Source organism: Haliotis rufescens, unplaced genomic scaffold (genome assembly GCF_023055435.1).
Source record: "Haliotis rufescens isolate VD_foot unplaced genomic scaffold, xgHalRufe1.0.p SCAF_12, whole genome shotgun sequence".
Classification (NCBI taxonomy): domain Eukaryota; kingdom Metazoa; phylum Mollusca; class Gastropoda; order Lepetellida; family Haliotidae; genus Haliotis; species Haliotis rufescens.
Genome location: NW_025963802.1, coordinates 34,461,552 through 34,533,640, shown reverse-complemented (window position 1 = coordinate 34,533,640; position 72,089 = coordinate 34,461,552). Strand labels below are relative to the sequence as shown.

At 41.8% G+C, this 72,089-nt stretch overlaps 2 protein-coding genes and 1 long non-coding RNA gene across 3 annotated transcripts; all 3 read left to right on the top strand.

The window, feature by feature from the left end:
- Nucleotides 1-6,462: 6,462 nt before the first annotated feature.
- On the top strand, nt 6,463-9,143 carry LOC124112442. The gene is made up of 3 exons (XR_007220149.1): nt 6,463-6,530; nt 8,176-8,456; nt 9,129-9,143. It is a non-coding gene; the product is annotated as an uncharacterized LOC124112442 (long non-coding RNA).
- Nucleotides 9,144-17,159: 8,016 nt separating this feature from the next.
- LOC124112443 (hephaestin-like protein) lies at nt 17,160-43,113 on the top strand. Its single transcript, XM_046472552.2, has 13 exons — nt 17,160-17,555; nt 19,053-19,312; nt 23,039-23,248; nt 31,010-31,331; nt 33,063-33,169; nt 34,130-34,298; nt 35,045-35,325; nt 36,031-36,224; nt 36,636-36,783; nt 38,041-38,253; nt 39,092-39,311; nt 41,013-41,641; nt 42,697-43,113. Exons 1-13 carry the CDS (start codon nt 17,419-17,421, stop codon nt 43,008-43,010), a joined length of 3,204 nt encoding a protein of 1,067 aa, XP_046328508.2. The 5' UTR covers nt 17,160-17,418; the 3' UTR covers nt 43,011-43,113.
- Nucleotides 43,114-45,261: 2,148 nt separating this feature from the next.
- On the top strand, nt 45,262-61,894 carry LOC124112444 (ferroxidase HEPHL1-like). Its single transcript, XM_046472553.2, has 14 exons — nt 45,262-45,537; nt 47,399-47,658; nt 47,948-48,160; nt 48,689-48,992; nt 50,319-50,425; nt 51,790-51,952; nt 52,457-52,737; nt 53,451-53,656; nt 55,254-55,401; nt 55,556-55,768; nt 57,457-57,673; nt 59,078-59,521; nt 60,329-60,510; nt 61,451-61,894. The coding sequence occupies exons 1-14, from the start codon at nt 45,404-45,406 to the stop codon at nt 61,774-61,776; spliced, it is 3,198 nt and encodes a 1,065-aa protein (XP_046328509.2). The 5' UTR covers nt 45,262-45,403; the 3' UTR covers nt 61,777-61,894.
- Nucleotides 61,895-72,089: the final 10,195 nt, after the last annotated feature.

Below are 72,089 nucleotides of genomic sequence, written 5' to 3'. Positions count from 1 at the left end.
GGGTGCTCAATGGGATTTCAATCAGGACTGAGGGCAGGCCACTGCATGGTTCTGATGCCATTCTGCTGGAGGAAGTCTCTTGTTGCTCTAGCAGTGTGGGCACTGGCGTTATCATGCTGAAACTCGTGGTTTCGTCGACGTGCCAAAGGAGGTTTGGCGTATGGTCTCAAGACTTGATCAATGTACCGAGCTGCTGTGAGACTATTGCCTCTCCCTCGACCGATGTTCTGGAAGACTACAGGGCCGACCATCTGTGCAAGACCAATTCCACCCCACACCATGATGCCCGGACCACCCCACGTTTCTCTCTCAACAACACAAGCATCCGAATAACGTTCCCCACGGCGTCGCCAAATTCTCTGGCCTCTGCCATCTGCTGTTGAGATACAGTAACGGCTCTCGTCTGAGAAGAGGACTCTTCTCCACTGCTGGTGGCGCCAATGCTTGTGCTGTGTTGCCCATTGAAGACGGTCCCGGCGATGACGTGGTGTCAGAATGGGTCCTCGGTGTGGCCTGTGACAAACAAAGTGTAGAGGTGTCTGCTCGTCAATCGTCGACGCACGGTGTCCGCATTATTGTGTCGCTGGTGTGTCCCCATGGTCTGTCGAGCAGTTTCCGCAACATTAACCAAGCGATCTTGAAGATGCTGTCGCACAATCTGACAATCCTGACGTCGGGTGGTGACCCTTGGTCTTCCACTACGTGGTCGGTCATCTGTAGTGTTGGTGGTCTGGTACCGTTGCTGGAGCCTGTATATGGTCCTTAAGTGGACTTGAAATGCATTGGCTACTTGCCGGGCGGTTTGTCCAGGCTGTAATCGTCCAAGGGCTTGGTGTCGCTGATTTCTTGTAAATATTGGTATGTGGTAGCAATTCAATGTCGAATGAATGTTATCCGATCTGGGTGGATTTTTATAGGGCAAGAAATGGGGGAACGCATATGCATTTCAATTTGCACAGGACTCACGTGCATCGGGTTTCCATGGCCGTTGCCGTGATGCGTTTGGGCGATGGGTTTTATTGTCATCTGCTTTGTTTTTTATCATCAAATTTCATTTTTCAAGGTAATGTTGAATTTTAGAAACTTTGACAAAAATTACCTAGAATTTTAAATGACAACTTTTCATGCAGTGTTACTCGGGTTGACGTTTCTTTGCGGTTCAGTATATATATATATATATATATATATATATATATATATATATATAATGTGTGTGTGTGTGTGTGTGTGTGTGTGTGTGTGTGTGTGTGTACACATATGTGTATGTATAAAACATTCACTCAGTCTGTCACGACCCATTTAGTTTTATAGTATTATCTTAAGCTTGGCACATCATATTAATCACGAATAGCAAGTATTATAGGTACAACATGTACAGCCAAGCCTCAGATGTTCGCTTTTACGACAAATGCAAAGGACTAGTGGAAAGTTTATTTCACTGGTCCTCAGAGTATGTGGCTTGTCCTGTTTGAACGACACAAAACGTTTGCCCGGTTTCAATTTTCTGTTTTATTCAGTTCTAACATGTAGCAAATAGAAGCATTGAGAACTGGTTCAGAATTACAGCCCTCCAATGCAACAAGCCTGTGTCATCTTCCCGAGGCAAGGGAGTTAACTGACTATACAAGTCCAATTTCCAACCTTGCCGAACCAGTCTAAAATTATGGAGTTATATTTTGGCTGGACAAACGAGTCTATGCATAGTAAAAAAAAAAACGCGTAACGAAATCGTCATCCAGCTCGGTAACTGCCGTGCAGGATTTGGCCGATGGCAGGATTTGCAAACATGTGTTCCGCCAACTCTGTGTCATATATTTTCCAAATCTTTCACGTTAATAATCATGGTACTCACGTGATTTGATGCACTTCGCGAAGTAAGGCCCTTTGTATCTCAATATAGATTTTGATGGATCAGATCGTCTTGAAGAGGCGCCGTCATTATTTTTAAAGCAAATACAAGTAAAATGAGAGGTGGAATCTGATTGGTCAATATATTGGTTACATATAAGCGTAAGTCTAGTATAGCCTGAATAGTTTGTATAGCATTTATTAAGCATTTCCTATGTAGATGAATGTACCAAGTGTTGAACTTCCAGGTGCACTCTGTGCCGATGGAACTCACGACCAAGCCGGTGCGACAGATATTGTTCCCTCCGGACAAGGCCACACATACACCTGGATCGTAAGCCCCGAGTCCAGTCCGGCCGAGGGAGACCCGGACTTTTTGACATGGCTGTACCATTCTCACGTGGCATCGGTTGAAGACATCTCATCGGGGCTGGTTGGATTTCTCCTGACCTGTCGAAATGGTAACAGCTCTTCAATTACAATGTTGTCATATTCTTACATAGACGATTTCATTAAACATGTGTAATCAGTTTTATTATGCCTCAAAGTGAGATTGACCAATCAGAGAGCAGAAATTCTAACCCCACATGAGCCCGTATACCGTCAGTAAAAATCCAAGATGGTTGTTACTGACATAATATGAGACCGTATACCGTCAGTAACAGCAATCTTGGATTTTCAAACACCCACCTCACATATTTCACAAGAAAATACCGATACATCGTTATTTGACACTGTTTTGTGTTCATTAATTGTGATGTGCAAGGACATTAGTATGTGTTTTAGATCACTTTCGTTACTTTCTTGATAAAGATTATGGTAAAAATTGCCAACATGGTTTGGTCTCTAAGGTTTGAAGAGTAGTCTCCCTTTGACCCTTAACCTCAACGAACGGTTGTAAGTGTCAAGTTGATATGGATACCAGAGAGTGTAAAGTTTTCGGCATAATAAATTCGTTACGTTGTCTTTAGTTGGCGTGTATGGTGTCATATTAGGTAAGCAAAAAACACATATTGGGCGAGGCGTGATAGCTGTACCATGAATATGACACTGTATACGGCAACTAAAGACACCATAACTAATAATATGTTTACGGCATGCCTACAAAGCACATATTTAGTGAAAGATACGGAGCGCTAAAATAGTACCATACACGCCCACATTGTCGACGACGATGGAGCGTCCTGTTATCGAGGTAGCACTACCAGAACAATCTATATTTCAGCCGATCTCAGCAAAAGTGGCCCTCTCCTTTAGAATAGATATTCTTCGAATGTTTCAAAAATTTAAAACATGGCAAGACTAGAGGTTCGAAAGATACAGAATATAAGATGCTGAAAGAAGATTATTATGATATAAAATGCATGGCATGTGAACAAATGTAATTTCTGATACAATTACTAAGATGCCTGGCAAAAGAAAGAATACACCCATGTTTGATCGTAGCCAAAAATGAAACAAACAAGAATTGGTTATTCGACGTGAAGTATTTGATTCGGGTATCAAAGTTGAGTTTATTTGCCTTAAGTTTGCAGTGTTTATGTAACTTTTAAAAAATTTGGGTAAGAATTTTCCAATGCATACTTTCTTTTTCCTGGTAGTTTATTACCACAGTATCTAAAATAACATCATGTTGTTTCATACTGTTATCGGAGACAACACTGATGAAGGAATACACTGTGTTGGCATTTCAATCAGTATCCCTTTTACCGACATTTTACTGATATGCTAGTTCTCAACAGTCTTTCAGTCTGAAATGATATTGCAATGTTCTAGCAAGTCGCGGGCGACCCAGTCTTCTTAGGCGGCAATGTTCGCGTCGCAGAAACATTGATTTCGGGTTCGAATCAGGGTGCGCCCTGATGATGTTTCTAGTTTTGACGGTTTGTGGGTTTCACCAAAGTGGTCAACGCCGAAGACCTGCATCACTACGGGCTTTCAACCCGTGACATACTGGTAGCTTAAATACTCCTTTTAAAGCTGCATTAAACACAACTGCAACTCATTCACTACAGGCACTCTGGAGAGATGGGAAAAGACGCGCCTTTACGCCGTTTTCGTCAGCTTCTTTGATGAGAATCTCAGCTGGTACCTCGACGGCAATATCAAGTCTTACATCACCGGGATCGTTGATAAAGACGACTAAGACTTTCAGGAGAGCAACAAGATGCACGCCATCAATGGTTACGTATACGGCCACCTACCGGGACTCTCTGCCTGTGAAGGGGAGACAATTCACTGGCATATGGCATCATTGGGGTCTGAGACAGATGTCCACGCTCTCGCCGTCAGCGGACATTCTTTTAAATATTTTAACCACAGGTAAGCACCCTTTTATACAATAATAACCAAGAGACTGATTAGTTATTATAGGGGGAAACGGTGGGATTGGTCTTTGCACACCACAAGCCCCCGTTGTAAGTGACGTATTTCATAATCCTCCTCCCAAGACTAGATGACCAGTCCCTAAATAATTTTCAAATTAATAACTTTTTAAATTATTTGAAAAACTAAATCTGTATAATTTTTTCATGACATATATGGTACAACTGTCTCGTCTCCCAATATGGGACAACTGTTTCATCTCACTATATGATACAAGTGTTTTGTCTCTATGTGTGGTACAAATGTCTCGTCTCGCCATGTGGTACACCTGTTCGTCACTCTTCATGGAACATCTGTCTCGTCTCGCCTTATGGTACAAATGTCTCGTCTCGCCATATGGTACACCTGTTCGTCTCCTTTCATGGAACATCTGTCTCGTCTCGCCATATGGTACAAATGTCTCGTCTCGCCATATGGTACACCTGTTCGTCTCCCTTCATGGAACATCTGTCTCGTCTCGCGATATGGTACATCTGTCTCGTCTCGCCATATGGTCCATCTGCCTCGTCTCGCCATATGGTCCATCTGTCTCGTCTCGCCATATGGTACACCTGTTCGTCTCCCTTCATGGAACATCTGTCTCGTCTCGCGATATGGTACATCTGTCTCGTCTCCCTTCATGATACAACTGTCTCGTCTCGCCATATGGTCCATCTGTCTCGTCTCGCCATATGGTACAATTGTTTTGTCTCCCTATATGGTACAAGTTTTTCTGACTAAAATCAGCAAGAAAATAAATCAATGACAAAACGGGCCTTCGATGTTGTCATGTCATACATGTACTTCATCACAAAACCTGACTGTACTATTCATGTGAATACCTTGTGATAGCAGCAGTAGCAGTAGGTAGTAGTAGCTCTAGTAGTAGCAGTAGGAGCAGGAGGAATAACAGTAATAGCAGCAGCACTACTGGTAGTAGCAGCAACATTACTGTAGTAGCAGTAGCAGTAGTAGTAGTAGTAGCAACAGAAGCAGGGAGAATAACAGCATAGCACTAGTAGTAGCTGTAGTAGTAACAGTAGCAACAGCAGATGTAGTAACGATAATATCAACACTACTAGTAGTTGCAGAAGTAGTAGCAGTAACAGCAGCAGCAACAGAAGTAGCAGCAACATCAACAATAGTAGTAGCAGTGGTAGAAGCAGATTGTTTACTTTTATAAAAGAGTACAGTGGATGTTCTTTTAACGTATCCTTCTCTACAGATTGAAACACGTGATCACCATTTAATCATCGTCTATCAGGCAAGACTCGATTCGTCTGACGGGTGCGCAGTTTGTGACGGCCGAGATGACCGCGTTGACCAGCGGAAAGTGGTTAACGAGGTGCCAAGTCAACGATTATATCAGCGGTACGTATACCAATAAGAGATACCAGTTCGGCAGTCAACCAAGGATGTCGCGTGCAATTACAGATGTGGCGGATGCAACAAATTCAACATCCATAGATTAAGGCAAAAATATAAATTGAGCACACAGGAAAATGTATCAGTCGTGTCAGGGAACCATGGGGGAAACTGGTTACATCTCAATGGCCACTGGTATATCTGTGGTTGCTATTAACAATTGTATAACAAAATTAACTAGGTTTACAAATCAACACAAATTACTGTCAAGCAATTACAATGACAGAACACAATGGAATGGTGGTACAATATTCAATGGCAATATACTATAGGATGGCAGTGTTCAGTATGAAGTATAAAAATACAGTGGTGATAGCAAAAGTAAGTGATAAAAATATGATGATGTGCGATCCTGACATGAAAGCTGGTACCGATGTAAAGAAATGCGCGAGATGTACGTAACACGATCTTGCCCAATTATATACTGCCTAACTAGCTTCTGGAAATTTTTACAAAGTGTCCTCACCAGTCCACGGTATACCGGAGGTTAACACACCACACTAGCATCTCAATATAGTAACTTCCTGACAACTGTTTACATTAAATGGTACCACATTCCCGACGACTAATCACTGGCCAGAGACAATGCAATGAGCGTCTACCGAATCTCAACAGAAACAACATAAAACGGTTATAATTACAATCCTTGTTCAACAATAAAATCCACAATATAACAATGTAGTAACTTATATGAGTGTTTAGTTTTTGATGGATAACGCCATTTCAGATGGGATGGAAGCCTTCCTGACAGTCAATCACTGTAACTCCGTCCCACGTGTTGACATCCGTGTTGACAACATACGACGTTACTACATAACTGCCGAGGAGATGTGGGACTACGCCCCGTCCGGCAGGAATAGATATGACGGCGGCGACCTGACAGAGGAGGGGAGGTTACTCTATGTTTTGTATTGATAGATGTGACGTAAAATCACTCGCTTCATTTTACCTCCATCACCACCACCACCATCGTGGACCCCCTACCTATCCCCTCCCCACTAAGATATATTGTGACGAATATAAATCTCTCCCACGTGCCCTCCCCCAGCACTCGCCACCATAAAGCATTCCCGTTACCCATTCCGAAGGCACATCGGAACCTTTTCCCTTAGCCCCTTCACAAAACCTGCTCTCAAACCACACCCCTCATCGCCGTCTCTTTCCATAACCCACGTCACCACGCACATTCCTTACGTTAACCCAATACCTTCCTCCAATTTAAAACTCAGAACTATTAAATAAAGGAAATCAAATGTTCTGCCAGGTAAATTAAGTTGACAGATGTGCAGTTTGACTAATTGACAAAATATACATTTCAGGGTATTTGCAATTCAAATGAATAAACAACAAAAATACTAATAAAAATAATTAAAAAGCCCTTACTCACCTCCTTTACATGGATGACCTTGAACTTATTGCAAAAGGAGAATGCACACTAGAAAAACAGATTCTCATTGTCGAATCCTTTTCTAATGACATTGGCATGACCATTGGACTATAAAAATGCAACATTTGTCATCAGAAGAGATTGTATCGGTCAGTATACTTGGGGGAGTTATTGACCATCTCGGGGAAAGTCAGGCCTACACGTTCTTAGGGATGCAGGTTAGGGACAAACTCCTGAATGTCAAGAAAAAACTTCGGGCCGAGTACAAATGTAGACTTAATTTAAGAAAATCTGGGGCTCAGAGGTGAACAAAGACAAAGCCACAAATAGTTATGCTGCACCCGTCGTATTCTCTTGGTGTTGTTGATTGGATCCCACCACCGTCGCACTTCCCTCAATCGCTTATATTTACCAATTATAATGGGAGTGCGTGGTTTGATTAACGTGGAGGCTTTTCATGACAGAATTGTAGTGTGCACTTTTGCACACATTGATTTGTCTCATCATCTTGTGAATCAAGGCTCATAATGTATCCATCAGCTAAAGCTTGCACATGAGGCGACATCACTCCAATTCGATGTTCTTTGGTTGTTGTTTAATGACGAACTCAGCAATTGTCCAGCTATATGACAGCGGTCTGTAAATAATCGAGTCTGGACGAGACAATCCAGTGTTTTACATCATAACCATATGTCTACGCAGTTGGGATACGATGACATGCATCAACCAAGTCAGAAAGACTGACCACCCGACCCCGTTAGTCACGGCATCTCCATCTTAGGTACAAAACCTTGATGTGTGAAAATTTATCCAACTAAACACAATCAAGATATGTCATATCGCGATTCATTGAGATATGGGACTCACCTGCCAAAATAATCTTTATGAGTGAGTGAGTGAGTATGGTTTTACGCCGCTTTTAGCAATATTCCAGCAATATCACGGCGGGGGACACCAGAAATGGGCTTCACACTTTGTACCCATGTCGGGAATCGAACCCGGGTCTTCGGCGTGACGAGCGAACGCTTTAACCACTAGGCTACCCGACCGCCCTAATCTTTATGAAGATTGGTGTTAAGTCTGGATGGAAGTTTTGAATTACCTCCTGAATAACATACAGTCGTTTTCCATGTTATCTTTTCCTTTGGCAGTGATTCAGAAGTGTTCTTCAAGAAGGACTCCTCGAATATTAGCGGCGTTTACAAGAAAGCGCTGTTCAAGGAGTACACCGACTGCATGTTTAACCAGCAGAAGACACGGGACGTCAACGAGGCGCACCTGGGTTTCTTGGGCCCTGTGATCCGGGCCGAGGTCGGCGACCTGGTCAAGGTCGTTCTCTACAACAAAGCCTCTCGCGCTTACTCTATCCATCCCCACGGCGTGCAATACAGCAAACTGAGTGAAGGCTCCCTCTACAACGACGGCATCTACGGTAACATCAGTCGTAGTCTTCATCATACTGGCAGTTACTGGGTTCGTTTCTTTTGCACATTGTCCCGGTTCGAATCATTTACCCGTATTGATATCCACAGCTAAATCTGCTTGTTAACGGCCATTTTTGGCTGACATGTTCTCCCCGAAATAGAGTTATTAAAAGGTTTGATAAAATAATTCAATAACAGAACCTTTGAGATTATGCTAGAGCGATACATGCGATAAAGGTGTGGATAGGGTGGAGGTGGTGTGTGTGTTGGATTTGCCCTGAGAATGGGATTATGTTATAACATATTTACTCAAGGGTCTGTAAGGGAGAAATGCCCCTGTGACTTCCACACATTTATCAGTTGCAGACCGTAGTTACTTAACAGAAATATTTCCGACTGAGGTACAAAACAACATTCTCTCATTTACCCGTGACAGAATTACTTCCTTTCGTTTACTTCTTAAATTGTTTTATATGACTTTAGTTTGCTTGCAAATACAATTCAAGATGGAAATGAAGTATGTGACAGTTTCGTTATGAAATTACTAGACCAAACTTTCAATTGAAGACGCAACTCACGGCACGTACTGCAGTTCGAAGGATAAAAGAAATTTAAGATAAAAAGTGTATTAATCATTTGACCCTATACGCCCCTATTCAACAACTTTGAATCTCCGACAGGGAAGTACGATGACTTTGTGGTACCCAAGAGAATCCGCACCTATTACCGGACAATACCGGAAGAGATAGGACCCACGCCGGCAGACCCTACAAGTTTGACCCGAATGTACACTTCCGGCGTTGACGTAACTAAAGACACCTACAGTGGCTTGGTCAGCCCAATGCTGATATGTAGAAAAGGGTAGAGAAGTGGGAATCAGGTAGGCAAGGTTTTGTTTACAAGAATTTATGTCAAGATTTTGGTATCGATGACATGAAAAATTGTCTCTTATCGGCTCATTTTCGACTCATGTCATACTGAACAACAGAAAATGGCTTTAGCTCGGCTCTGGAAAGTATTCCAGTTTTATCACGGCGTATCATGCCTAATGTGGGAGAAAAGCCGAAAGCATCATCATCGGAGCGAAATTGGGATTCGAACCCATCAAGTATGGATAAATGATATAGCTAAGGAAAGGATCCTTGTGTGCATCCTGCCCTCCGTGGCACTGAAAACAGGAAGACGCATACAAAACTATCCTTTATGAAGCGAGGCGAGGAAAGTAATGAATGTAACTCGATTTCAAAGCATCATATTCTATTCCAGATTAATGTGACTAAGGACTTTTTTTCTGATGTTTTCTGTGAGCGACGAGAACAAGTCCTGGTATTTGGAAGAGAACATGAACATGAACGGCTCAATCCTTCCTTGAAAAATGGGGCCGAATTCATAGAATCCAACCTGATGCACTGTAAGAGGAGATGTATGTGCTTAATAGTGTCATTTGGTGACCCGAAGTGTGCTCACTCTCGGATTGGGAGAATATGCAGAGGACGTAAAAATATGTCTTTTTGTTTTCATCACGAACGAATCTAATATGAGGCAAATTTAAATTGTTTAATAAAGAGCTTCAAAAGAAAGCTGTTGTCTTCAATAGTGTCAAGAGTGAATGATAACATGGAAGCATTGCGTATTTAATCATACTCTTTTTATGTTTTAACATATATTTGCAATTCTTTCACAATATTAGATAAATAACAAATGTATTTTTTCTCAAGGAATAAATGGGCGCTTATACGGTAATCTGGACGGCCTTGACATGTGTGCTGGTGGCATGGTACGATGGTAAGTGTTTGGCATGGGGACAGAGGTTGACCTCCACACTTTGACCTTCAACGGTGACAATTTCATGAATGGCGACAACCAGAAGTCGGCGTCTGATGTACTTGCAGGATCCATGAAGACACTCAACATGATTCCAAGACACCCAGGTGTGTACTTCCGGGATCCATGAAGACACTCAACATGATTCCAAGACACCCAGGTATGTACTTCTGGGATCCATGAAGACTCTTGACATGATTCCAAGACACCCAGGTGTGTACTTCCCGGGTCCATGAAGATTCACATCATGATTCCAAGACACCCAGGTATGTACTTCCGGGATCCATGAAGACTCTCAACATGATTTCAAGACACCCAGGTATGAACTTCCGGTTACCATGAAGACTCTCAACATGATTCCAAGACACCCAGGTATGTACTTCCGGGACCAAAGAAGACTATCAACATGATTCCAAGACACCCAGGTATGTACTTCCGGTAGCCATGAAGACTCTCAACATGATTCCAAGACACCCAGGGATGTACTTCCGTGATCCATAGAGACTCTCAACATGATTCCAATACACCCAGAAATGTACTTCCGGTTACCATGAAGACTCTCAACATGATCTCCAGACACCCAGGTATGTACTTCCGGGATCCATGAAGACTCTCATCATGACCTCCAGACACCCAGGTATGTACTTCCGGTAGCCATAAAAGCTGTCAACATGATCTCCAGACACCAAGGTATGTACTTCCGGTAACCAAGAAGACTCTCAACATTACCCTTCAGACACCCAGGTAAGTACTTCCGGGGTCTATGACAACTCTCAGTATGATGCCCAACATGACAACCTCTGCAAAATATTTAGTGGCGGACCATTTGACATTTGGGTTTGGGGGATGGTACAGGTAATGAAAATAGCAGTATGAAGCATGTTTATATAATAACACCATGTGCAGCATAACCCAGTGTGAAGTTTTCTTTAAACTGACAGACAACTGGTCAACTCGACATGTTTGTACTCACAACTGCTGGAAGAATGTACCTTTTAATTACAGAGCTTGTGGGTGATGTGGTACAAGTTCAGAGACCCACGTACATGTACATACACTCACTTACATCATCACAAAATATAAACAGGTGACGCCAGGCCCATGAGACTCCAGAGAGGTGCCAATATCATTCAGCCTGGTTCTTCTGAATGGCAAGCTCCCGTTGTCATGGTTAAAAACGTGATAGTTCTTACTGCTTTGCCGTAGATTATAGACGCATCAATGCAGTTCCCAAGCCTATATTTTTCTCTCTACCGGGTTTTAAAGATGCCATATATTGGCGACATCCCTGGCAAAATGTATGGTGTCCTTGATTGTGCTGGTGTCTTTTGTCAAATACCACTCCACCCAGATACAAATAAAAGTCAGCTTTCATTACCCCCGATGGTGTTTTTTGGATGAAATCGCCTCCATGTGGCATTTCAGTTTATGATTTCAGAGGCACTAAAATATATGTATTGACATCATAACATTTTCTAAAACGTTTTCATAGCATTTGAATCAATTCAAGGCACTATTCAAAAAGATCAAAGAAGCAGGACTCTAAGACCAAGCAAATGTAAATTTGCGTCAAACAAGTCACCTACTTAGGGCATATCTTCAGCAAAAATGGCATCCATAGTGATCCTTCAAAAATAGATTCAGTCACCCAGATCCAATCCTCATCATTTGTTTAGGTTTGGCCTTGGTCCAACAGTTGCCAATAGACATTCAAAAAACTAAAGCAAGCCCTTACAACAGTCCCCGCCCTTGCATATCCTGATCAAAACGAACCCTTCATCCACACAACTGATGCTTCTCAAACTTCAATAGGGTAAATTTAGGCCAACTTGATTCTCATAATATAACTTGTATTGATGTTGTTAATTCATGTCTTTGGACAATACAAGTGTCTTGACATAAGTTCTGCTCTGGTTTTAGGAACGATGTTGTTTGGTGGCGTTTCTTTTGCTCGTCAGTTTAGGTTATGGCAATAAACTATTTTTATTTATAAAAACGTTTATATTGAATTTTTTTTCAAGTAAGGGTAAATTATACTTAATGGTCATTTCACCTCACAGTCAACAACTCTTATGGCCTCTTGAAATGGAAGATTGGAAATGATTCCAGGCATACTGTCTATCATGGTCATGTCATGCTCACGAAATACTCTGTACTGCTGAGGATGGCCATATTGTGGTCGAGACCTTTTATGTAGATTGAGGCTCAGTTTTTTATTTACACATAATCATGAGGTCCCCCCCCCCCCCCCCCGCCACACACCATAAAAAAGAAGCAAAAAAAAACCCCGCCGATCCCTCCCCCCACCCCCTTTAAAAAATTGTCCTGTCCCCTATAATTTTTCGGTCAGAGATTTAAAACAGAATGTTTTCTGTGAAATGAGGAAGTGAACACTCATTTTTTTTCACAATACTTTGCCTTTTATGACATTTATTACAGCGAACAATTATAGATCTATTTTTGTAATGGCAAAACCTGACCAAAATTATTATCTTGAAAAAAATAATAAGCTATATATTTTAGCATCCCAGAAAGAAAATGGAATAATGATCTTAAAGCTATTTAAAATGCTTTGCGGAAAATACGGCTGCAATGGCGAACTGATCGGTAAACTATGGTGCTGTGTACTCAGGTTGGTGGGGTCTGGTTTGTCGGACGAACGACCACTACACCGCAGGCATGAAGGCTATTTACAATGTCATGCGCTGTGGAGCTGCTACTGATCCAGATACGTCACTTCCGCTGGGTGGACAAGTTCATACAAGTAATGGAGGTACCATGGAATTACATTCCCGCAAGAAAAGACACGATTCTTAACGAACCGTTTACAGCTGAAGGAAGGTAAACCAGATATCCGCTCAATAAGTAAAAAAACCCACATAGCTATACATGCGCGCATGGGCACAAGCGATATATTTTAAGGTCTCTCTCTGTCAAGGATGTTTCCAAACCTTAACATAGACATTAAATACACTTTCTAAATATGTCATGTGTGGTTAAGCTAGCAATTCAAGGAGTCATCTGCCTAAAACGTTCGAATATTCAGTCGATTAGTATAATTGTGAGCAATTAAGATTAAAGCCTATACTATACATTTGATGTGATGCTAGAACAGCCAGTCACGTACGAGAAAGGAGCAAAACATTGAAATTATTTGAAATAATATGGCCATTTTGACCCAAATAAATAAACTGGTGGTAAATGACATTCTATTCTAGTCAAAACACTGTTATTTGACATTTGAACGCATTTACTGCAGCCATGGTGCAACGTTCGTAAGCGAGAGCGACACAACAATAGGTGGCACATACATCAAGGCCCAGTATCAGGAGTACAGGGATGCCACTTTCAGCATCCCTTTGATACGCGCAGTTGATGAGGAATACCTTGGTCTTCTTGGTCCAATCATACGCCTGGAGGTAGGAGACGTACTGGAGATAGTGCTCAAAAACGGCGCCACTAAACAAAACTACACCATCAGAGCGCACGGACTTCACTACAACAGCGACGATGGCAACTTCAGCGCCTCGGATCAGCCAAGTGTTCCACCGATGGGCGTGAGAACGTTTCCTTGGAATGTCACGGAATCAGACGGACCTGGGCCGAGTGATCCCGAATGTGTGGCACGTATATACTACTCTGATGTGAATCCTGTGATGGATGTTAACTCCGGTCTTGTTGGGCCTCTCGTTGTGTGCAGGAAAGGAGCTTTAAAACTAGAAAGTGGCAAACGAATCCGGAGGAATGTTGACGCTGACTTTGCCCTTTATTTCTCCGTGATTGATGAAAATCAGAGTTGGTATTTGGATCAGAACATTTTGCTTTTTGCGGGGAACGCCTCGGCGGTGAACAAAGATGACGAGGGGTTTATAGAAAGTAACCTTATACATGGTGAGCATGGACTGAATATTTAATCAACTTGTAACCGGAGAGTAATTTAGGCGGATGTTGGCTAAACTATGATACCATGGGTTTTGATGATTATCAAACACTGTCAGTATTACCAGATATATTACGGCGTGTCATCTTGATGTGGGAGAAAGCCTTTAGTGTGCCAGTCTCAGACACTGACCACTTCAGTGAGAAATGGTGCTGACAAACCTTGAAACATTATTAGGGCAGCCGGGATTCGAACCCCGATCATAGTTTTCTTTCACATCTGAGGGACACAATCTGGCACAGCGAATTGCGGCGTCTTAGGCGTCTTAGTCACCCGTGCCCTGGGTTTTACGAGTTTTGAACCATTTTGATAACGTCACGCTATTGTTCGTGTAGTTGAGTCTGAACCAGGAATCCACTGGCCATTCTAAACGTGCATTTTAAACAAGTAATACTGGCGCAACTATGGGCCATTATGGAGAGTTATAGAGAAAAGTATACGTTAAGCATATATCAACATGTTCGGAGAAGTCACTCGAATCTGTTGATTCCTTGAGTAGAATCAGCTCACTCGTTCAGGGCTCTTTGATTCTACTTCTAGATTCAGTTTGTCATGATTTCTCCGTTACGGAATCAGTTGTGTACATATACTGAGAAAACTTCGGGTTATCTAGTTTTGGGGTCATTTTGAACAAGCTTCTGATAAGAAATCATTATGAATTGATAAGGGATACATGTATTGGAAACTGACTTGCCGTGTTGACCGTTTCAGCAATCAACGGCTACCTGTAACCACCGACCTCCACTCATTATGGAGGGTCAGACGATGGACTGGTACCTCCTGACTCTCGGCACAGAGGTGGACATGCATTCAGTGCATTTCCATGGCAACGACATCATAAATTTTGAAGACAAGCCTCATACAAATGACGTCACCAAGCTGTTCCCCAGCGTGTTCGCTTCGGTTCGCATGCACGCGGTGAGAGTCGGGAAGTGGCTGTGCCACTGCCATGCTCATGATCACATCCACGCCGGAATGGAGGGCGTCTATGAAGTACGAAGAGGTTCGAAATAACAAGGACACGATGTTATTGGATAGTATGGGAACATATGGAATGGCGGGGTGAGGGTGGGGGCGAGGGCGAGGGCGAGGGCGAGGGTGGGTGTGGGTGTGTGGGTGGGTGTGGGTGTAGTTGTTGGGTGGGCGTAGGGCGCGCATTGACGGTGGTGTGGGGTTTGTGAAACGTTTGACGTCATTATCGAAATCTGAGCTCGAAATCATACTTAGTTGTTAGGTCAATACCCGTTCTTCAATACAGCGAGGAAGGCAGGAAACTCGACCATTCACATTTTAGACTAAAAGAAAAGTGTCAAGGATAAGTATCTTGGAAACAGAAAGGTATCGAAATGTCCACGGTATTCTGAAGGCCATGGAAACTCAGCAGAACGTTGAGTAAAACGTGATGAATGTGTTCATCGTAGCTATGCATGAGCGGTCAATTGATGTCGGACAGTAAAAGTGGAGCAGTCGACATCTGCTATTTCGCGGCTAAGTCAGTGGCTGCCAAATTCAACACATTTAGTTTCAAACAATTTAATAATGACCATAATTACAGGGCCACATTACATGCGGTCCGAGAACAAACGCAGGCCACACTGTACTAAGTATCTATTTGTAGAATAAAACATTTCCCCACACCAATAACTTATCTATGACAACTTAAATGTTGGCTTCCATTGTCTATTGCTAATCACCCATCAGCGCCAATCATCTGTTGGCTTCTACCCGTTGTTATTTTCCACCTTTTGTTATCTTATTAATTTTGTTGTCCTCACATATATATGTTCTCTGCCTCATGGTATTCATTTCAGAATTAAAACAAATACATAAATCTATCAGCCTATTATGAATACATAGCCATTCAAATATACCTGGTAATCAAACAGCAGACAGTGCAGCCAAAATAGCCACCACGCACCCTTCCCTCCCCATTCATTTTCATACTTCTAAAGTCGAGATAAAATCTAAATTAAAAACTCCATCAAAATTCAAAATGTCCAACATATAATTATTCAAAATTCCAATTCTACATGGCTTAAAAGCCTATGTTATAAACCACTCTATTAATGACACAATTTCAATAATTCGACATTTTTTTAACAAATTATAACCCAAATTATCAGTGGCAACACAAATCTATATAAACAAAACCGTCATGACACTGGTAACTGCAATCACTGTATTCAACCCGAAGACCTTAAACACATTTGCAACAACTGTCCTTTATATGGCACCCTTCACTCCAAACTATATCACTACGGTCAACTGAAAACGATAAAATAAATTAAAAAACTACTTTAATATGTAACCAAAATTTAAAAAAAATAAATTTCACAATGATGCACAAGAAATCTTCTAAAATGTATGCTTCAACAATAAAACATCCTATTAACCTGAAACAATCAAACTTATGAAATCTTTTATATAAGGAAGTTGCATCCATAACTATTATTTGGTAATGCAACAAATATTCAGTGTTACCAAATACGTTTTGGTGTCTTCTATGATGATCGTTACTCGTCTCGTTGCAAAAGCAAAAATCGCACTCAGAAGGAAACAATGAATAATGTATACAGAATATGTTGTAACACAGGCATTGGTCTTGGACATATGAGCACGCGTCCCCAGTGTATTGGCTTATTGTAAACTCAGACCCCCATCATGTCACCAGCGCGTGACAGCCATGACTGACAGCAACGCAGACACTAGACAATAAACCCGTTTATCTGCCTAAACTGTATCATCCAAATTCAAATATATAAAAAAGGTTTCAGATGCTTCTGTCTTCGAAGTGTGATATAACTTACTCAGAAAACTAACCATGCATCGATTTCATCTATGATTCAAGACATAATTTACTAAATGCTTTCACACAGGTTAAAAGCTAGTTTATTGTTCCTTTACCACTATCTCTTCATATGGGTCAACTTTACAGGGATAAATGACATGACACGACTTGCCTTAACTGTGCGAGCAGCACAATGGAATTAATCCCTGTGATCTCATCAGCGGGTCTGGTGTGCTGGGAGTAGGGGCCTGGAGATGATGTAGCCGCATCCACCCCTGATATTCACTCATTCATGCAACATTTTCAGTGGAAAAGTAACATCCACCTGTTTTTCAAATTTGCCTTTAACAGTCATAAAACTGAAAACCCCTTTTTCCCAGTTCATGTTAAGTTAGTTTGTTAGTTTGTCCGCCTCATCATGCCAGCTTGGTGTGTCATCGGTCTGATGCTGATTCTGACGGCGTTCTGTAACGGCGTGGACAGACACTACTACATCGGCTGTGTGGAGGTCCTGTGGGACTACGCGCCATCCGGGGATCTTGTGACGCCCACAAAGTGAGTACACATATGAAAAAACAAACATAAACGTAATCACATAAAATGAAAATGAAGTTACAATGGACGGTTTTCTTTTGGAGTGAGTGAGTATGGTTTTACGCCGTTTTTAGCAATATTCCAGCAATATCACGGCGGGGGAGACCAGAAATGGTTTTCTTTTGGATGTTGACGTACCCAAATTGAAATCTTAATATTTCACCTGTCACAGGATGCACCTGTCTGTTTCACCAGCCTGTGAATTCACCAGCCTGTTTCACCTGTCATTGAATGTACCTCTCTGTTTCACCTGTCGGGGAATGTACCTCATGGTTTCACTTATCGGGAAATGTACCTCTCTGTTTCACCTGTCAGTGATTGTACCTATCTGTTTCACCTGTCGGGGAATGTACCTGTCTGTTTCACCTGTCGGGGAATGTACATGCCTGTTTCGACTGTCGAGGAATGTACCTGCCTGTTTCACCTGTCAGTGAATGTACCTGTCTGTTTCACCTGTCAGTGAATGTACCTCCCTGTTTCATGTGTCAGTGATTGTACCTAACTGTTTCACCTGTCGGGGAATGTACCTGTCTGTTTCACCTGTCGGGGAATGTACCTGCCTGTTTTATCTGTCAGTGCATGTACGTATCTGTTTCATGTGTCAGTGTATGTACCTGTCTGTTTCACCTGACAGGGAATGTACCTGTCTGTTTCATCTGTCAGTGTATGTACCTCTCTGTTTCCTGTATCAGTGAATGTACCTCTCTGTTTCCTGTGTCAGTGCATGTACCTCTCTGTTTCCTGTGTCAGTTCATGTACCTGTCTGTTTCCTCTCACAGTGAATGTACCTATCTGTTTCATGTGTCAATGAATGTACCTATCCGTGTCCTGTGTCAGTGAATGTAACTATCTGTTTCACCTGTTGGGAAATGTACATGTCTGTTTCGACTGTCGGGGAATGTACCTGTCTGTTCAATCTGTCAGTGCATGTACCTGTCTGGCTCACCTGTCAGTGAATGCACCTCTCTGTTTCCTGTGTCAGTGCACGTACCTCTCTGTTTCCTGTGTCGGTGCATGTACCTGTCTGTTTCCTCTGACAGTGAATGTACCTCTCTGTTTCATGTGTCAATGAATGTACCTATCTGTTTCATGTGTCAGTGAATGTACCTATCCGTGTCCTGTGTCAGTGAATGTAACTATCTGTTTCACCTGTTGGGAAATGTACATGTCTGTTTCGACTGTCGGGGAATGTACCTGTCTGTTCAATCTGTCAGTGCATGTACCTGTCTGGCTCACCTGTCAGTGAATGCACCTCTCTGTTTCTACTGTCAGTAAATGTACCTATCTGTTTCATGTGTCAGTTTATGCACCAATCTGTTTCATCTGCTTGTGAATGTAATTCTTACTTTCACTCGCGTTATAGAAGTCATGATTGTCATCATAGAGGGGTGTTGAAGATATAATTTTTTCCAGAAAATATAGAGGATATCATCATTTTATCATTTTAACGGTTCCCAGATTCAACATCACAAGCCCGTCCAAATACTATCTCTATCAGGGCCACAACCTGCTGGGGCGGGTGTACAAGAAGGCGGTGTACAAGCAGTACACAGATGCCACGTATTCTGTGGAGATTGAGAAGCCCAAATGGCTCGGCTTCCTTGGTCCCATATTGAAGGGAGAGGAGGGGGACACGCTCCTGCTTCACTTCAAGAACTTCGCCACCCAGAGGTATTCCATGCATCCACACGGGCTGCTGTACAACAAGACGAGTGAAGGTGAGCTACAGTGAATATACACATGGGATTACCAGTGCTTCCTGCCTCTGACTGTTCTGGTGTGAATGACAATGTCTCCCTGCGGAGATTCTGGGTTAATATAGGTCCCAAGCACGTCATGCTGGACGTAAGAGTGGGTGAGTTAAAACTTATCGGCAGCCGGTCGTAAGAGGTGAATGACATACACCAATGTCCAAAAGAAAGGATACCAAGAGTTTGAAAGACTATGAAAGAAAACCGATATGTGTATGTATATTTTATTGGGGTTGTGTTCTAACATAATGTGTGAAACTGCTCATGTTGTCTAAACAAACTCTTGAACAAAAAGACACATAGAGGGTCTAAAATGACACGTTTCACAATATCACTGTCACAAGACTTTAAAATCTTTGAAAGCACATTCAAAGCAAACTTTATACCCACCTTGTGAATAATATAAGCGCATGCCTGAACACGACGACGCACCAATGACGTTAAATGTCGGATGACGTTGGAAGTAATCCGCTGCCATTGTTCCAGTGTTTGACGGTTGACTGGTGCCGCTGGTCGTCTTCTAATCTGTCGGTGAAGGTGATCCCATACATTTTCGATGGAGTTCATATCAGGAGAACATAGTAGCCAGGGTAAAACGTGAATGTTCGTGTTGTTCAGAAAGTTCTGTGTGATCATGAGCCTTGCCGTATATGGGTCTCGCATTGTCTTCGTTGTTGGTGATCGCATGGTTGCAAAACCCTTCTCAAAACTTTACACCGATATCCCTGAGCCTCGTTTTGAAATCACCGCACATATCGCTTCAGATCATGATCATGACTCTACCTCCTCCACAATTGGGCACTAAACGTTCACCTGCTCGTCTGTATTCTCGCTGCCGATCGTCATTTCTGTACAAGCTATATCCACTATGAGAACATGACACGTCCCCAGGCCCGCACCTACCAACGTCGAATCGATCTCGCCTGGCCCTTGTCAACTTGTAACGTCGGCGTTGACGCGTTAACATCACTCCGCTGTAGGACCGCTCTGATACCGCTCTCTCTTAATCTCCTATACACTGTCTGTCGACTGACCTTGTGTCCAAGTTGCAGTGCCGTCGCTGCCGTTGCCGTCGCTGTAATGAAGCGGTTTCATAGATGGATGGTGCTGATGTGGCGGTCTTCAATGGGCGTGGTCACCCTTTGTCTCCCGCTCTTACGCCTGTCTGTCTGTTGTAAACGTTGCATCAATCTGGTAATGGTGACACGGCAGCATCCAAACGTCTTTGAAATGGCGGCGTGCGGGGCTCCTTTTAGCGCCACACCTCTCCCTCTGTATAGCGGTTAAATGTGGTATATTTTCTAGGTGTTTTTGTTGATGTGTTCATAAAGTGCCGTGCCATCAGTTTCATATAGTACTTTGTCTGTGCCCCTCGAAGTTTGCTTCCCCTGCAGTCTTTCATCATACAACAAACAACTCTCTCATCGTTTATTTCTGAGGTGAGGTGAAATGGGGTTTAACGTCGCGTCCAAGATTATTGCACTTATATAGCGACGTGCATGTACGTGTGTGTGTTTGTGTGGCTGCTTGTACTAGTCCGGACTGTTGCCGATTTATAGTGCTAGCTCACTGAGATACCTTGCCGCAGTTTCACATGAATACCCCACTCAGACACAGTATACTGGCTCCGAGCCGACCAGTCCTTGTATTAGCCCCTTAATGCCGAGCGCCAGACAGGGTGACAACAAGTACCATCTTTTAACGTCTTTTGGTATGACGCGGCCGGGGATAGAACCCGGACCTTCCGCTCTCCGGGCGGACGCTCTACCACTAGACCACGGAGGCGGTCCGTTTATTTCTAAAACAACATCTACATATAACAACCCTTGTGAGTATTATGAGTATAGTTGGAGAGTTGCACATGCACATGTACTCTGGTTTTAATGCCACCTTTCATCCAGGGTGGCATTATAACAAAGTGGGTGAAATCCAGACCTTAATGACATGGTATATGGAACATTAAATAAGAACCAAGACACATTATTTCAATCCCAGCTACTTTTCAAACAGGACTTCATCATATCCATTGCCTACCTTGGTATCAAAAGTGGGCAGTTTTAATTGAAATAAAATAATCTGTAACGGATGATATTTTTCACTTATCTTCAAGGATATTACAGATACATATTTAAATATATTAACTCAGACACTAGCTAGAGGCAAATTTGTTATGACGTCTAAACCTCACAGAATATGAATGAATTATAACCTATTGGTCCATTAAAATTTGAGATCATGGCAATTCACTTCAGATTGTGTCTCGTCATGCTGGGGAACGTGAGGTGTTTATAGAGAAGGTGCTGACATGATCCATGGACTTGTTCTTAGTTCTTGACTTTTGCCTGGTCTCGGTCAAGAACTAGAACCTCTGTGGAAGATTTTCAACTTTCATATTCACTGATACTGCTACTAGTGTCTGACTCTGTTCGACCTCTGACTCAACTTGTGTAACGACAGAACATCCAACTCAAATTAATTCCGTACTTTGGCTCCAATGTATGTGCACCCATTTTTTTGGCTTATAGTATCCAATAATGCTTTTATGTAACGCCTGAAAACATTTAAGTGTACGTATATCATAATTATATAAATGTTCATGTAAGAAATGTATATTCATCAATATTCAACATCAGTAGAAACATAACTGAACAGGAACATATACTTTATACATAATTATATTACAAGTGAGTGAGTGAAACCCACAAGCACGGGTATGGTGCTGACAAACCTAGAAACATACTTGGGGCGAACCGGGATTCGAACCCACAATCACAGGTTTCTGGCGTGCCCAAGGGACGCAACTCTGCACAGCGAATCGCGGCGCCTTAGACGACTGGGCCACCCGTGCGCCCTAATTACATTACAGCTAACACGCGGTATATTCAAGTTAAACATAGTGGAAATGATTTGAAGAGCGTCATAAGACTCTTAAGTTTGTTCACTGGCTGTTAAATCATTTGCCTTAGTAACGCTTTCAAAACGTTTATGGTTGCAAAATTGACATGTGGAGGACATTTCAACATTTTACGCCTCAATGACAAAATGATGTCCGCAATTCTCTATTAAGATTTGTACCACCCGATTTTGTTCAGGTGAACAACTGACTTGACTTTGCATGTGTTTGTGACGGGTACCAAATGTGGGGCAGAAGACGCTCGCCTTTTTGCGAACAGCTGGTATCATCATAGTGATTCATGCTTATGAAATAGTCGGAATCGTACCATCGTCTATGCTCTTAGAAGACCTTCCTTATGATTATGGAATACTTTTGTCGCCCTGACTAACAGCAAGGATATACATTTTGTATGGACTGCCTCAGTGGTCTAGTGGTAGAGGGTCCGCCCCGAGAGCGGAAGGTCCGGGGTTCGATCCCCGACCGCGTCATACCAAAAGACGTTAAAAGATGGTACTTGTTGGTTCCCTGTCTGGCGCTCGGCATTAAGGGTCTAAAACAAGGACTGGTCGGCTCGGAGTCAGTATACTGTGTCTGAGTGGGGTATTCATGTTAAAGTGCGGAATGGTATCTCAGTGAGCTAGCACTATAAATCGGCAACAGTCCGGACTAGTACAAGCAGCCACACAAACACACACACGTACATGCACGTCGCTATATAAGTGCAATAATCTTGGACGCGACGCTAAACCCCATTTCACCTCACCTACATTTTGTATGACATTTTCCCACACGTGCAGGTGCTAAGTACCACGATGGCTACCATAACATGACCTCGGATGACCTTGTGTGGCCCGGGGGGTCCCACACGTACCGGTGGGAGATCAACAAGCAGGCCAGCCCCAGCCCCCAGAGTCCGGACTGCATATCCTGGATCTACCACTCTCACGTCGTCCCCACCAACGACACCAACGCCGGCCTCGTCGGCTTCATCTACACCTGCAAACCAGGTAGGTCACAGTTCGGAGGTAGAAATAGAAGTTGCTTCTTGTTCAACGTCACTACACATATGACCCAGTCCCGCGGCGAACATCAACCGGTTTATTTATCTGTGATGCAGATAGTATTAAGTGCTGTTACCAATCGTGCCGCTGAAGGTCCGGGTTCGAATCTCACAAAGTACACTACGGCTCAAAAATAAACTACCCAAGAACGCATAAGTAAAGCGTTCTGTACGAGGTACTCACACGCATTTGTCACATGTTTGTCACCGAACTGAACACGTTCCTCCCACGGAGGGAGGTAACTTAAAGTTACTTTTAACAGTAAACTACGGTTATAACGAACTCAACGGGACCATTAATTTTAGTTCGTTATAACCGTAGTTCGTTATAAGCATATATACAGCATAACTACAGCAAATGGTCGGGACAAAAATGTAAGTTCATTATATCCGTCAGTTCGTTATAAGCGTGTTCGTTATAAACGTAGTTTACTGTATTAGTAACGTCTATAAAGCCCGATCTTTACGTCCGCCCCGGGCATGTGACAAACCTTTTATTCAGCATTGTCAGTTTTCTGTAACTGGATTCCTTTTCGGAATCCATTATTTCAGTTCCACCACTTCTCGTCATCAATAATCAGTATCTCAAAGGTTATAATATGTAGGGGGCACGGGTGGCCCAGTCGTCTAAAGCGCCGCGATTCACTTTGCAGAGTTGCGTCCCTTAGGCACGCCAGAAACCTAAGATTGTGAGTTCGAATCCCGGTTCGCCTCGATTATGTTTCGATTATGGTTTGGCACCATACCCGTGCTCGTGGGTTTCACCGAAGTAGTAAACGTCTGAGACCTGCGGGCGTCCCCCCCCCACATCAAGCCGACATAACTGGAATATTGTTAAAAGCGGCGTTAAACCCAACTCACTCACTCACTGTAATATGTGAAAGGCGCGGATCGTTGCTTATGCCGGTTGTTATAAACATATGATTGTTTTGGTCGGAATACAGATAACACGTCCCATTTTAATTCTGGAAACCCAAAAGTCCAGAAACTCTACGCTCTTTGCCCACTCTCGGTTAAAGGTATTTACAAAATTAAACATGCCGTTTTCATGGGAACATACCAAGGAAGAAAAAATGAAAAAAAAATTGTTTAAAAACTCAATATTTAGACTGATACTGAAGTGTGGCCCATGGGCCTGCCCATGGGCGAAGTCTGGCCCATGGGTAGGCCCATGGGCGAGAATATGTTCCTTTACTTAAAACTCATGTTTTTGTTTCGCAAATACATTAAATGTATTTATTGAAGTATCATGACACAAAATTTAACTCATTTTAACTTAATTCAACTATTTTATAGCGATATTGAAATATTTCGCCCATGGGCGAGAAAAAGGTTTGGCCCATGGGTAGGCCCATGGGCAGGCCCATGGGCGAGAATGTGTTCCTTTACTTAAAACTCATTTTTTTGTTTCGCAAATACATTTAATGTATTCATTCAAGTACCATGACACCAAATTTAACTCATTTTAACTTAATTCAACGATTTTATAGCGATATTGAAATATTTCGCCCATGGGCGAGAAAAAGGTTTGGCCCATGGGCAGGCCCATGGGCGAGAACATGTTCCTTTACTCAAAACTCATGTTTTTGTAGCGATCTTTAATGAACCCGGCCTTACCTCTCAAAACGTTTTGACAGTTTATCATACGAATTCATGTGCGTGTACTCCAATTCATTGGAGTTAAATTTTAGTTAGTTTCTATTTCATTTCCCGTTTTTTATGTCCCGTTGATACATCACACTGGGCTATTACGTGACACTAGGTATGCAATATACAGGTACGCGTGCGCGTATTTTAATGAAAAAAACTATTCGTCTTTTATTGCATAACGTTTGGCTGAATATCTTACTTCGAAATCTCGAAATAATTATTTAATTGCAAGCAGTGTCGAACTGACCAGTAGGAATTATGTTTCAATGCGATTGAGGAAAACGTGAGTGAATATTGTGACACTAAAGCAACTTTTAACTGCATTGTCACTTTTGGTATGAAAATGGTAATAGTTAAGATAAACGTAACAGCCTTCTTATGATAATTCTCATATTCTCATTAGTACGTTGTGTCTAATTACAGTGTCGGCCTTATTTACAGGTGATTCTACAATACTTGTTGTCGGTCAATTACAATCTGCCACACCACGCGTGAATAAACCGTTATGCAGGTGTTGCTGTGGGCAAATACCTAGCCTGTACATGTATATTTTTGTGGATACATGTATTACATATTTTCGTTGATATGTGGATATATTAAGCACCAAGACACAAAAAGTTTATGAAAGATGAATTAGTGCCTTGATATATTCATCGAGATGTGTATCATTGTTTAATGGGGTCATTCAATAAACGTATGTTTGGAGGAGATATCAAAGGAGCCGCCCAATATACACAGTGTCGTCCGGTGAACTACCACCCGACCCTGTCCATTAGAGTTATGTAATCGGTACACAAATATATTTGATGCGGTGTCAGTGTGGAAGGAGTTTGAATTACGTCCGCCACTTGCCACAGAAATCCTCAAAGTATAGAAACAATAAACAAGGTCAATCCGTACTAATTACCTAGTGACGCACGTAACAACGACTGTCAATAGGGAAAATGGTGAAAACAAATTGAAATAGATTTTAATGAAACATTATTGTACTAAATAACTCGCAAAAGCGGTGCCTAAAATTGTTTGACCGTGTTATGTGTGTTGTAAACTGACGAATAGCAAGTAATTGTCATGCTGTACGCATGGTTCCATATACAAATTCAGTTATACAACCGGTATGAAACTGAGAACTGAGATACCAAGTACAACCTGCATTCACACACGGAAGCAATATACTTGTGTGTATGCCCTCTCCTCTACAAAATGTATCACTAAAGTATTTGCATTGTAATAAATATAGTAATGATAAAACTTGGTAATTCGGTAGGTCTCCTACAGATATGATTTTCAGTTTTTTTACACCTTTGATTGATACGGATTACGTACCTGTAGTCTAGTCACTGTCTCTAATGTATCTGCTTGTTAGAAATTTCAAATGTCTTGTTGTAGCACTGTTCCTAAAATACGGCAGTTTCTTTTATCGGGTATAAATAGTTGATTCGTCTTGTCACGCAGTCATTTTTACTTGATCGAATGATTTCCACAAAAAAATTACGGCAGAGAGTTTTGTATTTTATTATATTTTTAGAAGATTTTAGAAGATGCTTACATCACTGTATCTCAGAACGTAAAACTGATAACATTCAAACATCTAATTAGTACACAGTTAATTGTTACATACAATTTCCTGCATATTCCTTTTTGAACAAAAAGCCTACATGTATACTGATATCGGTGTCCACTGTTAAAAGGGTATTAGTGCAGTCAGCCATGGTAAATGGAGAGACAATAATAAGGTGATTAATTATAGTCTGTTGCAGAATATGCGGTATAAGTGTAGTCATTGATACATATACACATTACACATATACAGATGAAATACACGATATGATGCAGTGCAAGAACAAATTAAGATACGGTTTCTATTAAAAATAATTATACCATTTTGGATTTAATTAGCATGTTTAAATTTTCAGGCCAACACGGCTGAGATACAGCATCGGCATACTCAACTGGAGTTGTTTTCTGCCGGTCGTAAGTTCATTGTTTGACTGAGCACACTCGTGTCGGGGTTGCGATATTTGCTTCTCTTTGTTGGCAGCCTGCCACCGGTCTGAATTTTGAGAAAGGTCTCAGCATGGGACTGTTAATTACTTCTTAATGATGTCTACAAGCTTACAAACTTGTAGATGCTGGGTGCGGTTAGGACCAAACTTTTTCAGCTCAGAATGTTAGTGGTCCTGGAACCAATAGTGTCAAACAGGTTCTGCACAAAACGTCCATCAGATTCTACTGTTCAGCAACATTGTCACTGAATTTCAGAACTATGGCATGATATAATAATCAAGGATTTCGAAGGTGAACGAGGGGAAAGGCAGACACACGTGGATTTACCCTCATGTTATTATTGTCTGGAGTTCACATTTTGGGGCATTTCATATACGAATTGAACAGAGTTCACCTGCACATGTCCACTTTAGTGATACAGACTGTAACCAAAAATGCAATGAGCCGTAGCTCCTAATCCCTTATAACAACGGTAACAACAACCAGGGTGAGGACACAGTAAGGTTAAACCGTGTCCAACAGACAAACTGAGGTGGCTATCTCCCATCAAGTCAGCTCTGTTTTTAAGCGCATAGTTATGTTTTTACATATTGAAATAAAAGGAATTTAAAAAATGATATTTAACAAACCTACACATTACCAAATACAAAACTTTATAACCCTTTCTAGACTTCGTTCCAATTAACCTGGATCATTCAACTCGCTCGCGAAGGTCGTATGCGACTTTAAAGTGAATACGTCTACAGTGTACAAGTAACTTTTAACTGTATCATATATACTCACGACAAGCAATTATTTTCGTTCCTAATTCGAATGAGCACATTCTGAGGCTAAATCTGCAAAAGGACAGATAAAATATTTCTTTGTACAATGCAAACGATACAAACGTAGCGGCTGATAATAGAGACAATGATTTTACAATCTGCAATATATCAAGTGTTCTCGTTCAATCTATTGTACATATTGAAGTGATTGTAAAGTTTCAAGGAGTACTAAAATGTTGTGATATTGTGAATGTATTTAGAATATGAATAGCGAAAAACAGTCACCATATCGGATGTACATGTATAACTTGTCTTCCAACACCACGCTTGTGCCGAGGCCCATGGTCATAAAACTAATCGGTCCCATAAAAGGAGCAAATAGTTTCGCAGATACTTCTTGCTATGGTTCACTCCCAATTGTCAGACACCTAATCATCAGTCAGACCAGTCAAGTGTGACCAGCGTACCTGTCTGGTTTTGGCTCCTAATTACTGAACTGCCCAATACTTTCATACTGTGGGCAGAGTAAGCGGCCTCGTTGAGTGATACAGACTAACCAGATTATGATTGTGTTTGTAAGTTGCGTTTAATCTGTGTCGGGTTGCAGTTGTTTTATTAGTCAAGACTAGTGGTAGTTTTTTCAATGAAACCTTTTAGCCGTTGAGTTTGTTTTGCATTCATTTCATTAAATACATTGTTAGGTAGAATAATAACACGTTATATGGATTAAACATCTCCCTAATCTGAGTATAATCTCACATGTACTCTAAGTACCGTACTATATTACTTTGCGGAGACACTGAGTATAATTTTTTAGTTGGCATTGTATGCTGTCTGATGACTTTATACAAATCCCTGCATTCAATAGACCGTGTGCGAAATACGCATCAGTCGGAAAGCGCACGTTAAATCTCCAAAGTAAGTAAGTAAGTAAGACCCGTGAAGATCTTCAACAAACCATTCTTGGCGTAAAAGGGCGACAGCGCTTGTCGTAAGAAGCGACTACCGGGATCGGGTGGTCAGGCTCGCTGACTTGGTTGATGCATGTCATCGTATCCCAATTGCGTGGATCGATGCACATGATGTCAATCACTGGATTGTCTGGTCCAGACTCGATTATTTACAGACCGCCGTCATACAGCTGAAATATTGCTTAGTGTGGCGTTATACAACTAACAAACAAACAAAACACAAAAAGAGAAAGTGTATGAGTACTAAAACTTGCAATAGATATGCGTACCCTACGTACACACATTCGACAGTCTACAACACACGAATAACTGTCAAACAAGTTTGGGTACCCCTTCTGTTCAGGCAAGTTATTTAGTTCGATTAATTTTGTATTAAAATCCTTTTCAATTTGTTTTCATCCTTTGTCCCTATTCCATGCATGTTTATGTTGCTACATCTTATTGCTCATGTTTCCAAGTATTGTAAAACACTTTAATGTTTCTCCTTCTTAATCTAACGTTATAACATTTCCGGTCATTGCCATCATCTAATACACAAGAGATGATACCAAGACATATTTTATTCGGTTTTATGGTCTATGCGGGCTTACAATTGATTTTATTAGTCTTTAAATCTTATGTCTAGTAAATATTTTCACAAACAGGGCTGTTAACTGATATAAGGAATGTGACATCCAGTTGAGGACTGAATACGGCGTACGTTAGTCTGGTAACGACATTTCTACAATATTTTTTTGAATAAACCGTTAATACGCCAGTTGTGACAGGGATGATGGTATGGTAGATGTAGCAGACATATTGACAGCCGTTGTTACGAGAGTCACTAGGTTATTAGTACGGCATTGGCCTTGTTGATTGGTACTATACTTTCTGTGGCCACTGGCGGACGTAATTCAAACTCCTTCCACACTGACATCGCACCAAATATATTTGTGTACCGATTACATAACTCTTACTGACAGGGTAGGGTGGTAGTTCACGCGAAACGGACGACACTGTGTATATTGAGCGGCTCCTTTGATATCGCCTCACAACATACTTTTAATGAATGACCAATTAAACGATGATACACATCAGGATCGCGGAGAAAATACAAGCTTCGTTCGCGTTGAATATATATATCAAGGCACAAATTCATCTTTCATAAACTTTTTGTGTCTTGGTGCTTAATATATCCACATATCAACGAAAATATGTAATACATGTATCCACAAAAATATACATGTACAGGCTAGGTATTTGCCCACAGCAACACCTGCATAACGGTTTATTCACGCGTGGTGTGGCAGATTGTAATTGACCGACAACAAGTATTGTAGAATCACCTGTAAATAAGGCCGACACTGTAATTAGACACAACGTACTAATGAGAATATGAGAATTATCATAAGAAGGCTGTTACGTTTATCTTAACTATTACCATTTTCATACCAAAAGTGACAATGCAGTTAAAAGTTGCTTTAGTGTCACAATATTCACTCACGTTTTCCTCAATCGCATTGAAACATAATTCCTACTGGTCAGTTCGACACTGCTTGTAATTAAATAATTATTTCGAGATTTCGAAGTAAGATATTCAGCCAAACGTTATGCAATAAAAGACGAATAGTTTTTTTCATTAAAATACGCGCACGCGTACCTGTATATTGCATACCTAGTGTCACGTAATAGCCCAGTGTGATGTATCAACGGGACATAAAAAACGGGAAATGAAATAGAAACTAACTAAAATTTAATGTTGTGGAAAATAACTCCAATGAATTGGAGTACACGCACATGAATTCGTATGATAAACTGTCAAAACGTTTTGAGAGGTAAGGCCGGGTTCATTAAAGATCGCTACAAAAACATGAGTTTTGAGTAAAGGAACATGTTCTCGCCCATGGGCCTGCCCATGGGCCAAACCTTTTCTCGCCCATGGGCGAAATATTTCAATATTGCTATAAAATCGTTGAATTAAGTTAAAATGAGTTAAATTTTGTGTCATGATACTTCAATAAATACATTAAATGTATTTGCGAAACAAAAACATGAGTTTTAAGTAAAGGAACATATTCTCGCCCATGGGCCTGCCCATGGGCCTACCCATGGGCCAGACTTCGCCCATGGGCAGGCCCATGGGCCACACTTCGCCCACTTGGTATGTTCCCATGAAAACGGCATGTTTAATTTTGTAAATACCTTTAACCGAGACTGGGCAAAGAGCGTAGAGTTTCTGGACTTTTGGGTTTCCAGAATTAAAATGGGACGTGTTAGATGGATTATTGCTGAATGTGGCGTAAAACAACATTCACTTGCTCATCTGAACTGTTACAGGCATCCTGGACAAGGCGCCGAGTGGGCGCCAATACGCCATCTATGCCAGTCAGATGGATGAGAACAGAAGCTGGTACATGCAGGACAACCTCCACAGATTCGGCGGCAACATCAGCACCATCAACAAGGTCAACGTCAGGGACAACCGGTTCCGACGTTGGAATACAATGCCAGCTCTCAATGGCTACGTTTACGGCAACCTCCCCGGCCTTGACGCCTGTGTGGGGGAAACCGTCACGTTTCACTTTGCTGCCATGGGTCACGCCAAAGATATGCACCAGCTAGCCATCAGCGGCCATTCTTTCAAACAGTTTGGTCACATGTAAGAAATCTGGTTTTTAGCTTTCGATACAAGCATGAGTATTTCCTGAAATGTTTAATACAAATTGAATATGAATCTTAATAGTTTTTCAGTCTCAACGCAGATTTACACCTGTTACACCTCGTTGAACAAACTGATCTTCAATAGGTTACTTATGACCCGCTTTTGGCAAGGAGACCTTAATAAGTTGTATTTTTTACACAACTTTACAATGAAAAATGACCGCCTCCGTGGTCTAATGGTAGAGCGTTCGCCCGGAGTGCGGAAGGTCCGGGGTTCGATCCCCAGCCGCGTCATACCAAAAGACGTTAAAAGATGGTACTTGTTGTTACCCTGTCTGGCGCTCGGCATTAAGGGGCTAAAACAAGGACTGGTCGGCTCGGAGTCAGTATACTGTGTCTGAGTGGGGTATTCATGTTAAACTGCGGCATGGTATCTCAGTGAGCTAGCACTATAAATCGGCATCAGTCCGGACTAGTAGAGGCAGCCACACAAACACACACACGTACATGCACGTCGGTATATAAGTGCAATAATCTTGGACACGACGTTAAACCCCATTTCACCTCACCTCACCTACAATGAAAAATACCCCATAATTAATTTAATGGTATATTAACTGATTTGAGTGAATCGGCGAGAAAGGGTTAACAGTACATTGGGAAATGTCTAAAATGCTTCAGTTTTTTTGTAACGTATTCGCCGTGTGCATAGAATATATTTATTTATACTGCCTCTACACGGTGTTTGAATTAAATTTCGTTTATGCAGAATAGACTTCAGTTCAAGAATCAGATCTATGTGGTGCGACTTTAACAGCTTCAATAAATCATAGAAGACGCGGACGCCGTAGAGTTGCTTTGTGGAACGAAACAGTTCAGCTAATAATTTGTGCTTTTATGAAGATTTATGACACACGAACCATAGTACTCCCTCTGTGTCTATTAATAGTTACAGCTTTTACGTTGAATAATAACGAACATATTCAAATATGAGCGAGTTGGATTTGACCCCATTTTACCAGTATATAATTATTCATATCGCGGCGTTTATGCAGTTCCTAGACATTTATCGCATTGGTGACACGGGATCACGGGTACGGTGCTGACAAAACCCAAGTGTAACCCAAGCATTTTCAAAACATACGCCGTGAAAAAATAAAGCACCACACCTTCTCTATTTTCATATATCCGGAATATCTAAACATGGCATTAACTAATGTTTGATAAATGTCAAAGATATCCTAGATAGTAAGATCTGGGCCCACTTGCACAAAGCGATCTTAGCGCTAAGACTATTGTAAGACTATGCTATAGTATGGGAGTTACGATCATCTTAGCGCTAAGATCGCTTTGTGCAAATTGGCCCTGTTAAAGGGACACTGCATATTCCCCAAGGTAGGAGTGAGTGAGTGAGTTATACCCAAGTGGGGACTCGAACCAGGGCCTACAGCGTGACGAGCAAACGCTTTAACCACGAGGCTACCCCACCGCCTTGTACTTGGGTGTCAGCTGGTAAACTAAACCAAAAAGGTTTTGTCAAACAATGACTACAGGATACAAATTAATAAAATGTATTATATTTTATGATTAATATGTAATTAGCGACTCATATTTCCAAGGTGTTACAGAATATTATACTTTCTAAAGACATGCATGATGACATTTGTTATTTGCGACACACCCCATCGCTATCAGTGTAAAAGAGAGCGGATAATGCTGTGGGTTTCAGTCGCAACTCCATCAGCCTGGAGGTGGCCCAGTTCGCCACGGTGACGGTCAAGGCGCTGGCCGTGGGGCGCTGGCTGCTGTACGATGAGGTCATGGCAAACTTTGTGGGTGAGTAATATATGGTAGTCCCGGTAGTTTACAAAAGTGGTTAGGGGTGTAGTGTCGTAAATGTACGTAAATACGTATATACATAATCATCATCTTTAATGGCCTTGTTAAGAGTCCGTAGGATCTGACTGATCCATCATCACAGCCCTACATATTATATCATTACTTCATCATGTTCTTGGTCCAAAGGGGGCACGGGTGGTCCAGTCGTCAAAGGCGCCGCGATTCGCTGTGCATAGTTGCGTCCCTTGGGCACGCCAGAAACCTGTGATTGTGGGTCCGAATCCCGGTTCGCCCCGATTATGTTTCTTGGTTGCTCATGGGTTTCACCGAAGTGGTAAACGTCTAAGACCTGCATCACTTCGGGCTTCCCTCCCACATTAAGCTGACACGCCGCGATATAGCTGGAATACTGTTAAAAGCGGCGTTAAATCCAACTCACTCACTCACTCACTCCTTGGTCCAAAATGTGACATTGGTGGATTGAGAAAGGACTAGATGTGAGTGATATGTATATATTTTCATAATTAAATCTTCTGCGAATACCTAGTGTCATCACTGATTTTTATAAATTTTTCATACACTCATATCACTTTCCGCTATTCGTGCCTTTTCGGCACAATGGAATATGTTTCGGCAGATAATCGAGACTGGTTATTTTCTGGCGTTGACAATTTCTATTATACTATGCATTGCCAATCGGCCACACAGAGTTCTTGTCACACTTCGCTTTTGGTTATATCAGGGTGGTTATATGGAATCATACATCCCAGATCAACCTAGTTCTTGGTTACATTGCCCAGTCGGATGTGTCGAACTCCGGATATATCAAACTCTTTATCCGGTTCACAGGAGTTCTTCGCACTTTCGTATATTTCACTCGTATTGCTGTTTGGAAGTAAAATAGAAACATATTTTTATTCATATATTCCCATCAATAATACATCACGACTCTTCCAGATGGCATGACCGCCTTCTTCAATGTCGGGACGTGCAGCCATATCCGGTTTAAACCCAAGATGGTGCCACCTCGAAATGTCCGGCGCTACTATATAGCTGCAGAGGAGATTCTATGGAATTATGCCCCCTCCCACACAAATAAATACGAAGGAGGGACATTACGAAACGGGTAAGCTACCTAATAGTTCCAATGAAAGTAGTTCACAGAATTGATGGAATCGATATTATATTCAAATAACTTTTACTCAGTACTTTTTACTGAGTTATGGATACACGGTTCCGTTAACTCACAGATCAAAAATAGTTCAGGGCATTTAGGTTTGGACCTCAAAGAACCATCAAATTATTGTCTTCATCTATGAAAAATATTTATGTTAGGTATTGACAAGACAAGACAAATTATTCAGTATAGAGGCCAGTGGCCTAAAATACAGACATATGAAGGTCTCATTTCTTAGCGCTATTTTACATCCACACACACATATATACACACACACATACATTCATATATACATACATACCCATACACACATATCGTTGTAGTATTCTTGGAAAATAGGTAATTAAGTGGTATTGAACACATTTCTTATTTTTTGCACATTGAATAGTTATAAACAGAGATCACTTATTGTTTGTGTATTTTGAGTGTTCGTGATATTTATGAATATGTTTACTGCACTGTCATTTCTGATGCATTTACTAATATACATTTTTCTAATATTGGTATTAACCGGCCTAAAACTGTTGATCTCAAACAATACGGCGATGTCCTATTCAGGAATAGTTGAGAAATGTGGAAATCGTTGACGGGAAAGCGCTATTGCTAAAATAAATAAATCAGTAAATGCAAACATCTGTTTTTCACATGTAATTTAATGTACTAATTTTGTATTAGTTGTTCATTGTCTTTCCTAGGAGATCTAAAATTTATTTCGAGAAGAACCGTACAAGGATCGGCGGCACATACAAGAAGGCCGTCTTCACTGGGTACACGGACACATCGTTCAAAATACAGAAACAGCGGTCCCCGAGTGAAGAACACCTTGGTTTTCTCGGTCCCGTCATTAAAGCGGAGGTAGGGGACGCCATTGAAGTACACTTCCTGAATCGGGCGAGTCGGCCCTACTCGCTACATCCACACGGTGTGCAGTGTGATAAGGACAACGAAGGGATGTTGTATAACGACAACCACCCAGGTAATATATATGCTAGTGCCGGAATACAAAAGGAAGATGATTGAATCTAATTCTAGATTACTCCGGATGATAATTCGTGGTTTGTCACAACCATCGCCATCGTTGGTGTCACAAGAGTTGTGACCTTCTGTTCTGTCGATATAAGTACAGTAAACTACGTTTATAACGATCCCCCTTATACCGAACTGACTGATATAACGAACTGTTTTGGGGTCCCGTTCATTTGCTGTATATCGGGTGTATATATGCCTATAACCAACTACTGTTATAACGAACTAAAATTAGTGGTCCATTTTAGTTCGTTATAATTATAACCGTAGTTCATTGTAGATATAAAAAGGGGATCTCTCACCTTAAAATGTCACAACTGCTTTAGCTTTGCATCGTTGTCTACGTGGTGTGATGGTAAACGCATAAGTGACCAAAGCCGTCACTACTCAATTGAGTAATAAACACACAGTTGGAAGTGCCATTAATAACGAACACGCTTATAACGAACTGACGGATATGACGAACTTATTGTTTTGTCCCGGCCACAGCTGTATATATGCTACACATATGCTAATAAGGAACTACGCTTATAACGAACTAAACTTAGTGGCCCCTTTGTGTTCGTTATAACCTCAGTTTACTGTATTATCATGGTGTGTAGGTGACCTTGTCCATCACTTGACTTTCAAACCACATCGTACGCTCCTCTGACAGAGACGTCCAAAAAGTTCGTCCCCCCGGGGCGAGTACAGACGTACTACTGGAAGGTGCCCGAGTACCTCGGACCGGAGACGGACGACCCCAACTGTGTCATCCGGGTCTACACGTCCGGCACCGACATCGGGCACGACATCTACAGCGGATTGGTGGGACCCCTTGTTGTCTGCAGGAAAGGAGAAATAAAGAAGGTAACTGGCGATGATGAAAGGAAGAAAGAAGAAATTAGGTGAGGTGAAATGGGAAGTAACGTTCAGGATTAGTGTACTCATATAGCGAAGTGCATGCACGCGTGTATGTGTGGCTGCTTGACCTTTCCCGGACTAATACCGACTTTATAGTTAGCCCACTAACAACGAGTACCATCTTTTAACGTGAGTGACTTGTATTTCACACCGCTATAGGGACGATGCCAGGAATCCTTCCTCTTCGATTCTGCTCTACTGCATACAGCGGTTTACAACCCCTTCCTCTTCCTCTCTCTGTCATGATATGGCTGAAATACTGCCGATGTGACGTTAAATCTTAACTCACTCTTCCTCTCTCTACATCTGTGTCCTAGAGAACAGCGGCTTAAGAGTTTTTCTTCCTCTCTGTTCTAGAGAACAGCAGTTCGCGAATTCTTCCTCTACTTCTCCATCGTGGACGAGAACTTCTCCTGGTACCTGGAAGACAACATAAAACTGGCGAAGGTCGACCACAAAGTCAACCGCTCGGAAGGACAGTTCTTGGAATCCAATAGGATGTCCAGTAAGTAGCTTTCCACGTTGGCCAATCACTATTGAGAGCAGCACCTGTGTTTCTGTATTAGTGAAGAGGCAGTTACCACATTGTCCTTCTGTTCAGTAAACTACGTTTATAACGAACACGCTTAAAACGAACTGACGGATATAACGAACTTATTTGTGGTCCCGGCTATTTGCTGTTTATGTGCTGTAGATATGCTTATAACGAACTGCGGTTATAACAAAGTAAAATTAGCGGTCCCTTTGACTTTAACCGTAGTTTACTGAATGTCCTTTATGATCATCAATCATAATGTTATATGTGTCTCATTTGTATTTTTGTTCAAATGAAGGGTTTGTCAGGCAACAAATACATACTTCGTTATGCAAATTGTGTGAGAGACGGGTGACAAACTTAACTTTTTGGCTAACTCTGATTTTTCAGTCACCCATTCACATAATGTTTCACCGACACTTTGCCTTTAACTCCAAATCGAATATGTTTCGTTGGAAGATGTAGATGGCTCTCGCCTTGGCGTTTTATATTTATCACCGTCTTCACCTAACGTATGTGCCGTTCCATTGAACATATTCCACATAAAACATATTGACTGTAGCTAGTTTTCTTTTCTTTCGGAGGACCGCCTCCGTGGTCTAGTGGTAGAGCGTCCGCCCGGAGAGCGGAAGATCCGGGGTTCGATCCCCGGCCGCGTCATACCAAAAGACGTTAAAAGATGATACTTGTTGTTAGCCTGTCTGGTGTTCGGCATTAAAAGGGCTAAAACAAGGACTGGTCGGCTCGGAGTCAGTATACTGTGTCTGAGTGGGGTATTCATGTTAAACTGCGGCATGGTACCTCAGTGGGCTAGCACTATAAATCGGCATCAGTCCAGACTAATACAAGCAGCCACACACACACACGCGTGCATGCACGTCGCTATATAAGTGCAATAATCTTGGACGCGACGTTAAACCCCATTTCACCTCACCTTCCCTTTCTTTCGAAATGTATCGTCATTCATGTGGAACCAACTGTAAATAATATGATTATGATAGGATCTGATGGTAACAGTGTTTGGTTGTGTGTCACCTAAACCAGATGACCTGAATGGATGCTCATGCTATCAACCACTAGCCTGCCTGGTTCTGACTGTTGCCATGGAGACATGATGTGGTTGTAATAACACTGTGGTGTGAAACAGTATTTCCCTAATTTACTCTTTTCCCTAATTTACAAATTGTTTTCTCTCTAATTGATGAAATTCTAGTGCTTGTTGCATAGGTATTAACGGCTTTATGTACGGGAACGTGCCGGGCCTGGCGATGTGTAGGGGGGAGGTGATACGCTGGTACGCCTTCAACCTGGGAACGGATATAGATCTCCATACTCTCTATTTCCATGGTAACATGTTTGAGAACCACCACCAGCACAAAGTATCCACGGGGATGATATCCGGGGCCCTGAAGACTCTCATCATGTCGCCAAGAAACATAGGTACGGAACTGCAATAATTATTCAAATTTATGCTTATTTGTTTGTATTCTTTACGATGTTATGTCAATATTGGTGTCTGACAGACGTAACGGTGTGTGGTATCCCATGGGATCCGGGATCAGAATAGATCCCCAGTACCTCAAGTTTGTCGTAGGTGGAGATTAAGGTTACTAGCCTTAACGTTTTGCATGTCACCCTACCCCGACGAGGTCGCATGTTGTTCATAATATCAACCACAGGTTTGTCTGGTCCAAGTCTATTTACAGACAGCGGGGATATAGCTGGCATTTTACTGTCGCGTTATAAACAAACAAACGAACAATAACCAACATTGCGTGTTGTATCAGTCTCTGTGAGGTAAAACCGTATACCCCTGTGTTCTGATAACGTTAAACGGGACTCTGAGTGGAGGTGACCGCCTCCGTGGTCTAGTAGTAGAGCGTCCGCCCGGAGAGCGGAAGGTCCGGGGTTCGATCCCTTGCCGCATCATACCAAAAGACGTTAAAAGATGGTACTTGATGTTACCCTGTCTGGCGCTCGGCATTAGGGGCTTAAACAAGGACTGGTCGGCTCGGAGTCAGTATACTGTGTCTGAGTGGGGTATTCATGTTAAACTGCGGAATGGTATCTCAGTGAGCTAGCACTATAAATCGGCATCAGTCCGGACTAGTACAAGCAGCAACACAAACACACACACGTACATGCACGTCGCTATTTAAGTGCAATAATCTTGGACGCGACGTTGAACCCCATTTCACCACCACCTCTGAGTGGAGGTGAACGGTGAGTAGAAGTAGAAGTAGAACTATGTCTTTTATTCATTACCTAACTCTTTCAGGCACGTGGGGTTTACAGTGCCACTCCAACGACCACTTCTTGAAGGGTATGAGCGCCATGTACCAGGTGACGGAGTGCCCCGTTCGGTATCCCACCCTCTCCCCTCGTGTCCATAGGGGTCGGGAGAGGATCTTCTACCTCCAGGCGGAGGAGGGCGTGTGGGACTACACCCCACATCACATGGACATGGTGCAGGGGGTGCCATTCATCACACCTGACAGGTGAGCCCGGGGGACGGGACGAGTCGGCCATGTGATGCCGTCCTGGCGGGGGCGGTACCCAGGACATGTACCTGTCAAGGGGGAGGTGCTTCACGACCGGATTCTTTGCACACGAAGCGATCTTAGCGCTAAGATGATACTCCCATACTTTAACATTGGCTTACAATATTTCGTAGCGCTTAGATCGCTTTGTGAAAGTGGGCTAGACATTAGAAGTAGGCCCTGTTGAAATTATGCCAGTGTTTCTTTGTTATTAGGGTAATCAACAAGTATACTACTACTACTACTACTACTACTACTACTACTACTACTACTACTACTACTACTACTAATAGAGTTACCATGAAAGCCGTGTTTAAATCACACGAAGCTTACATGATGGGTCTGCCGATTCACCCGACCAATTCCTCCTTTAAGACTTTGGTGTCATAGTCTCTCGATGGCGTCCTATCTAGGGTAAGCCTGTTGGGCATTCTGGGTAAGAACTGGTCCCAAGTACTTTAATTAACGGGTACATATCTGAATAGCGTCAAGTCAAATAAACAGTATACCAGCTATCATTGTCAGCGTACTTTATGGGAGCTGAGTCCGTGTCTCCCGCATCCTCTGCCACTTTCTACAGAACACCACGAACCTCATTACCGAGAGTAGGGGATTTGTATTTGGCTAAAGATGTTGTGTGAAGGATAAAACACGTCCGATGGTTTTAAGTCTCATAAAAACGCAAGGTGAAGTGTTTTATCCGAAGGGAAGTGATGTATTTTACTTATAAACCGAAAGACAAATCGCAAAGAACATTCATCAACACTTGGCTACAGATACGAGGGTTGCAAGTTCGATCCACTGAAATATAACATCTCTAATCTCAGGCTATGAGATGCACACTGAGAGGTTTATAAGATCAAGTATTGTTGAACAGGAGAAGGCTCTGGCCCAGGGTTGTGATCGGGAACAGGTTTATATTAGATAACAGACCCTGCTTTAAAATTGTAAGTTAGGCGTTTAAAATTGTCAGTGAAGGTTCAACAGTTCAAAGAAAGAATTGCCGGGCTTATCCAGATTAAAGTAAATAGATCAATTAACTCTACATCCACTTAATGTGGGGCGGTGGGGTAGCCTAGTGGTTAAGGCGTTCGCTCGTCACGCCGAAGACCCGGGTTCTAATCCCCACATGGGTACAATGTGTGAAGCCCATTTCCGGTGTCACCCGTCATGATATTGCTGGAATATTACTAGAAGCGGCGTAAAGCACTACTCACTCACTCACTCCACTTAATGGAAATATTGTAAAATTAATAAAGAAGTCTGCACAACAACCAGATCGATTCAGGCATAACAATTATTCTTAGTTGCGTTTTTACTAACTGTTTCTTTTAATTAATTGTACTGACATTCAGTATTCCGCTATCCTGGTAAAACATGTACATAGTTCTTCCTGCCTTTAAGGGGGCGGCCGGGTAGCCTAGTGGTTAAAGCGTTCGCTCGTCACGCCAAAGACCCGGGTTCGATTCCCGACATGGGTACAATGTGTGAAGCCCATTTCTGGTGTCCCCCGCCGTGATATTGCTTGAATATTGTTAAAAGCTGCGTAAAATCATACTCACTCACTCACTCACTACTGCCATTAAGTCACTTCCTGGCGACTTGGCGCATTGAATCACTGTGATCGTTTGCTAATGGCATCTGTTCCACCGTTTTCAGGAGAGGGACCGTCTACACAAACCATACAGGGTATTTAATGGGAACAAAATACAAGAAAATGTTCTATAAACAATACAAGGACAAGAGCTTCAGGTACCCAGTCAAGCGCAAGTCAGACGAGGCATATCTTGGCTTTCTGGGACCCGTGATCTATCTGGAAGTCGGGGACATTTTGACAATAAGGTTCAGAAATAAAGGTCAGCGTCCATATTCCATTCACCCGGAAGGACTACAGAGTATCACTGCCCGGCTCGGCCCCTGGATGCCCAAGCAACGCGACCAGGGTATTGTTCAACCCGGCAAGACTTTCAGCTATCAGTGGGAAGTGACAAAAGATGACGGTCCTGGGCCATCCGACGCCCCTTGTGTGTCCCGGATGTACTACTCGGATGTCGACGCCATGAAAGACACCAACTCGGGACTTGTGGGACCTCTTGTCATATGCAAAAGTGGGATTTTGGACAAATACGGAAAAAGAACGGACGTCGATAGGGATTTTGTAGCGTATTTTACAGTGTTGGATGAAAACTTTAGTTGGTACCTTGAAGAGAATATCGCTACCTATTCACCACGACCAGATTTGGTGGATCGTCATAACAAGAATTTTACAAACAGCAACAGAATGCACGGTAAGTTGAATTGTTATAATTAATATTTGCTTTGGCGTCATGAAATCGTGTGTCAGGAACTCGCTTTCCGGAAAACGTTACAACGGGCCCAGGATTCTCTTATGCATCGTGACTTCACTTGCAAAAGCGGCGTTCGGATTAACAGGGTTTAACCAACGACGTCTGTAATATGTCTAGGACGACGAAACGATTCAAGAACCTCCCACATTGCTCGGAACCAAGAGTGAGTGAGTGAGTGAGTATGGTTTTCTCGCCGCTTTTAGCAATATTCCAGCAATATCACGGCGGGGGACACCAGAAATGGGCTTTACACTTTGTACCCATGTCGGGAATCGAACCCGGGTCTTCGGCGTGACGAGCGAACGCTTAAACCACTAGGCTACCCGACCGCCCCTCGTGACCAAGAGAGTCATTCCGGGATAAAATGAATAGCGACACGTGCTCCTCTCGTGGTCATTTTATCATAAAGGTTCCGTCTTTATGCCAACGGGCATAGCGATTAAAAGAGTCAACTTGTTGATCTACACCCGCCTTTGTATGTTTACATAAATATTTTCTACCTTAGTCAACATCGTGAGAAAAACTGCAACTTTGATATGTTTTTAGATACAAAGCACACATAAACATTCAGGAGGGACTTCAAGTCATAGGCACATTTTGACTGGTTTCTCGAGATTTCTAGCATAACATTTTGAATAATAGGGTTGGGGGGACGAACCTTTTTCGTGTTAGGGGCGAATGGTTACGAATGATGAATTCACTGTATCACTAATTCTACTTGTATCTGGGGGCACGGGTGGCCCAGTCGTCTAAGGCGCCGCGATTCGCTATACAGAGTTGCGTCCCTTGGGCACGCCAGGAACCTATGATTGTGGGTTCGAATCCCGGTTCGCCCCGATTATGTTTCTAGGTTTGTCATCACCATACTCTTGCTCGTTTGTTTCACCGAATTGGTAAAGACCTGCATCACTTCGGGCTTTCCTCAAACATTAAGCTGACACTTTGGCGTTAAACCAAATTCACTCACTCACTCAACTTGTATTTGTACATTGCAGTTATAAATGGCTTCCTCTACGGAAACCAGCCAATACCAACGATGTATAAAGATGAAGAGGTTGCATGGTATCTGTTGTCTCTGGGGTCACAGTTTGACCTTCATTCCATTCATTTCCATGGCAACCTTGTTACTGAGTTCAGTGACACGGACAGGAAAAATGACGTCACTCAGATCTTCCCGGGAATGTTCGTAACTGTACGCATGCGTGCAATAAATACCGGCCGGTGGTTGTACCACTGCCATGTCAACAACCACATCAAGGCCGGAATGGAAGGCATGTACCAAATCATGGACAGACAAACAGCAACCTGATGACGTCAATACATGACTCTTTTCTATGGATAGGTTATTCTTTGTATTTCAGAGCTACTGCATCAGTTGAATGCTGAGTAAGCGTATAATTTGTGATGCTTTGCTAATGAATTTAATATTTTTATTGATGTCCTATTTTAGTTGTTGATCGAATAAAAAACTTCTGTCCGTCTGTCTGTCACATTTAGATCGGGGCACAGGTGGCCCAGTCGTCTTAAGCGCTCCGATTCGTCGTCCAGAGTTGCGTCCCTTGGGCACGCCAGGAACCTGTGATCGTGGGATCGAATCCTGGTTCGCCCAAGTTATGTTTCTGAGTTTGCCGTGCTTGTGGGTTTCACCAAAGTGGTAAATGCCTTAGACCTGCATCACTTTGGGCTTTTCTCCCACACTAAGCTGACACGCTGTCATATAACTGGAATACTGTTAAAACGACGGTATCAATTCACTCACTTACTCATATCGTTACGTGTCGATTCCCAAATTGACACAATATCTAAACCCAGAAATGTTAGTGTGAAACCAACAAACAACCACCAAGTAGACACAATGAACAAATGTATTACAAAATGTTTACAAATCAGTTCAATATTCAATGGCAAATAATAACATGATGACAGCAGTCAGTATCAGAAACATAAAAAAAGTGGTGATAGCAAAAATCAGTGATAAATTAACATATTCACCCAGTGGGGACAGTGGTCAAGCTTTTGAGATTGACTAGGCAGGGAATCAGACATGATGAGCGATCCTCACATGAAACGATGCGATGAAAAGCATGAGAGACGAAATATGTGAGAGATACGTAAACAGGCTCTTGTCCCGCTATATATACAGCCTAGCAAGCTACTGGAAGTTTCCATATTGTGCCCTTACCAGATTAGCAGCACTTGAACACTACAGAACTTTCCATATGTTTCTATAACATACTGTCGCCGTTCGCGGTACACACCACACTAGCATTTAATTATAGAAACTTTCTGACGACTGGTCACTGCCCAAACACAATGCAACGAGCTTGTACCGAATCTCAACAGAAACAATGCAACACAGTTACAATCACTGTTAAACAATGAAACACACTACCATATAAGAATATTTTATTCAGAGTGGCAAAAACCCTCAACAAGACTGTATGACAAAAGGAATGGCTTCAACGTATAGCACGCACTTGTATATATCACAACAGGATAAGACAGTGGCCATGCATTTTGTTACATATCTATCTTCAGAGGTTCAGGGCAATTTGTAAAAAATGAAAGCAAATGTCATCCGAAGCTTACTGAGAAAATATTATGTGAAATGCTGGACTTTTGAACATCTTTGTAAAATTTGGGCAAGAAGTAGGCATCCCCATGGTCACCAATTGTGCTTCCCTTCTTGCTGATCTCTTTCGGAATTTCTGCTCGGATTAGCTAAGTCAAATCAAGGTACTTGGCCAAGAACATAAACTTAAGCTTCAGGTATATCGATGATCTGATATCGTTCAATGACCATCAAATAGTCAGTTTCCTTCTTCTGAACTACCTATGGCCGTTTCCAGCCTTTGGTGTCTACATTTGACAACTTCTCAGGGACAGTTGAGTATGCTATTTTTACTAAGACTTTTAAGAGCGTCATACGACGCTTGCTCAGAAGTTGTTCGATTAAGGTTACGACATTCAAGGCCGCAGTAAAACTTTCAAAAACATTTATGGTAGACATGTTGAGGATATTTCAAAATCTGACGCATCAGAGAAAAAAAAATGGTGTCAGATGCAATTTATTCCTTATTTTGACCTGTCCTACATATTTCAGGTGAACATTTGACTTGCCGTTGCATGTGTTTGTGACGGGTGACACCGGTGGGTCAGGATACGCTCACCTTTTCTCGAACACCTGGTATCATCATTTGTTGATATTGATTCATAAACCCAGGCTGAGGATATTGTCGGAATCTTACAATGAACTCTGCTTTGGCAGAGATTTCCTGTGGTCAAACAAATTGTCCCTCTGAATATATAATCCAAATTATCTGTAGAAAAAAACCCTTATTAATATTTATGTATTAAATCTTCGGCATTCGGCATTATTCAAGCTTCAATAAAACTGTCTGTTTCTCTGAGTGGTTTATATACCGCGTAATACAACCAAACATTTAGAGGTTGAAAAGGAAGACGGGAAGTGTCATTGTTGATGAAGACAAGATTAAATTATCATATAGGGTGAATGTGAGGGGTTCAGCTCACTTAATAACCGAACAACAGTACTCATCGTATGACCAGTTGCTCCATACGAGGAAAAGAATAATTTCACACAACCACCGTTTCATATGATCGTTTGGAAATCCATCCTATCGCGTAGCACGTATTATAATACTTGCATGAATACTTGTATGCCAAAGATCACATGCAGACATGTTGAAGTATATACTGGTTGTGTGTTGCTGCTACGCAGCCAGTGATGCGACTGAGAGACATTTCTACATCAGTGCTGAAGAGGGGCTGTGGGACTTTGCACCGGGCGGAAGAGACATGGTTTCAACTTGGAGGTAGGTCATTATATAACTATCTATATAATATTTGTATAAAACGTCACATTTGTATAAAACGTCAACCGGGGATTGTACTCACACTTTTGTCGGCGTCATGTGTCTGATAATGGTGGCAAGGGAAGGTACAATAGTAATTTCAATGTGATTCGAAACGTTTGTTTGTTTGTTGTTTAACGCTGCAATATTCCAGCTGTATGAGAGCGGTTTGTGAATAATCGATTCTAGACCAGACAATCCAGTGCTTTTGTAGGGATACAGAAGTGTGTGTGTATACTGGATAAAAGCTCTTGGTTGTAATATAAATGGATTAATTTGGGGAATCGGGGTAACTAAAAATAGGCTAGGGTATATCATACTTATCAGATATACTTTCGTTTTAGCTTCCTGTATGAGAGAAATACTTCCTGTCACATTTACAAAGACCTCGGCAGGATACGAACCTGCAATATTTTGATTTGTAGTCCTTTACGCTACTACCTCTGCTACGAAAACTGTTATCCTAACAAGTGTCAGTTTTCGTTATCACCATTAACCGAGCTCGGTTTATTTGTACATTTTTATGTTAATATTGTTCCAAGATTCTTGTTAGTCCTGGTGGTATGTGTGTTATGAAAGTGCCTGTTTATCTGATATTCATATCTAATTTCAATATATATTACGCGTCTTATCCATATTTGACTTATTTCCTAATGATATGTTCTTTATTTACACAAATTTACATTCTAAACAAGTTTAATCTTTAAACATGTTTAAATGTGTTTAAATTGTAAACATGTTTAGATTATTGGCATGTTGTGTTTAGGTGGTGTTTAGGCTGTGAGACGATAGCTCATTTTCATGATCATGTGTTTGGATAAAAAACATCAAATGTGTATTCCGTATAGGATTTAAAACACATTTCTAAACATGTTTTGATCTAAATACAATAAACAACATGTATAACGAACACGCGTATAACGAACTGTCGGATATAACGAACTGTTTTGGGGATCCCGGCCTTTGGCTGTATATTTTGTAATATATAATTGATGGATAACGATTACGCTTATAGTGAAATAACGATCATAGTAAACTCTCTACATGCCACCGTGTCTACTCTGTCAACGGCTGTTGACAGCGGAAATATTCAATTAAAGACAAGTGATTAAATGTATGTATTGTTCGTGTTTTCATTCTGAACACATCTTTTACAGTGCAACTTCTCCTTTTATAAGCCCCCTCTTCTTCTGCCATTGATGACAAATTGAGTTTTGTAACCCTGGTGTCTCTCCCTGCGTGAGCAAAAGTAATTTTGAGGTGAAAGGTTGGTTTCATCTTGAGCAGTGTCACTACATTTACGAATCATCTTCACAGCGTCACCTCTCGGTAGGGTTGCAGACGCTGATGCTGATGCATACGTGAACTTTGGATTCTTTCTTAACACACCTTAACAGTTTCAATGTCCCAAACGATTGATTGTCAAATTTAACAAAATATCTTTGTTCGTAATGATTCAGAATACGATACATCGTTGCGTCCATTGTGTTCAAACAGGTTTATTATCCCCCGCCACAAAGTGGAAGGGGAATATAGGAATGGGTGCTGTCCCTCCTGCCCGCTCAACTGTCACGTTTCGCTTCCGGAGCAGAACCCAAATACCATAAGAGATATCGTAACCAAACTTGGCACATAGGTCTAGTGGTGAACCGGTGCCTTTTGATTGTTTGGGATTTCCCATGACAACTTTGACGTAGACTGAAGATGTCGGTAGTGCCCGTTTCCGGAGCAGATCCTGAAAACCGTACAATATTTCTTGCCTTGCACACAACTGGACATGTCATATTGGCAGGGATATGAGTATTTCATGCTTGTCTTGTAGAAACAACGCCTCCAGCTCAGCGCAGGATTACCTCGGAAGAAGCCGGGAGCGCCTGGGCCACGTGTACAAGAAGGCAATGTTTCGGGAATACACTGACGCCACCTTCACGCTGGAGAAACCAAAGCCGACATGGCTTGGTTTCCTGGGACCAATCCTGAAGGCCGAAGTCGGAGACACAGTGAAGATCCACTTTATAAACAGAGCCTCGAGAGTGTATTCTGTACATGCCCACGGAGCAACGTACAATAAAACAAACGAGGGTAGGTGAGATGGGTCCATTGTATACCGAGCAGATTGTTTTCTGCATCATTACTTCCGTAACAAGTGCGCATGTCAAGAAAGAGTTGACAAACAGCAGACGGACGATTACTGAAGATTTTACCGAGTTTTTCTAACGTGGCATATATAATGATAAATTCATCAATACTATAAACCCTATAACCTGTGGTATAGTGAGTGTGAGTGAGTTTTAACCCCGCTTGTAACAGTATTCCAGTTATATCACGGCCTGTGGTATAAGTCGTACTTGAACAATGCTCTCTAACGCAGGCGCGCTGTACAACGACGGCTACCACAACGTGACGACGTCGGCCGATCTGGTGAAACCCGGCGACAACTACACCTACACGTGGAACATCACCGAGGAGTCGGGCCCGGCGCTGGGGGGTGAGGAGTGCGTCTCCTGGATGTACCACTCCCACATCGACACCACCCTGGACATCAACAGCGGTCTCGTGGGCTTCGTGTACGTCTGCAGGCCAGGTAAACACTGCACACAGAAATACTACACACTTGTAGAATAATTTAGTTATAAACACAGTACCATGTGCACCACCCGCTTAGCCATATATTACTTGAATGAGTATGTTTTGCCGCCGCTTTGAACAGTATGTGGGAAGAAAGCTTAAAGTGATGCAGGTTTCAGACCACTTTGGTGAAACCAACAAGCACAAGCACATGTTTCACATCAACGGGGTATTTTGCCAGGAGGATATTAGACGTATATATCTCATCACAATAGCTAGAAAGGTAAATAAAATCCACAAAACCCCTACCATATTCACAGTAAATCTCTACCAAAAGTAGAGTCGATTGCACGATTCCGACATCATGAGCATGCATTTATTTATCACTGTCAACTAGTGATGATACCAGGTGTTTACGACAGAATAAAGTAACTAAATAAATATATTTTTTGGAAAATAGAAAATGCCAATTCCGACAACTTATTGTTATGGCTTGACAAAGTGAGAGGCGGAACTCAACACCTTGCTCCGTTTACTTGTTTAGGAACTCTGACGAAACATCTAAAGAACCGCCACGTTGCCATCTACGTCAGTCACGTGGACGAGAACTTCAGTTGGTACATCGATGACAACGTCGAGATGTTTGCCCCTCATGCCAACCGCAGCACTCGATCCTTCAAGACGTTCAACGCCATGCACGCCATCAACGGCTTCGTGTTTGGGAACCTGCCCGGCTTGGACTTCTGTGAGGGGGAAACGGTCACCCTTCATTTTGCAACCATGGGACACGCTACCGATATCCACCAGATGGTTCTCAGTGGCCACTCCTTCAAGCAGTTCAAGCACAGGTAGACATCAGCACATCCTCCGTGGTAGAGTGCGTATAGATTTACGCCGTTTTCGGAATATATACAAGCAATACCACGGCGAGGGACGGAACTGTACCGTTATCAAGAATCGAACCTGGGCTTTCGGTGTGACGAGCAAACATTTAAACCACTGGGCTCTCCCACTGCTCGTCTGTGGTAGAATTACCCTCTACGGTGAATATTAAAGTAACAAGTAAGGGGAATCGATGAGATCTTGGTAACGTGTCCTCCATGAATGATTGAGGTACGTTACGCGTCACATTCCTTTTTCGACACTCATAGGTGAGTTTCTATGGAGAAAAACGCGAAATATACTCAACGCCAAAAGAAACGCGAACCATAAAAAACATACAGAAATATGTACGTTAAGAAAACATGTTTCCAATGTGTACCACTTAATGACAAAACTAACAATCAGTCAAGTGTTACCACAGAGTCTTTATTCTTATTACGATATGCTGCACGTGAATTCCAAACATTACACGCTAATCCTGCACGAGACAAATGGTGCATCTCGAGTCATTGATCTATGACGTCACATGAGATGCATTCATGAGCGTCGGTTCACACAACATGCCAGTGTGTTCGTTTGTGGGTCGAACCAATCTAATATCTCTTGAATATGAGTGATTCTTCATATTTTAACCAACATGTATGGTATTCGTGTTTCCTTTGTCGGTGAGTACAGTACCGCCTGAAACTAACTTGTCTATTTCGGTAAGTATAAACTGTCAGATAAGTACTGTAAATATTCAATTCATTCTTCACACTGTCAACCTTCCGCAGTATTAATGTGTTTGAAATAAAATTAAACCTATGTAATCAACAGGGCGCTAAACGTTAATCCATGCACTCATTTAATGAGTTTGACATCTATGTTTATATAATTAAACATGTACATTTCCAGGGGCACGTCCGAAAAAGTTATACCCACACCCTGTTGTTACATTTTGCTTAAAATAGTTAAAAACCGTACTCCAATCACCCGAAACGAGCTATGTTCCGATGTCTGGTAATAAATGATACTTTTCGTTCCTGGCTTCCGGGTGGGAGCAGGCGCCGAAATTCGCTGTGCAGAGTTGCGTCCCTTAGGCACGCAACAAACCTATAATTGTGTGTTCGAACCCCGGTTCTCCCTGAGTATGTTTCTCGATTTTTTTAAACACAAGACCCGTACTCGTTGGTTTCATCAAATTGGTAAACAGGCTTTCCTCCCACATCAAGCTGACACGCAGTGATATAACTAGGAAACTGTTCAAAACAGCGTTAAACCCAACTCACTCACTCACTCACTCACTCTTCCAGGTATAACTCCGTCAGTCTGGGGGTTGCCCAGTTTGCTACAGCGACTGTGAAGATGCAGACACCAGGGAGATGGCTGCTGTACGATGCACTGTTTGCCAACTTGGAGGGTAAGTCGTCCATCGCGCCCAGAACTGATAAGTGTTATTTATATCAACTCGCGGGAATCTTTGTCTCATCTGTTACCACAAGACGTAGACCATGGCAATCCATTCGGCTGATAGTGGTAGAGCATCCGCCCAAAGAGTGGATGGTCTGGGTTCGATTCCCCGGCCGCGTCATACCAAAAGACGTTAAAAGATGGTACTTGTTGTTACCCTGTCTGGCGCTAAGCATTAGGGGGCTAAAACAAGGACTGATCGAGATGGAGTCAGTATATTGTGTCTGAGGGGGTATTCATGTTAAACTGCGGCATCGAATCACAGTGGGCTAGCACTATAAATCGGAATCAGTCCGGACTAGTACAAGCAACCACACACACACACACGTGCATGCACGTGGCTGCATAAGTGCAATGATCTTCAACGCGATGTTAAACCTTATTTCACCTCACCTCACCATTCACCTCACCTCGTATTGTAGTTTCTAACTAACGGTTGTTTCGAGTGATTGAGTGACTCAACTGTCACCGCTAGTTTCGGAATGATTGTGTGAGTGAGTGAGTATGGTTTTACGCCGCTTTTGGCAATATTCCAGCAAGATCACGGCGGGGGACACCAGATGTGGGCTTCACACATTGTACCCATGTCGGGAATCGAACCCGGGTCTTCGGCGGGACGAGCGAACGCTTTAACCACTAGGCTACCCGACCGCCCAGTTTCGGAATAATTATTACAATGATTGATTCTTTCATTTTCTGAATCCTCATCTGCTTTCGGATAAATCTTGTAACAAGGTACATGTGTCAAATTGTCGATTGTCCCCAGTTCAATGTAGAATTGATTTCAACTATGACGAACATATATATAACGGTGTGCATCTCACAGTATAGGACGGATAAAGACAATCGGACAACACGCCATTACTGAACAAAATGATGTTCCAATCAGAGTGCCTCTGTGAAAGACCAGGTTACAATAGGTCTTCACAACCCATACTTGCCGTAAAAGGCGACTATGCTTGTCGTAGGAGGCCACTATTAGGATCGGGAGGTCAGGCTCGCTGACTTGGTTGATGCATATTATCGTATCCCGATTGCGTAGTTCGATGCCCATGATGTCAAACACTGGATTGTCTGGTCAAGCTGTCATAAAGCTAGAATGTTGCTGAGTGCGGCATTAAACTCAACAAGCTCAACAAACTAAACAAATAAACAAAATGGAATCGGACTGATGTCCTCCTACAAGCATCAGTAGAAGAACACGTCATAATATAATCTTATTTGATCGATTATCTTCATTATTTATAATCAAATGGAGATTTGTGGTTTTTAAATTTGTATGAAACCCAGGGGACATTTGTATCCTGTTTTTAGCTGGGTCAGCTGCGTTCGTGAACGTCAGAAAATGCAGTGGAGGCGGCAACAACGTCTTCAGGCCAAAACAGGTGCGGCGCCACTACATCGCGGCAGAGGAAGTGATGTGGAACTACGCCCCCTCGGGCAAAGACAGATACAACGGGGCAGGTTTACACAGAGGGTGGGTGTTAGATGTGTATCACCACCACCACCACCACCACCACCATCATCATCATCATGATCATCATCATCATCATTATTTTTGGTGTTGCTATTACTATTATGAGTATTTTTATTGGTCACGATGTGCCACTCAAACACTCAGAAGTAGTAATCTATTTATTAATTATATAGATAAGTGATTAGGTAGCCATATGTTTTAACCTTGGATTTTCGCTCTGAAGATCCGGATTCGACTCCGTATTTTGTTACAATACGTGAAGCCTGTTTGCATCATGAGTCATTGCATTCCATAACTGACATTTAATATATATCTACTCTCTCATTCAAATTCCTTCATCTATATATTACGTTAAATCTGTATGTTTGTCAGTCTACCCATCTTTTTTTTAACGATACCTGTCTATTTCTGAACCTCAATGAGAATGGTGGGAAGTGATTCAAAAGAAAGCTTGTGGCTATTAGTAATTAATTGTAGCTTAAAGAGAAATTTTTGTCACGTCAGATCGGCGGCTCTGTATTTCCAACACGACCGTTTCTCCATCGGCGGCACGTACAAGAAGGCGGTGTACGTAGAGTACACGGACAAGACGTTCAGAGTGCAGAAGAAAAAAACCAGTCTAGATGCTCACCAAGGTTACCTAGGGCCACCAATCAGAGCGCAGGTAGGCGACGCCATTGAAGTCTACTTCCTCAACAGAGCCCAGCGGCCATACTCCATCCATCCCAACGGAGTGAGACATGACAAGAAGAACGAAGGGATGTTATACCAGGATTACCAACAGGGTCAGTTTAAGTGGTGAAAAGGGCACGGGTGGCATGGCCGTATAAGGCGCCGCAATTCGCTCGTGGGTTTCACCAAGCGATAAACCGCACGACGTCAGACTTCCCTCTGTCACTAAGCAGGGAAACTGTGATATAACTGAAATACTGTTCAAAGTGGCGTTAAACCAAATTCACTAACTCCCTTTGTTATGAAAAACACATAGGAAAAGGAAGCACGCACATCACCATGTACATTATCGATCAAATGGTGAATGGGTAGTGAATGTGTAGACAAAGCTTTGAAGTATTTTAGTTGTGCAACGTCGCGCCAAACGGCACCAGCGATGAAGCAAACGACCACGGCCATGCTGCCCATTAACTAAGGATCAACTATTATAGAGCCAAGCTGAAATTTGAACCTTTGACTTGTGTATCCAAGCAAAAAAAGGGACGCAACTCTGTACAGCGAATTTATGGAGTCTCAGATGAGTGAGTCATATGTAGCCCCGCGATCATCGAGATCGTAACCATTGCTGTTGTTGAGGAGACTTAACCTTTTTTAAACATAGCTTGAACGCTTGGTATCATCATTGATGGTCAGTGATCCATTCATATACTTTTCACCGCTATTTAGCCTTTACGCCCAACGTAATCTGTTTCTGCGGATAATCGAAACTGGTTATTCTCTGGCATTGTCGTTATATATGAACACTCACAGTCCATTAATTCCACAGATACAACAAAATCCTTCGTACGGCCGGGGAAAATGGTCAAATACTACTGGTCCGTTCCTCGATCCTTTGCACCGGAAGAGGATGATGGTCCATGTCTAACCCGCATGTACAGTTCCGGCACTAACGTAATGAAGGACATTGCCAGTGGTCTTGTTGGGCCAATGGTGATATGTAAGGAAGGATCACTCACGCCGGATGGAAGGGAGGTAATCATAGATTGCAAAAACGTGATATTTAAGTCACCCTAAAATTCAATACCATACCATACCGTACCGTACCGTACCGTACCGTACCATAATAATAAAAATTCACTTTTGGGTAATACACATAATAGTCAGATGATAGCAACACGCCCCTCAGGATATATTTGCTTTCGACGTAATTTTGATATATACTCTTCAAAAAGAAGAAATGCAATACGGATATTTTTGGCCATAAAAGCCAAAATTAGCGGACCAAGAGGTGCAAAATGAAGAGGTTTAATGTGTCATAGTGTCAGTGACCAATTTCCCGGATCAAAATGATCACAACAAGGACATACAAACCATTAGTCGGAAAACACGTACTATTCTGACAAAACGCACCTAGTGCAAAAGGGCCATGGAGCTGCACGGACTACACATGCAGCAGCACTACGAACGGTATTAAAGTGCGTCAAGCGTCAATCGAACAGTGACAGTTCAACAACATGCCAAGAATAACAGAAGTGAAAAGAAACAAAGTCATGGTCCGCTTGTAGGCAGGGGAATCCCGATCAGCTGTACACAGGGTTTTCAATGTAGCGCCAAGCACCATCATAAGGCATCGGTTTCAACAGCATGGGTCAACACGTGATCGGCCAAGGTCGGGACGACCAAGAGTAACCACCCCCGCCCAAGATCGCAACATCCGACTGCGCCACCTACGTGAAAGGACGACCACAGCCACCTCAACCGCATCCCAAAGCCCCGGACTGCGCAGAATCTCAGTCCAGACCGTACGAAACCGATAAAGAGCAACAGTTCTACGTGCAAACTTTTCGACGCGTCATATTGAGTCGACAACATCGTCAACAACGACTGCATTGGTGTCGTTAACACAGGGTATGGCCTCAACTGCAATGGAGAGATTCCAACGGGGGACATACGCGATATTGATGGTAGCTGACCATCACCTTGGACTTTTCCTATGTACTAACAACTGAGATGACTAGTAGTACAATCACCAAGTGTTCTCTCAACATTTTGGCTCAATACCTTGTACAGTTCCTCGTATAAAATTTATGTATTTTGCTACCTCACACAAATCTTGCTTTGTGTTTCTTTTTTTGAAGGATATATTAAAGATGACATATGGGTGTTTTGATGGATAGCAGCAATAATACTTTAGTTGTGCGTTGGTCGTTTTTCATTTTATTGACCTAGAATTATAACTGTATGCTCCTATGGGAACCAGGTCATAGCTAATTTTGAAGAATAGAGGTAACATCTCAAATAGACGCTTGTTCTCCAAATAAATGTCGGGTCATTATATGTTCCAAACAAAGATACAAAGAGAGCCAAATACAGAATTTAATATCGACCGAAATCGAAAGAAGTGAATTTGTAATCGTATCATTTCAAAAATGTGTTTTTAAACTTACTCATTGAACCTTAAGTTTAAAAAAATACCTTACTGTTGGTGCCACGTCTTGTACGTCAAGACACATGTTCTTGTACATGTAGCTCAGTCTCGAAGTCCAGATTTAGGTTTTTACATATATGATATATGCGTTGTTGAGTGCGTCGGAACACGCCATTCACTGACTAGTGCCTCGGTCCCCAGACAGACGTGGACGGTCACTACTTCTTGTACCTCTCCAACAATGACGAGAACTACTCCTGGTACATCGAGGACAACATCCGTCTTGCCAGGGTAGATCCCCGCATCAACAGGACAGATCCTCTGTTTTTGGAGAGCAACACCATGAGAGGTACGTTCCTGGGCCAATCAGGCAGTTATTTTAGACAAAACAAAACAAGGTAATTTGGCCAAGAAGTCCAACCTAAACTTCAGATATATCTGTGATCTGATATCGTTAAATAATGTTCAAGTAGCCAATTCCCTTCCACTGATTTTTTGTTCAGCTATCAACGGCTACATGTACGGCAACCTCCCCGTGATCACGATGTGCCAGGGGAGACTTGTCCGCCTGCATGTGTTCAGCATGGGCTCTATTGCAGACCTGCATGCTCTCTACGTCCATGGGAACAACTTCGTCAACAACGGCCAACACTTACGTTCCATAGGCCTCACATCTGGCAGCATGAAGAGCCTGGTTTTGTCAACAGCACAGGAAGGTACGTTACAATTATAGATATGATGATGATGATGATGATGAGTGAGGAGTGCGTGAGTGAGGTTTTACGCCGCTTTTAGCAATATCCCAGCAATATCACGGCCTAGGACACCAGAAATGGGCTTCACACATTGTACCCATGTCGGGAATCGAACCCGTGTCTTCGGCTTGACGAGCCAACGCTTTAACCACTAGGCTACCCGACCGCCCCTGATGATGATGATGATGATGATGATGATGATGATGATGATGATGATGCTTGTGTAGGCCAGTCAGCAATATTCCAGCTATATTACGACAAACTTGAAATAATCTAGGCTGAATCCGTCAGATCTGTTGTGGACAGGATGAGAGCATCTGGTTGGCTGTTGTTTTCACTGCGTATTACTGGCATCAGCCACGTCAAATAGCCAACATAATTTTTATCTAAAACCTATTTTCAATCCTTTAGCCTCATTCTTAGTCAATTTTATGATAGGCTATTCTTAGAATTTGACAGATGACAGAGAAGTTGTTATCGATAAAGTGTATCTATTTTGCGATTGTCCTGACAAATATATTTATTTATGGAGTTAATTTTTTTCCTATATTTTGATCACTGTTTACCTTTATATTTTATTATTTTCTTAGCTTCCTGACAATCACTGCACTTTCGATTCAAATATCATCATTTAATGTAATAATGCTTTTTATGTATTCTGTCCACATTATATAAGAATAAAAGGTTAAAAAAATACTTATTGTATAACTATAATATCAACAGCAATAAGGAATGGACATGGAGGTGATGAGTCATATGTGTTTAGTTAAAGTACATTAATTTTGTATATAAATGTCAAAAGGTTTAGGTAATTTCAGTAAATACAAGAAAACGTCTTGTTCCCGAAATAACAGGCCGATATCTAGTTGTACATATAATGACTTTAGCCTGCAGTCTGGTTATAAGTGTGTTCTCGGCGAACTGCATCCCCATTACTGTGATATATATGTGTAAATTTATATATATAGCACAATGAGCAACTACATGGTGATTGGATATTAGGCGCACTGTAAATTGACTTATTATGACTTATAATAACTATTACTTATAATAATTATGACTATAAGATAGCTACGCGATAAATCGCAAAGAAAAGTGAAGAACGAGACGTGGCTTATATCACGATAAACGTTGTTCTATCATGACGTCATTTCTTGAAATTGGAACAAACGATTGCAACTTGATGACGTTGGACGAGGCTATTTTTTTTGTAGTTGTTCCTGAGATAGTGTTCCTGAGATGTGTCTAGACACAGATAAACGCAATGTTCAAAGGATAACATCCAAAGATGTGCGAGAATCTGTAATGAGAGAAAAGGAACAGATATTGGCCGTCAACTGTTTTGGTGTTTGTGAGAATAGTCAGGAAATGCCATACTTAATCACCCTGTACATAAAGTGAACGACATTGCCAAGAACGTATTGTATTAATGGAGTCAACTTTTTAGCGTATAAAAAACAAATACGCTTGTCAATTTTATCAACATCTCTAAAGAGGCTTTAACCACTCGTGGTTTATTCTCTTTCTGCAGTGATTTTCTGTACGATAAACAATCCCCTGTTGTCGTATTTTTCTTCATTGTTATGACGATGTGTTCATGAACGATAGATTAAGAGATGATAATGTTGAATATTTTTGTTTATGTACAGGCTTCTGGGCCTTGCAGTGTCACAACTACCACCATTTTGAAAGTGGTATGAGTGCGTTGTATAATGTCCGGAGGTGCTCACGAGAAGCAGGACATACGGTACGGCCACATGCGACGACAGAGAGAACATACTACATCCAGGCCGAGGAGAGGTTGTGGGACTACGGTCCTCTTGGCAGGGATACAATCAAAGATGAGCCTTTCGGAATACCGGGGAGGTAGACAATTATAGCCAGGAAGTCGAGTCGGTTTTCTAAAACTCTTTCTGTCCGTTGCGAAATATTTCGAAGTGAAGCAGTGGGTTTGGTTTAACGCCGCCTTAAGTGTTCTGTCAATTTTATCACGGCGTGGGAGGCCAGTCTGCGAGGACGTCTTTCGTAAAGAGCATTGCAGACGTTTACATTTTTTGTGAAACCCACACGCAATTTTGTGTTTCCGTGTCTCGATAATTCCCCCTTTAAAAATTACTAAGTATTGTTAAATTGAAAAGCTCGAAAGATCACCGACGTTTCTCATCGATTTCCAGCTCTGAGGTTGGAAGATGAAAAGACCAATACAAGATTATTTGCATCTTCACGAGGCAAGAGTGTCCACTAAATTATCAAAGCCTAGTGTTCACCCTTGCCATTTCAAGCCTACTTTTCGTGGGTTGATCGTGGCGCCACCCCGCGTAGAGTTCATGAAAACACGATATCTATTCAGATTCAGATCGATGTTCTTGTTTCGAATGGCTTCAGGAAGACGACCAGACGACCTGGTCGATCAGATAACGAAAGATTTTTTTGAGATGTCATCCTTGACAGACAAACAAAATGACAGACTACCACAGTAAAGATATTTACTGCTGCCACATTTTGCGCTTACAATAATGGAGATGCACAGACTATCAAGTAACACTGCTCACTATTCAAGTGAAAAAACAATGAAGTTTGTACTCAAACACATAAAAGTTCATGGGCGAGCTGATTAAAGTTTCGAAAGATAATGAAAACATTTGTCTTCCCTTAAGTTTTGGAAAAAATTCAGTGCAAATTCGACAAGTGACGGCTGTGGTCGTAACAGCGATCACGTTTCCGGAGCCCGGATGTTGGTTTTGTGAAACGTTCTCTGATTTGGCGATCGATATGTGCCACAAAATTCACTCCCGAGCCAGTCTGATTTAGCACAGAAAACTAGGCCTGAAATGGCAAGGGTGGAAACTAGACTTTGATATAGGCTAGTGGATACACCTGCCCTGGGAAAATAGTGAATTTGCTGCAACTTTAGTTTCTATTTGTGTCTGCAGGGTTTTCTTTTAAACCGCGTTCAATTCAAAGTAGACAAAAGCTTTATATATGTGGACGATTTTGAACTTTACATGTTTCCATGTTTACTTACCTAAATTTAAAAAAAAATGGTATAAAGCACACAGACTATGGGAACTCACATACCAAGGGTTTTAAATGGTATGAATAGATGATTCGAATCAGTGCGTTGCGGATCCTGTTACCCCAGGGATGGAACTCGCGGCACCACAGACCACTGGTTACCACGAGTCCCATATCAAAGTAGATTAGCTTAACGTACACAGCAACTCCCACTGAATCACTAGACTCAATCTAATTACTTTACTTACATTGCAGCAAAGATTACGTCTACACAAATAACAACGAAACCTTTTTGGGAACAAAATACCAAAAACTGGTATTTGTACAGTACACCGACGCTACATTTAACACACCAAGGTCCAAGACAAAGGATGAGGAGACGCAGGGCTTCATAGGACCTATCATTAAGGTCGAGGTCGGGGAAACTCTAACTGTCGTCTTCCGTAACCAAGGGAGACGACCTTACTCCTTTCACCCCGAAGGCCTTAGTTATAATCGTAGTGATGTGAGGTGGAAGGTCAAAGGTAACGACCAGCCTGTTGTAGCCCCTGGAAACACATTTACCTACCATTGGACGGTTGCCTATGGTAACGGCCCAGGGGGCGGAGATTCCAACTGCGTGACCCGGGTGTACTACTCTGACATCAATGTGACAGCTGATACTCACACGGGTCTGATTGGTCCGCTTGTTATATGCAGGTAACGCAGTACTCTTACGTCTTAAGAACTCTTTCATGATACCTCTCTGCGTGAAGATCTGAAAACACCATAGATCTCACCATAGAAGGTCAAGGACACGTTTGGTGAACCCTGAGTGAACTTTCACGGCCCAGTCTATATGAATGATGCATCGGTTCTTGGGCCAATCAGATATCATTTTCCTAAAACGATTCGGCTTAATGTGTGTACCGACTCGATTCGGAAAACGCCGCAGAACACAAATATCCCTTTGACTGTGTTTCCGTTTTGATGCAGGTGCCATGGCACTCAGAAACGACAGGTGCTTATTATATGTAACAATGTTATGATACTACCTTAAACATTTCCATTTAGAACTGGCCGTTTTTGTTCGTTTTCGAGCTACATTAATCATATATTTTGTTGTGAATGTTTCGTTCGTTCGTACGAGCAGATTTTGAAGCTTTTTGGTGAAATGTTGAAAGGTCTTCTCTCAGATCTTTTCACAGAGAGATACGAGCTTCAAATGAAATGTGGACGTGTAAGGCACCATTGGAAATGGGAATGTCTGATCTCTTTGCCGTTATCTACATAAAGAACAGCTGGTGTAATACAAGTAATAGTACCCCATAAATTGAAATCAACAGTTTAGAAAAAAACGTTTTTCCTTGTTGATAAAGGAATGATTAAATTAATTTATACTTCACCGTGTTTTGTATGTTTATTCGGCAACGTAACTCAACATACGTTAATCTTTCTAGATATTCCTTCGAGAAATTTGTCTGTATCAAATACGTCATTTGAAATAATATTTACTCTGTTTGACAGGAAGGGCATTTTAGATGTCAATGGTCGGCGTAAAGACGTGGATAGAGAGTTTGCTGTATATTTCACCATTGTAGACGAGAATTCAAGCTGGTATCTAGACATGAATATCAACATGTTTGCACCTAGACCAGACCTGGTTAACAAGACGTACAGAGAATTTATGACCAGCAACCACATGCACAGTAAGTAACCCTGACAACACGATCAGTGTTAGAAATGTTTTAATGATGAGTGCAACATGTATATAGGACACGAGTTAATCTTCCCCACAATTTAGTTAATATGTGGGTGTATGTGTTTTTCCATGAGTACGTAAGAGATGACTATCTCCAACTAGCATTTCCTTTGAAACCCTTGTGAAAAATGTCCAATGCCATATTTTCGTTATTCTCAACATGATCGTAAAATAAAAGTATTGTATGGTTTGAGCTATATTTCAGCAATATCAAGGCGGGGGACACCAGAAATTGGCTTCACACATAGTACATATCAAAAATCGGACACGCGTGCCAAGCTACCGCTTTAACCACAAGGGGCGGTCGGGTAGCCTAGTGGTTTAAGCGTTCGCTCGTCACGCCGAAGACCCTGGTTCGATTCCCGACATGGGTACAATGTGTGAAGCCCATTTCGGCGTAAAACCGTATTCACTCACTCATTCACTCACTTTAACCACAAGGCTACACACCGTCCCCTCATCACATCACATGACATTTGATAATGTTTTAACTACCAGGATCCATTTCTTCTTTTTTTCGATTTCCACGTTCGCCTCAGCTACGATCAATAATAATGGCTGCGTTTTATGCCAAATAGTAAAAGAATGACTTTTTATTCGTTTCGTTTATGTATTTTTTCACAATCTTGCTTCTGAACTTATCTCCCCTTGGTCAATGTCTTCCGCCATGCTGGACGATGTTATACATAAATGTAAAATTGATAAATCAGGGGGCACGGGCAGTACAGTCGTACAGGCGCCGGAAACCTCAGAGTTACCTCACCTAGGCTTACCAAGATGCATATATTCGTCTTGATAATGATTCCTAATTTGAACGCACCACACCGCATCACGTTCACTCGTTCACTCAGGCTGCGTTTCATATTGAAAATTGATTTTTATTTCAGGTGTGAATGGGTACATCTTTGGCAACCAGCCAACCCCCGTCATGTACAAGGGTGAGAAGGTCGCCTGGTACCTCATGACCATGGGGTCACAGTTTGACCTGCATTCACTGCATTTCCATGGCAACCTAGTGACTGAGTTCAGTGACACAGACCGAAAAAACGACGTCGTTCAACTTTTTCCGGGAATGTTTGTCAATGTGCGCATGCGCGCTATGAACGTTGGGAAATGGCTTTATCACTGCCATGTCAATAACCACCTGGTGTCGGGGATGGAGTCTCGTTACCAAGTCTTGGAGACTCTAAGTAAAAAAACAATAAACTTATAGTCACGGCGCCTTTCTTGTAATGAATAAATGTTGGGGGTACAAGTGGGTTTAGTGCAAAGGAATTGGACGTGGACGTGACGGATCGTTTCAACAAGATATATGCTTTTGACGTGAGAATATTTCCACCTTCGCAAACAGTGACGACCAAACATGTTTTAGACGGTCTTGCGTCGTCTTAATATATATCTAGGCGTGGAAGTCCGAGTGAAATCTCCAACATCCGGGCAGTACTCATCCTTAAAATTCTTTATTCGACTGTCTGAAAGTGATCAAAGCTGGACCAGACAGCCCGGTGATTGCTATTGTGAGTAATGATCCACGCCGTCCGTGTACGATGGCACGACATATCCTTTGTGTCAGAGGACTATCCTTTGTGTTAGAGTACTATCATTTGTGTCAAAGGACTATCCTTTGTGTTAGAGTACTATTCTTGGGTCAGAGTATTACCCGTGTGTCAGAGTACTATCCTTTTGTCAGAGTACTATCCTTGTGACAGAATACTATCCTTGTGTCAGAGTACTACCCTTGTGTCAGAGTATTACCTGTGTGTCAGAGTACTATCCTTTTGTCAGAGTACTACCCTTGTGTCAGAGTACTATCCTTGTGTCAGAGAGCTATCCTTTGTGTTAGAGAGCTATCCTTTGTGTTAGACTACTATCCTTTGTGTTATAGTACTATCCTTTGTGTTATAGTACTATCCTTTGTGTTAGAGTACTATTCTTGGGTCAGAGTATTACCCGTGTGTCAGAGTACTATCCTTTTGTCAGAGTACTACCCTTGTGTCAGAGAGCTATCCTTTGTGTTAGAGTACTATCCTTTGTGTTATAGTACTATCCTTTGTATTATAGTACTATCCTTTGTGTCAGAATACTATCCTTTGTGTTAGAGTACTATCATTTGGTCAGAGGACTATCCTTTGTGTTAGAGCACTATCCTTTGTGTTATAGTACTATCATTTGTGTCAGAGGGCTATCCTTTGTGTCAGAGTTCTTCACATTCCAACTGAATCGTTTGAAACAAAATAAGATTTATGTGGCTAAAGGGACATGACGATTAGGTAGTTGCTGCGCATGCTCACTGAACTTCACAGTCCTCATGTCCGACTCGTCCGACATGGGTTGCTCAAGACCTATTCTACCCCGGATCTTCACGGACACTACATTGTGTGTCACAGTATTATGTGGCCCGTGAAGATCCTGGTTAGAATAGGTCTTCAGCAACCCATGCTTACCGTAAGAGGCGACTATGCTTGTAAGAGGCGCAAACGGGATCGAGTGGTCTGGCTCGTTGACTTGGTTGATGCATGTCATCGTATCACAATTGCGTGAATCAATACTCATGATATCAATCAATGGATCGTCTGGTCCAGACTCGATTATTTACAGACCGCTGTCATATAGCTGGAATATTGCTAAGTGTGGCGTTAAACAAAAAAACATAACGAACCGTGCCTAGTGGAATATGTTTCGGTAGATTCTTTAGTGAATTCCTAGACTAACACCTAGTCTCTGAAATGAACATATCGTACGGAAAAAAAACAGTTGTTCAGTTATCTTAAAAAAAATATAATAAAAGGGAGCCCAGTGACTCTCTTCATCCTGATACTGCAGTAATCTAGACTTGCCAAACATTATAGACTTGCATGGGCTGTATTTGATATATATTTGCATCATGGTCTGTAAGACAGACTAGTGAATCCCATGTGCACGAGTTTGATGCTCATAACCAAGGATTCAAGCATACCTTGGGAACGAAACTCTGCACAGTGACTTGAATTGGGGTGCTTTAGTCCAGTTTGCCAAAGTCACTGGATTGTCTGGTCCAGATTCGATTATTTTGGGACCACCGTCATATAGCTTGGAAATTGCTGAGTGTGGCGTTGAACAAACAAACAAACAAACATTTTCATGTATTTTCCCGATAAAATTTCTTCATTGTCATCTTGCCTGCTCCAAATACTACTGGTATGTATAAATAAAAGTATAGAAACTATTTGAAATCATGTTCCTGTGTGGGGCGGTTGGGTGAAAGTGGTTGAAGCGTTCACTCGTCACGCCGAAGACCCGGATTCGATTTCCAACACGGGTACAATGAGTGAAGCCCATCTCTGGTGTCTACCGCCTAGATATTGCTGGAATATTCCTAAAACCATACTCACTCAATCATGTTCCTGTTTCTATTGTGATAAATACCTTTTACTCATTCGCCAAACTATATTTGTCTTGACCCAGGGTCGAATGACACAGCGGTAGAAACAGACATCTGATCGAAATACATCGTTCATGATTGAAACAAGCGGTAATATGGACTTTTGTTGCTTGTCGTTTCCAATATACTCAGTGTCATTATTGAAGTGTCGCACTGACTGGATGCTTTTATGAAACTGGATAAATGGACAGTTAAAAGCAATGAAAAGTACAAGAATGAAAGGGATCGAGAAAACTACCCACAACACACGCTTGAACGCAACTAGTGGTTCAGCCCATGCACGTGCAATACATGACAAGTACCAGTCCATGTTGATATAAAATGGATCATTCCACAAGCAATTGAACTGCACTCTTGGAAGTTTAAAAAATTACCTGTTTTCAATACACTTGAAAAAGTAATCTATTGTATTTTGTAATGTTGGGTAAAAATAAATTGGTTCAATGAAGGCAAGGATTAAAAATGAATTTGCAACCGCATGACCCTGTTCCGAAAGAAGCAAATCTTTTGATTTACAAAGATAAGATGTTTAAGATACTCATCAGCAGTTGTGTATTATACAAATGTAGTTTTTACCTTTTTAAACTTTAAAAAAAGTTTAAATCAAGTTATATTTTAAAAAATACGAACTATGTTGAAGTTTTCTTTGAGTGCTGACTAAGAACCACTACAGTTATTTTTTTAAACATACTACCGCGAACTTAACCTTGGTGCCAAGGGACCATATATGGTCCCGAGAAAATACCCTGTTTAAACTTTTAATTTTGATATCAAACACTGAGTGCGCAAAGTAAAAAAAGTATAACCATCATCACCCCAATCATCTTCGCTTTAACATCGTGTAACTCATACTTTATACAATGCTACGGATTGCGAAATATGGCGAAATTGGTAAAGTGGCTACCGCGCTTCTCGGTCTTTCTCTGCCATGGTTGAACACGGAATTTGATTATGCATCCATGTCACATGCAAGTAAATATTTTCAGATAAAATCCTTGTTTATAAGACATAATATGACTTGAGTGGTCAGAGAGACATATTTTTCACAACTGTATACTTATTCACGTAAATACATTTCTGTTCATTCCTTTGCGAACAAGTTTTTTACACGTTTTGTATATTTTTTATCGACTATCGGTAATGGCGGAATGGTCGGTACACATGAGAAAACGACATATTTCCATTACATTTATGACGTTCATGGATGAAAAGACAATCAACTCGAGTTGCATCTTATACAATTTGGTTACAGTATGTGAAGAAATAAGAACGTTGTAACACTTTTGATACAATGTATATGTTTTTAAAACCGCGTCGTCATCACAGTGCGGCACTGAGCAGTATGACGTCCAGGCAGGGCTAAGATATTTTCAATTGCAAATCAAACGTATGATAAAATCAACTATGAGGTATTATTTCGTTTGCGACTCAGTTCAGTTTATGCAATAAACGGATTAAAGGATATTTTACGTGCGCTTTGTTAATCGGTAAGAGTTGTCTCTCCTTGACCGGCAACACAGGCATATGTGGCCACAATAACACTTTAGCAGTGCTTCAACTTTAAGTGTGCCTGAAAGGGTGGAAATTAATGGTCTGATATTTGATCAGTGAGGGTAAAATGTTAAGACAGGATGACGTGTTAGCAGACAAATGAGAGTAAATTGTTAATGTTTACGTGGAGGCATGTCCTGCGTCTGTAATTGTTTGTAGACATTATATAATTAGAACCTGTTTAAGCCCTCTTACTGGCACTTGGACTTGACATGGCGAGGGCAGACTACAAGCATATTAAATTTCCATGGCCCGGGACCACTTACCGGCACATGCCGTTGCCACGGCGAGGGAACACTTTTCAGCACATGACGTTGCCGTAGCGACGGACCACTTACTGGCACATGACATTGCCATGGTGACCAAACTCAGATTATTCAGGTTTACCCGTCAGGGTACGATTTGACGCTCATTGTGACTCGACACCCCGTCAATGTACGATGTGACGCACATTGTGACTCGACAGGCCATCAATGTACGATAAGACGCTGATTGTGACTCGACACTACGTCAATGAACGATGACGCACATTGTGACTCGACACCCCTTCAATGTACGATGTGACGCTCATTGTGACTCGACATACCGTCAAGGTACGATGTGACGCTCATTGTGACTCGACACCCCGTCAAGGTACAATAAGACGATCATTGTGACTCGACACCCCGTCAAGGTACGGTGTGACCCTGACTGTGACTCGACACCCCGTCAAGGTACAATAAGACGATCATTGTGACTCGACACCCCATCAAGGTACGATGTGACGCTGACTGTGACTCGACACCCCGTCAAGGTACGATGTGACGCTGACTGTGACTCGACACCCCGTCAATGCACAAAAGGGCGCTCATTGTGACTCGACAAAACATCAAGGTACGATGTGGCGCTCACTGTGACTCGACAAACCATCAAGTTACGATGTGACGCTCATTGTGACTCGACACCCCGTCAATGTATGATGTGACGCACATTGTGACTCGACACCCCTTTAAGGTACGATGTGACACTCATTGTGACTCGACACCCTGTCAAGGTACGATGTGACGCTGATTGTGACTCGACACCCCGTCAAGGTACGATAAGACGATCATTGTGACTCGACATCCCGTCAAGGTACGGTGTGACCCTGACTGTGACTCGACACCCCTTCAAGGTACGATGTGACGCTCATTGTGACTCGACAAGCCATCAAGGTGCGATGTGACGCTCATTGTGTCTCGACAAGCCATGAAGGTGCGATGTGACACTCATTGTGACTCGATAACCCGTCAATGTACGATGTGACGCTCATTGTGACTCGACAAGCATTCAAGGTACGATGCGGCGCTCATTGTGACTCGATATCCCGTCAAGGTACGATGTGGCGCTCATTGTGACTCGATATCCCGTCAATGTACGATGTGACGCTGATTGTGACTCGACACTCCGTCAAGGTACGATGTGACGCTCACTGAGATGCAACAACCGGTCAAGGTACGATGTGACGCTCACTGAGACTCGACACCCAGTCAAGGTACGATGTGACGCTCACTGAGATGCGACACCCCGTCAAGGTACGATGTGACGCTGATTGTGACTCGACACTCCGTTAGGGTACGATGGGACGCAGATTGTGACTCGACACCCCGTCAAGGTACCATGTGACGCTCATTGTGACTCTACACTCCGTCAAGGTACGATGTGACGCTCATTGTGACTCGCCACCCCGTCAAGGTACGATGTGACGCTTACTTAGATGCGACACCCCGTCAAGGTACGATGTAATATGCAAAGAGACTGGACGTCCTTGCTTTTAAAATACATTCATTTATCCACTATTGCTTTCATTAAAACCACAAAATCCAGTTAATGGCTTCGAACCATTTTGATGACTGTGCAACGTCAGTTACATTTTTACGCTGTTTTGTGAATCACATTGTCATCCCATTGCCAGGGAAATAAAATTGCGTACCCACAAAATTAATTGAAGTAAAAATACCAATCCTGTTTCGTCAAACGTTCGACCATTATTACCCAGGATGACATGGACAGTGGAACAATAGGTAACGTGATCGGCACTGACGCTGCAAGTTTGCGTATAATACCTACGTGCTCAATTTGCCAATCCATTTATCGCAGTCCCGCAGTGAAGGTGGGTGTGGATTACAGGGGCAGATTGTAATGTGTCTGGTAATATGCCAGATTAAGACGTATAGGCAACTAAAGATGGTTGAGCATGTTGGAAGTTACAAAAAAACAGTGCACATCGGGTGTCCCCTTGTACAAAACATTCACATGAACATGTCTGAAGACCATTAATCACTGGAAGTAACGGACACGCTATAAAGGCTTCTTTAGTGTAATTAGTGCCATAAAAACGTGACTTCCACAAAAAAGTACATTATGGTGCAGCCTGAAGATCACTTGCTTCATGAAAAACACCATCCATTACTTTAGAAAATGTTAAAAAAGACCTGGCCATGGCATGCAAATAGCAGCCACAAATGTCCCCCCCCCCCCCCACCCCCCCCAAACCCCAACCCCTTGCCTGAACATACTCAGCGTATGTGCGCTGGCTTTGTTCTGTACTTGTATGTTTTCGACTTTCTCGGAACTACTTACCCTCATGAAATGAAAATATACATGCACTGTTCGAGTTTTCAATAGTTGGGAAGGTCTGGTATTAATACAAATAATAAGACCACACATGCTGAAGCTGAGAACAGTATCCTGCATCCTTCTTTGAAACAATGAGACATGTGAGACAGGGATGTGGTGATCAGTCAGTGTATCTTGTGTTACGTAGCGGCCATTTGTGTTTCAGATTTACCACGTTGATCTGTAAATAATTGTGTCTGGGGTGATCGCGCCAGTTGTTGGTTGAAAGCAGCGAAACTACCTCACATGGTTGATGTTGAAGGAAACCGACCTCAGCTGTTTACAGTCCTTGAGTTTGGCCTGTTCACGGAATCAATTGATTTTGAAACGATAGATTCAGGAAGATGCAGTGACATGATATGTATTTGCTCTTAAAATTCCAGGGGGCACGGGGGGCCTAGTCGTCTAAGGCGCCGCGATTCGCTGTGCAGAGTTGCGTCCCTTGGGCACGCCAGAAACCTATGATTGTGGGTTCGAATCCCGGTTCGCCCCAATTATGTTTCTAGGTTTGTCAGCACCATACCCGTGCTCGTGGGTTTTACCGAAGTGGTAAACGTCTGAGACCTGCATCACTTCGGGCTTTCCTCCTACATTAAGGTGACACGCCGTGATATAACTGGAATAATGTTAAAAGCGGCGTTAAAAACCCAACTCACTAACTCACTCTTAAAATTCCATCTTTGTGTCCTTACAAAGACAGTATCACCATCATTCTAAATAAGTCTTTCTGACAGAATCATGCCATATTTCAATTACGTCTATTTGTGGAAACGGTTATATTAATGGATACTAATTGTAATGTTCTGAATTATAACAAAAACATTGAGGAGCAAGGTCTAAATGTGTGGTATACACTGCGTTGACGTTCATGAACCTTTTACTACGGTTAACTTTGTGGATCATATGATGTTTACTCCAGTTTAGCTTTTGGTTCATGTGCCGTTTAACTTCAGTTTACTTAGTCGATCATCCAATCTTTACTTTAGTTTACTTAGTGGATCATCCAATCTTTACTTCAGTGTACTTAGGGGATCATCCAATCTTTACTTCAGTGTACTTAGTGGATCATCCAATCTTTACTTCAGTTTACTTAGTGGATCATCCAATCTTTACTTCAGTTTACTTTGTGGATCATCCAATCTTCACTTCAGTTTACTTTGTGGATCATCCAATCTTCACGTCAGTTTACTTTGTGGATCATCCAATCTTTACTCCAGTTTACTTTGTGGATCATCCAATCTTCACTTCAGTTTACTTTGTGAATCATCCAATCTTCACTTCAGTTCACTTTGTGGATCATCCAATCTTCAATTCAGTTTACTTTGTGGATCATCAAATCTTCACTTCAGTTTACTTTGTGGATCATCCAATCTTTACTTCAGTTTACTTTGTGGATCATCCAATCTGTACTTCAGTTTACTTTGTGAATCATCCAATCTTCACTTCAGTTTACTTTGTGGATCATCCAATCTTCACTTCAGTTTACTTTGTGGATCATCCAATCTTTACTACAGTTTACTTTGTGGACCATCCAATCTTCACTTCAGTTTACTTTGTGGATCATCCAAATCTTTACTTCAGTTTGCTTTGTGGATCATCCAATCTGTACTTCAGTTTACTTTGTGAATCATCCAATCTTCACTTCAGTTTACTTTGTGGATCATCCAATCTTCACTTCAGTTTACTTTGTGGATCATCCAATCTTTACTACAGTTTACTTTGTGGACCATCCAATCTTTACTTCAGTTTACTTTGTGGATCATCCAAATCTTTACTTCAGTTTGCTTTGTGGATCATCCAATCTTCACTTCAGTTTACTTTGTGGAACATCCAATCTTTACTTCAGTTTACTTTGTGGATCATCCAATCTTTACTTCAGTTTACTTTGTGGATCATCCAATCTTCACTTCAGTTTACTTTGTGGATCATCCAATCTTCACTTCAGTTTACTTTGTGTATCATCCAATCTTTACTTCAGTTTACTTTGTGGATCATCCAATCTTTACTTCAGTTTACTTTGTGGATCATCAAATCTTTACTTCAGTTTACTTTGTGGATCATCCAAATCCTCACTTCAGTTTACTTTGTGTATCATCCAATCTTCACTTCAGTTTACTTTGTGGATCACGTACTGTTTACTACAATATAGTTTGTAGTGTAAGAACTGTTCACTACAGTTACTTTTGTTGCGTAAGAACCGTTCACTACAGTTTAGTTTTGTTGTGTCAGAACTGTTGTCACGGTTTACTTTGTAGATCATGTACTGTTTACTTTGTACCTTGTAGTTCATGATATATTTACTGGGGTTTACTTTATGGGTAATGACCTGTTTCGACAGTTTACCTTCAAGTTGTAGTTCACGACCTTGTAGTTCACAAGAATTTACTTTGTAGATTATATACTTTTTTTTCTACAGTTTACTTTGTAGATCATGTTCTGTTTATCACAGTTTACGTTGTACTTCATGAACTGTATTTAACAATTTCTACTGCAGTTCATGAATGTTTGACTAGTTTACATTGTAGATCATGAATAGTTTACTTGAGTTTGCTTTGAAGTTCATGAACTGTATGCTACAATTTATTGTAGTCCATGAATTGTTTACTCTAGTTTACTTTGTAGTTCATGAACTGTGCACTATTTTACCCTGCTTACTGCAGTTTTCTTTGTAGTTCATGAACTGTGCACTAGTTTACCCTGCTTACTGCAGTTTCTTTGTAGTTCATGAACTGTGTACTAGTTTACCCTGCTTACTGCAGTTTACTTTGTAGTTCATGAACTGTGCACTAGTTTACCCTGCTTACTGCAGTTTACATTGTAGTTCATGAACTGTGTACTAATTTACCATGCTTATTGTTGTTTACTTTGTAGTTCATGAACTTTGTACTAGTTTACCCTGCTTACTGGAGTTCCTTTGTAGTTCATGAACTGTTTAGTTTGCTTCGAAGTTCATAAACTGTATGCTACAATTGATGTTGTAGTTCATGTACTGTTCACTACAGTTTTCTTGTTCTTCATGTACTGTTTATTAAAGTTTAGTTTGAAGTTCATGAACTGTTTACTTGAGTTTGTTTTTTAGTTCATGAACAGTTTACCACAACTAATCTTGCAGTTCATGAACTGTTTACTAGTTTCCCTCGGAAAACAGAATGATGTTGACAATGTAAATCCCCTCATACGATGGCACTTGCTATGAAATGTGGCACTTGTTCAGGGCCTATTTACGACAGTTTACCTTGGCCAAGTGCCCCCGTGGAATGGTTATTCGTCAGCAAGGCTTCAGCTTAAAAGATACAACAGAGAATGTGGACACTTCAGGACCAATCAAAGAAATATTTTTTTATCAGAATCGTTTGGCGGTTTTGTTTTGTCTCGCTAAACAACTCATTTATAATGCTCTGCAAAATGACATTTAACTTACTGAAGGTAAAAACACCCTGTGATCGATTAGGTGTAGCACACAGGGGAACAGTATTTAACAGTCTGTACATAGGGGCCGTATAAAAAAAATAACATCATTGTGAAGTTATTTATCTAAAAAATATCTCATCAAGATCAGTAATGGAATCCATTAATGGATCTGTCACGTATTTCTGAATTCAAATTACGTTATATAAGACAACAATATTGAGTTTCAGACGACCGATATGAAAACATTGACTTCCAAATGCAGGGTTTAAGACAGTCGAATATTGGAATATCGAATATCGAACGATGGTAATATAAACAGTTACTTCAAGAACATGACTGACTGTCGTCACATAAAGTCACGCAACTCCACACACAGGCTGCCATCACACAACTTCACATGCAACCTACTCTCACTCAACTTCACGTACAACCTACTCTCACTCAACTACACACACAATCCACTCTCATACAACTTCACAAAAAAAACACTATCACACAACTACACA

Excerpts from the sequence above, each read along its gene's own strand:
- LOC124112443 (XM_046472552.2), top strand. The coding sequence starts at position 17,419 with ATGCCAGCTTGGTGTGTCATCGGTCTGATGCTGATTCTGACGGCGTTC. Across the intron at positions 17,556-19,052 it reads GATCTTGTGACGCCCACAAA|ATTCAACATCACAAGCCCGT; the intron begins GTGAGTACACAT and ends AACGGTTCCCAG. Across the intron at positions 34,299-35,044 it reads GGAGGGACATTACGAAACGG|GAGATCTAAAATTTATTTCG; the intron begins GTAAGCTACCTA and ends TGTCTTTCCTAG.
- LOC124112444 (XM_046472553.2), top strand. The coding sequence starts at position 45,404 with ATGTTGAAGTATATACTGGTTGTGTGTTGCTGCTACGCAGCCAGTGAT. Across the intron at positions 45,538-47,398 it reads GACATGGTTTCAACTTGGAG|AAACAACGCCTCCAGCTCAG; the intron begins GTAGGTCATTAT and ends CTTGTCTTGTAG. Across the intron at positions 57,674-59,077 it reads CCTTTCGGAATACCGGGGAG|CAAAGATTACGTCTACACAA; the intron begins GTAGACAATTAT and ends CTTACATTGCAG.